Raw genomic sequence first — 72,089 nt, 5'->3', positions numbered from 1 at the left:
AAATGGTATCTTGATATGCCCTGTATCTAGGGAATACAGGAGGAACGATTCAAGGATAACCTTAGAGGTTTTACAAGGAGAAAGGTAATATTCAAAATTCTCAAGAATAGAAATGTTGATAAAGGAAATGTGACGTAATTATAATGATGCCAAGTGGGGCACGTGTTACACCACGAGAAAGTATGGATCGAACCAGTAATGGTCGAAATTGTTCAGGGCAATTAGGACTTAAGATAAAAGATGTTCTAAGTATGATTGAGAGTCAGTCGTGACAGTGATTAACCTCTAAAGACTGAGGCAATAACTTATGGAAAAATGGTGATATTTTTTTTTCTCATCTGATTTTAAGGACAACATCTTCACATAAGCAGTGATTGAAATAAGGTAGAAAATTTATTTGGAGGTGGTTAAAATAACATTGACTGTAAGAAAATTTTACTATCAGGAAAAGCCAAAGAGGTGGTCGATACTTTAAAGGTAAGAGGATAATTATAGGCTCTTGTGCCAAAGGAATACAGTGATGATGGTTAAAGCTGTGATGGTTGTATTATGGTTTGAAAGATTGACATTCCTTCTGATGACTGTGCAATACCAACCGTAATAGTAGTTGGTAAAGGTTTAATTCGTGTAATCGCCATGAGCGGGCTATCTATCTTAGAAGGTCCTATCTTGAGAATAATCCAGGACCATATTTCAAAAAGGACTAAACGAACCTTGAGTTAAGTCTTCTATTTAAGGAATATGATTAAGAATGGTATTCACCTGCTATCGTTGCTTTGACTGAAACTCTTCTGCAATTTTATCTGCTTCATGTCATGTATGTATGTCAGGATCAGGAGTGTTCTTCATGAATCATGAATGGTGATTATGTTAACTCCTTAGAAGAATTTGATACGACGGGTATGGACTCCGTATAGTTAGATATTAAGATTTCATGGAAAGTGAATGATGACAGTAGGTCAGTGGTGGACCATAGTAAGGCAGCAATGATTCTGCGAGTAACGAGCTGATTACAACCGTGAGAGTTGTATTGGAATGGATGTTGAGATTGAGTACCACTAATCGGGTCGTGGTAGTGTATAAGTTATCATTGTTAGACTAATTAAGTAAAGTATCTACCTATTGAATATTAATCGAATAAGGTTTATTCGATAACTTTATTTTATTATTGAATATTATTTCGAATATTCATCCGAGGACTTATGACTCCTTTATTTTATTATTGAATATTATTTCGAATATTCATCCGAGGACTTATGACTCCTTTATTTTATTATTGAATATTATTTCGAATATTCATCCGAGGACTTATGACTCCTTTTATTTTATTAATTGAATATTATTTGAATATTCATTTGAGGATGTATGACTCCTTTATTTTATTTAATGAATATTATTTATAATATTCATTCGAGGTATTATGACTCCGCTTATTACTGAAATATATTCTTTATTTTATTAAAGAATAAGGTGTCAAGAATCAAACTTATTTTCGATTATTCAAATAAAGATAGTACTTTCATATAAGTATATCTTTGGTTATTTAATATCCATTTCAAGTATAAGTTTTAAAACTTCTACTTCGATTATTTTTATAAGGATTATCTTTCTGAGAATATTATTTAAATAATAATATTCAGATATTTTCTAATATATTGGGACTGATTTATTTTAATAAATCAGCAGTACTCCAAACATTCTTAAAAATGTTTTCGAGTCTTCAAAATGATTTTTAAAGTTAGAGCGGATCCCAAAACTCATTTTTATATTTAAGATCTTCCTTTTAAAAAGGGGATTTAAATACTCGCTCAAAACCTGGGGGATCCAGCTCTGTGGTGCATTTTACATTCGCAACGTGGTTGCTGTTTTGAGAAAACAAATGAATTGATTACTTACCCAACGTTCGGGAAGTAAGCCCATCTAATTGAGTCGGCATAAGCGACAGGCCGGGGTACGGTCTATCAAAGTGTAAGTGGCTGGGTGGCAGTCCATCAACGCGTAAGAGGCCGGGTGGCGGTCCAGCACAAGGTCCTTATGTGGCCAGGGTGATGACCGGTGGGGGATTCATCCATCTACTAGTAGAAAACGTTACTTATTGGTATCTTTGCCTGATCAGCAAGATATCAGGTTTATGCCAAAATTCTTTCCTTTCCAAATTTTTTGGATATTCATCTCTGAGACTATAACTTGTGGTGTGTGTGTTTATTGTGGGGTCACAGTACAGAGTAGTTGATTGTGTATTAAGATTGGGTGTTGTTAAGGGAAATGGAACTCGTGACAACCCGGATCCCCGACCCCGGATTTGGGGGTGTTACAACAATTGATTGTCATACCAGTTCAAAATAATTGTCTTGCTGAACTAAAACTGATTTTAATTCAATTATAATTCTGAAAATTCTTAATATTAATTCAGAATTAATTAATCAATTAATTCAATTAATCAATAAATTAATCTTTGCAGATTTAATTTATTTTCTTAATTAAATTATATGACTTATTTAATTAATAGAGAATTAATACTACTCTTCAACAGCAACCATTCTTCTGATAAACACTGTCAATTATTAATCAATTCCACCACTTCAATGTTGACACTCGATGTACTGTCTGGTTCATGAGTGACTAACTTTTGTGACGTTTCTTCATGTCTTGACTTTGATAGCTTGATTTTCTTCAGATTAAATCCCTGTAATTCTCTGATACCCTGACGAGATCTCTGTCACTTGATTAAATCCACAACCTTGATTTATATCACTGAGGCTTGATCAATTTCTTGAACTTCTTCTAGTGAAGTAATTCCTCAAATCTGTAGATGAACCTTGTTTCTGAATCCTTTGACAGATGTTACTTTGAGAGATCTCTTTGACGGTAGATCCACTATTTACTTGTTACATTCTTATTTGAGTTGAGTTAAATCCTCGAATAAACAAATAGGCTATGACATATGCCTTTCAATCTCCCCCTATTTGTTTGTTAGACAATAACAACAAATACCTAGAGGATAACTAAACTAACAAATAAGAAAAAGATATGAACAGAAATGCAAATTAAATAGCATAAAAGTTCTGGATAATATTTAACATTTTCCAAATTCTAAATAGATGTTCCTCTAGACTGAACATATCTTCAAGTAGTTGCATCTTCTTTTGTACAACCACATTTCCTGTTGAAAAGCGCATATCTCTCTTGTTTCTCCCCCTATGAGAATCAACTGCTTAAAGAAGATCACCTTCGTTTACCACATCTCCCGTACAATAGGATCCGCAGATAAAAACCAATGGTACTCCCCTTTTGGAAAACAGCTTCTTCCCTTACTTGGAAATCACCTTGTGTTTACCACCTCTCTCGTACAATAGGATCCGTAGTTACAAATAACAATGGTGTGGTGTAGTGTACATATGTAGGATCTTTTTCTTCCTCCCTGCTATTTCTCCCCCTTAGTTGAGGAATCCTCCAAACTATTACTTAAGCTTTTATCTCCCCCTTAGAGAAGGAATGTATGTCGTTGTCTGAAGGAATTCTCATATTTCACTTGGTTGGAAAAGAAATAACAAGTAGTTTCTCTTTCTTCCTCACTGTGAGTGTGTGATTCTGTTTAGTGTACCTCACATGTGTTTCACTCTTCTCTCCACTCGTGTTTACACTCATTCTCACAAGTGTATCACTCCTCTCATAGCTCCAACATTCAGCTATACCTGCAAGGAAAATCACCTTAGCCATCCTTAAGGAGGTCACAGGTGGTGCAATGGGAGTTCGCAAATCCCCATCCTTGTTAAACTCGTTAGATGAATCTGAGTCATAATCTACAAGTTGCTAGTTTCCCTTTTAGGGTTCCAGATTTGAATTATGGGAAGGTAAACAATGATCCAACGAATTTAGCATAAAGATCAAAGTTCCCTTCTAATGTTTGTGAAGATATTTCCTTGTGACTCATCAGGTAATATCTGAATCATTGTCAACAAGTTGCCGATCTGCGCCTATGTCAGATCCACTATCCGTAGATGCATCCAGGGGATTTAAGCCTGGGGAGGTAGACACTGACCACTGACATATGGCTATTGAATCAGTATCATCTCCTAACACCTGTAAAGGCAATTGGTCCATTAAAGAACCTTGAACAATCGAATCTGACCTTAAAATGGTCGAAACTCTTGTTTCCGTCAACTCATCCTTTGTGTGTGTAACCTTTCCTTGTGCATCAAGAATTGTTTTATGTTTGAGGTGGTGACACTACAACGGATACCCTTGCAGACAGGCAAATTTCAATAGACGCACCTTGTTGAGAGAATGAATCTAGTAACTATTTTTGTGCATTTTCAGCCATTACATCTTTTTGAGAAGATGTATGGGGGCTAGCAGTTGTCTCAGTTTAAATACTACTCATCTATGTAGGAGATGGAGCTGCTGGGTTGACTACAGAACCTTCCTTATGTGGTGCACTAAGGCACTATCTCCCTCACGCTCACTCATACTTCATTTTAGTGGTAAGAGAGTGTTGGTTAGTTCTGTTTTTGTGTTTGTCTCTACAGTCTGGGATAGATGTTGTGAGTTTTCAACCTTATGAGTGTCAATGAAAGAAAGCCATTGGAGGCTGAACCTGTATCACAGAACATATGGCAATATAGAGATAAAATGTACTTAAGATCTTTAAGGAATGAAAATTACACATTTAATCTTTTGAGAGAAATGATGTACACTAGTGATTTTAAAAGATTTTAATGAAAATAAGAAATCACTAATGTAGAAAGAAGTTTGATTTACTCCTAAAACTCACTGCACGTATAAAATAATATGCTTGTGCCTAGTAAAAAGAGAGTTATTAATATGACGACTCTACTAGTTCATATTAAACTGTAACTTCAGTTAGAGTGTCATACCATGTTCTTGACGATTGCTTTAGTAGTACACTAGTTTATACCAACCTGAAGTGAGATTGTGAAGAAGTGATTGCATAGTCCAATAGATCTGCAACTGCAAAGTCCATGAACTGTGGTGCATTGACTTCCTCTTTTGACTCACCAACCAGGAGTACAGTTGTACACATCTTACTAGAGTCCAATTCCAAGTGTAATGTACATCAGGTGCCTGATATGTCATAATATCCTCAAGACTCGTCACCGGTGCTATATGATAGATACTGATTCCTGATAATAACCTAGCACAATATATACATTTACAATGATAACATTTCCAGCTTGCAAATAGCCATATCCCTTAGTTAAACCTTTGCTGTTATCTCCAAAGGTAACCAGTGGGCCAGCTTTCTCAACCATATTTGATAGCAGGGCTCTATCTCCGGTCATATGTCTTGACGATCCACTGTCAAGAATCCACACTACCGGTTCCACCTGTTTACTTCCCTGCACTATAAATGGATTAAACCTTCTTCAGAACCCAAACTTGGTTGGGTCCGGCATACTTGTAGAATTGGCCTTTATCAGGCAAAACAACATTCTTAATTTTCATGTTCTCAACTTTCTCAATGACTGAACATTTGACCTTGTAAACAACCTTAACAAATTTCTGTTTAGGCTTAGGCACAAATGTCTCCTTTCTAGCCTTAGAAGGACTAGCAGTCTTAGACCTATCATGCTTCATATTATTCATATGCTGACGAGGAGTAGTCTTATCACTAGAAACATGCTTACCATTAAAATAAGCATACATCAAATTAAAAGCACAAGACATACAATTAGCAACACCACATACTTTATGAGAGGGATTAATAGCAGGCAATTTATGCATGGTAGACATGGCATTTTTGTTATCCAACTCATGTGTGTCTGAGTTAGTCTCAATTGCTTTCACAACTTTGACTGGAACTTTCGACACACTTGACTTGAAAACAACCTTCTCATTAGCATGATCTTCAGCACGTATTTCTTCTTGAATAATAGAGGAGGTCGCATCAAATAGTTCAGCAATTGATGCTTTATAGAGGGGTTTATCAACACCCTTAAGCACATGTGGTACTTCCCTACCTTTAGCACAGACATGAGGAGGGGAGTTTATGCCTAATTCTCCAATAGCAGCATTGTAATCATAACCTATTCCAGATGTTTGATTAACAGCTTGCTTACTGTAGAACTCTTTAGCCTTCGAACAAGAATTGAAGTAGGCTTTAACCTTAGTCTCAAGACCGGTGATCTTGTCTTTAAGAATAGTTTTGAGTTATCTATAACAGTTAACTCTATTCTCTAGAAAAGATACTTGTTCTTTTAAATTGTCTTGATTAATGTGCACAAGTCTTAATTCATTGACCTCTTTCTCAAGGTCTTTTATCTGTTGACTTAACAGTTCATTATCACGACGAGCACAATCTAAGGAACCTCCTAGATGATAAACTAATTCAGCATCAGTAAATATTAGCTCTTTTCTTAACGATGAAGCTTTTCCATCAATAGCCATAAGAGAAAGATTCTCATCTTCTTCATCTTCACTATAAGTATCATCCCAGCTTCTTCCCTTTGCCAGATAAGTCCTTTCAGAGTTACTCTTCTGATTTGAATCATAAGAGTTCTTCCTTACTTTCTTTGGCTTCCTGCATTCTGTGGCAAAGCATCCCAACTCATTGCAGTTATAGCATCTAATGGTGCTCCGATCAACCATCCTTGTTTTGTATCCACCACTACTGGTGTTAGAGGATGAAGATCCACCTGTCTGGAATCTGTTGTAGTTGGACTTGTACTTGAACTTGGGATTTCTCTTGAATCTGACATTGGAGAATCTCTTGACAATTTGGACCATTGACTCATCTTCCAATTGCTCCAGCTCTTCCAAGGAGTAAAAATCATCACTGGATTGATTTGTAGTAGGAGGATCATATTCTGCTACTAATATATTTTCCTCAGCCTTGGAATATTGTACCATTCTCTCTGACTGTTGAGATTGTTATTGTTGTTGTTGACCTTCAGCTACTAGAGCAGTAGATGTGCTGACCACTCTATCTTTCCCGTAGACTTCCTTCTGCTGAATCTGCTCCAACTCATAGATTTTTAACACACCATAGAGTCTATCCAAAGAAATCTCACTCAGATCTCTAGCTTTTCTTATGGCAGTGATTCTATGTTCAAGATGAGTTGGCAGTGTTAAAAGGAACTTTTTGTTGACCTCCCTGATTGAATAATATTTTCCATTTATATTCAGGTTGTTGATCAATGCATTGTACCTCTCAAACACTTCAGTAATTCCTTCTCCTGGATTAGATTTAAAATGTTTATACTCAGAGGTTAGGATATCTAACTTGTTCTCCCTAACTTCCTCTGTGCCTTCATTGATCACCTCAATAGTTTCCCAGATGTGTTTGGAATTTTTACAGTTCATCACATGTCTGTTCATCAAGGGATCAAGGGAATCAACTAAAATTAATTGAAGGCTGGCATCCAAGAAGGCTTCTTCCTTTTCAGCAGGAGTAAAATCCTCAGGCTCTTTTGCATAGGTTCTAGCTTTGGTAATTACAACATCATCTTCTATCACCTCTGGTTCAATAACCATCGGAGTTTTTGGACCCTTCTTTAACAAGTTCAGATATTTGGGATTTGCAACTTGTAAAAACAAGAGCATCTTCTTCTTCCACATGATATAATTTTCTTTATCAAATAGTGGAATTTTAACGGTTCCAACTTTTTGTGAAGTCATTATGAATTTTTGAATGAATAAAAATTCAAGGATTTGAAAAATCACAAAAGTCTAGGATCTTGATTTGTTCGTTAATCAGAAGGCTCTGATACCAATTGTTAGGTCCCAATATGTTTGTAGAAGGGGGGTTGAATACAAACTATACCGAATAATCGAATTTAGTGCGAAATAAAAAATTGAAACAAAATTCAAGTTAAATAAAAATATTATTAAACTTGAAAGGTGTTACAACAACGGTATCGATTACAAGGGATTAATCTCAAATTAATTATCACAAATCTAAAATAAATTCGACATGAACTTTTTCTATTTTTGCAATAAAAAGAATCAAATGTTAAACGCAATTTGAGATTAAGTTCTAGGGATTATGATCCGCTAGATAGTTACACAAGAACAAGATAATGATTTCTAGTGGTTTGGATTTAATTTTACTAACTAGAAATTGTTGATCTTGAATTTGCAGTTGAAGGATGAAATGTTTTCTGCTCTGCTTTTCTTTTGTTCTTGGTTGGTTGAAGTCTGTTCTGTGTATTGATGATTGTCTGCTGCTTCTGTCTTTAAGTTTTAATCAACAGAACTGAAATGAACTGGCATGGAAATCGGCATGACAATCACTTGAACTAGGAAGACAATCGGTATGACTATATGTTGTACTAGCATGACAATCTGATTGAACTAGCAAGACAATCCTCCTTCTAGTAGAACTTTCAGTATGACAATCGAATGAACTAGTATGACTTTCGGCAAGACTATTGAATGAACTGGTACGACTTTCGGTATGACAATTGATTGTCATACCAGTTCAAAATAATTATCTTGCTGAATTAAAACTGATTTTAATTCAATTATAATTCTGAAAATTCTTAATATTAATTCAGAATTAATTAATCAATTAATTCAATTAATCAATAAATTAATCTTTGCAGATTTAATTTATTTTCTTAATTAAATTATATGAATTAATTAATTAATAGAGAATTAATACTACTCTTCAACAGCAACTATTCTTCTGATAATCACTGTCAATTATGAATCAATTCCACCACTTCAATGTTGACACTCGATGTACTGTCTGGTTCATGAGTGACTAACTTTCGTGACGTTTCTTCATGTCTTGACTTTGATAACTTGATTTTCTTCAGATTAAATCCCTGTAATTCTCTGATACCCTGACGAGATCTTTGTCACTTGATTAAATCCACAACCTTGATTTATATCACTGAGGCTTGATCAATTTCTTGAACTTCTTCCAGTGAATTAATTCCTCAAGTCTGTAGATGAACCTTGTTTCTGAATCCTTTGACAGATGTTACTTTGAGAGATCTCTTTGACGGTAGATCCAATATTTACTTGTTACATTCTTATTTGAGTTGAGTTAAATCCTCGAATAAACAAATAGGCTATGACATATGCCTTTCAGTCACTTGCAGTCATAGGGAGAATCCCTGGCAGCTTTGTCTCAGGTGGGCCAGAGTATCAGATAGGTATAAGATATGAGTCGTAATTATTATAACTTCATGTAGAGGTTATGAATAATTGTTTGAGATACTGTAAAGTACATTTGAGATTTAATAATAGATGATACTTGTTGTACGACATTTCTAAGGCTATAACTTGTGAGTGTGTGAGATTGGGGGTCTTTGCTATGGAATTATTGGATTATTGAGTTAATGCAGGTTACACATGATTGAAGGATTGCGTGACGACCCAGATTCCTGACCCCGGATTTGGGGGCGTTACACTACAGTTTACATATTCGGGACTTTTTGCAGAAACTTAATGTCGTGTTTTGTTCGTTTTAGCGAGATTACGATCCGATTTTCGTTTACGCCTTAAATCTCTATACTACCACCAACAATCATCAAATCATCATCACCACACTAACTCCTCTCAAGAACATCATGTTCTTGAGGCAACAATCATCAACCTTAGATCAAATTAACTAAACATCAAGATTACAACAAATCAACCACCAAAACTAAGTTTACATCTATGTTCCAAAAGATTCTTGAACTTAAACCTTAAATAAATATAGGTCAAAGATTTATACCTTTCTTGAAAGCTTGAGATGTGTTCTTGATGATGGTGAAGTCTTGGGAGTGCTTGGTAGGGTTTTTGGAACCTAGATCAACCATTAAAATCAAGAAACCAAAGAAAAGTTACTATTCAAACTATTCATTATCATCTTTTTTGAATTATTTTCACCCATCAAACCTTGATAAAATGAGCTTAAAAATTTTTCTTACCTTAGTTTAGGATGTATGAAGCTTGTGAATTAATGGGGGATTTTTGCCATGACTAGAAGAGAGGTTTTTGAATTTGATTTCCTTCCCTTTTTGAAGAAAGCCGAATAAAGAAGAAGGTGATGGAGAGAGAGAGAGAGAGTTTTGTGTTGTGTTTCTTGAATGCTTCTTGTATAAGATTATATTTTGATTTGTAGATCTTCTATTATATATCCTAGGACTAGAGAATGTTGGCATATCTTTGGACAAATCTTGCTAGCTTTCTAGGTTAAAAGCTAATCTATTTAGTCTTAGGTTTTAGCTTCACTATTTCTAGCTTTAGGTCATCATTCCTACATAGCTAGGTTACTATTTAATGATTTAACCATGGTTAGTTTCTTACCATGGTTAATTAGTTTAGTTAGTTTGGTTCGATATGTTTATTTATTCGTTCCCGCGTTTGCTCGGTCGCTTAATCATTTTCATAATGATTTCTCATAAATGGTTAGCAGTGTAAATCATTTCATATATATTCTTTATATTTTGAAGTATCGTTCTTGGATATAAATCCGTAGGGTTTTAAATTCGTAATTATATTGTGATTCTCGTAATTCTTGATGGTTCGTAAATACGGTCATTTTGATAATTCGTTTTCTTTGAAAACTAATAGCGTTTACATACACTCATTTGGTACGCATTATCATGTTATCAACTCCGAAACTCAATTTCTCATGCACAACATAGTATGGGTTACTATTCATTAAGCGTTTTTACAAAGTCTCAAAAATTCGAGTTATCGCAGATATTTTTTGGAATGCCAGAAAGGAAGAACCAACTGGAACCGGCTATGTGACTTGCCAAATGATGCATGTAAAATTTCGAAGGCTGTAACGAATATTTTCTACCTTGGTGTTGAGCTTGACAGTCCTGATTGGACATCGAACTATGTTAAAGTTCATGTTTTGAATGTTGAGGTTATTCAAATATTGAAGGCCTACAAGTACAGAGTGTGGAGACAAGGTATCCCTGAAATGGATAAGGATTCTCTAAAGAGATAAGAGCTGTGCGAGAACATTAGTTTTGACAGGGCTATTACTTACAGTGGTGCCATTCGAACTACAAATTCAAACTATGAAATAGGTAAGGTGCAAGAGTGGTTACGGCTGTATGTTACTCCATTGTCACTTGGTATAGGGAGACGAGTGGTGCTTGTCTTCCTTCCGATAAATACAACCTTTCTGGCCCAAAAGAAGCAAGTTCTCTTAAAATATTCAGTTGATCAACTCGATGTCAAGGTGTCTGTTTCTAATTGTGAAATAACAAGAACAGAACGTCACAATTTGCTATGCTTGTTTGAGCTCTATGAAAGTTCATTTATTGCTAAGAGAATAGCTCCTTCATGGCATTGGTGTGTCACAATACTAGTTGATAGCCTATATTAGTACAAGCCCAATAACAGAAGCCCAGGGCCCAATAAAGAAAGCCCAGGAAGCACTCAGTTTTAACCCTGGAGAGCCCAAAATGCACGGAAACATCACCACCGTCCAGGTACCCCGGATCCAGAACATTCCTACGGTCTGGATTCCATAGTACACCGGTTCATCCTGAGCGTCCACACGTCCTACAGTCCAAAAGACACACCTACGGTCCAGATCAAAAGGTACAAACCCCTAAACCCTAGTGGGAGGCATATGAAAGGCAGGACAAAAGGAAGGTTACAGGTTACACTCTATCTCCCATATACACACATATACACACACCACAATAAACTCGTATAATTCCCGTTTTGCCCCTTTCTCCTCCAAAACCTTTTCTCATCCTCATGCTGGAGGTTCCGCGGGGACACCACCTCCCTCCGGTTCTGTTTTGTAGGTTCCCTCCCTACAGCTACACAGCTCGCCGCCGTCATCCCTGTCCGAACGGTGGGTGAATCCGTGCCCAGCAAGGAGAAGACCCCGGGGTAAATTGGGATTATCATTGGCGCTAGAAGGAGGGGAGAACCTCCTGCTAATGGCGTTCATCCCCGCGATATTCCTTCCCAGCAACTCAGAATACCACTCCTTAGTAAGAACTTCGCTCCCAATCTCCCAGATCTACTTTTACACTGATCTCGTTCCCTTTTGAGTACTGTTAATAGATCTTGTTTAGCCCTGTTGTTTATAACATTATAATACAGCATATCTTGAATCTAATATATCCGTCTTAATACTTGAAATTGCGAGTTATATTACTATAAATTTGGGGTATTGCTAAACAACCATGACGTCAAGAAAGAGCAAGGCAGCTGTTTCCGTTTCTCTCCTTCCGCCTCCGCCCCAACCCAGGGACGGAGAAATGGAAGATGTGGATGAAGGGCTCCCCATAACCCAAACTCCTTCTCAAAATCTTCAACCAGGAGACCAAAGACTTGTCATCGAGAAAGCTGCCCATAAGCATGCTGGAACTTCAGCCAACCCCTGGATGGACATGACCCCGGATCAGATACAAGCTGCAATGGACCTGTAGAAGGAAAAGCATAATGCCGAACCTAAGACCCGCTCAGGGGATTAGGAAGAGCGGTCTGGAGAATCCCGGGGTTCTGTCTTTGATCATCTTTGATCTGATTGCAAATAACTTGAAGAATCCCTCAGAGGATGCCCGGGATGAAATTAAAAGGGCTACCCTTCGAGAGAAAATTCAAAAAGAAGAAGAAGCCAAAGCCAAAGAAATAATCAAAAAGCGAATCCAGGAAGAAGAAGCGAAGTTGAAAAGGAAGTCGCACCGAATTCATGTTTTTTCGGATTCAAAGCCCGAAAAGGAGTTCAAACAAGAACAAATGGCCCGGGCTCTCCGTGATCTTAATAGAAAGGTGGAAGGCGATATGGAAGTGGGTGCAGCGGCCACCCCGTTCACTAAAAAATTGGAATCCGCCCCCAGATAGTCAGGGCTCAAGCACTTCAATTTCGACTCATTTGATGGATTAGCGGACCCCGAAGAGCATTTGAATTACTTCGAACAAATCTCCAATATTTATGATTACAACGACCTCACCAGATGCCGCTTTTTCGCATCAACACTCAAAGAGGGAGCGCAGAAATGGTTCAGCCGAATTCCATCCCGGAGTGTTGATTCCTGGAGAGACTTCCGTGAGATATTCTTAAAAAGTTCAGGGCTAACCGGATGAACGAACTATAAATGTGCCATTTAGAGACAATCTAGCAGATGAGTAAGGAGTCCCTTCCCGAATACATTAAAAAATTCCAGGAAGCTGTCAACCAACTCTCCAACTTAGAAGAAAAGGAAGCAGTAAACATCTTTTAGAGAAACTTGCATCCAATATCCTGCGAAGGATATGTCAAAGATTTGATTCACAGAGAACCCCAGAGCCTGGCAAATGCCTATGCCTTGGCATCAAGGTTCATAAAGGAGAATGATTTTCTCAAGTCGATGAAAATGAACCGGAGAATACATGATGATGATGAGTCCCCGGAGTGTCGCTCGTCGTCCCGGAAAGACAAAAGATACAAGCTGGATAGACAGGCCAATTACATTCAACAATCTCGTGGAACCCCAGCCCGGGAGGGTTACGCGGGACCAAGGAAGAATGATAGAAAGCCCAGGTCCAAAAGAGAACCCAAGCCGGAGCTAGAGTGGACACCCCTCAATCGACCCCGGGCTGACATTTTGTGCGAAGTTAAAGGTAAGCCATTTTATTATCCTCCGAAACCTTTACATGCGCCTCCTGAGAACAGGGCCCGTGACAAGCATTGTGGCTATCACGAAGATCATGGTCATGCCACATAAAACTGTTTCTCTCTCAAAATGTTCATAGAAGATCAGATCAAGAAGGGAAACATGAGCCAGTATCTTTAAAGGAGTTTAAACGACAAAGACAGGGTCCGGGCAAGCGGCAAAAATATGGTAAATGTTGTCTTTGGAGGCACGGCTTCTCCGCCCCGGAACCCGGAATTAGATAATGATGTGATGATGATCCAGCCTTTGGAGGATGAACCAAACTACTTCTCTTACTCTGATTATGAGGGACTCGATCCGGATCACAACTTAGCCCTGGTGGTGACCCTGGATATCGCAAGTAACGAGGTAAAAAGAATTTTAGTTGACAATGGTTCCTCTGCTAATATTGTATTCGAGCACACACTGAATAAGATGGAGCTCGGACACCTCTGAATGGACCCCTGCCTTGAAGATCCCTTGTATGGATTTGGAAACACAATGATTCCAATCTGAGGTGTCATTTATTTGCCGATTACCTTTGGGACTGCACCCTAGCAGTTCTCTCACGTAATGAAGTTCTATGTGATAAACACAACCTCATCGTACAACATAATCCTTGGAAGGCCTACAATCACCAAACTCGGAGCAATCCCCTCAACTATTCACTTAAAACTCAAATTCTCGACCCCGGGAGGCACTGGAGAGCTAAGAGGAGATAGAGAAATGGTAGGGAAGTGTTATGGCCAAGCTTTGGTCATGACGAAAATAGAACCTGGGAACAAAAAAAGGTTGATGACCCTACCCAAGGGGCAAAGCAAAAATAAGCATCGTGAACACCACAGTAAAAGGGCAAGACTAGATGTCAATATGATTGAGGACTCCGGGTACAGCATAACCAACGCAGATGCCCGGATACAAAAAGTTGTGGAAACAAAGGAGAAGACAAAAGTCAAACCTGGCCAGCAGACAATTGAAGTAGAGCTGGAATCCGGGAACCCCGCCCGGAAGATCAAAGTCGGCAAGGGCCTGGAAATCGCATTCTAGAAAGAGCTCATTGACCTATTGAAAGAATATGCTGATATGTTCGCCTGGACCCCGAAAGACATGTCGGGGATTGATGAATCTGTGGCGATGCACAGTCTGGACGTAGATCTGAAGCAAAGACCAATCAAACAAAAACGAAGAAACTTTGCCCCGGAAAGACAGCAGGCAATCGATCAAGAAGTCGAAAAGTTGTTGAAGGCGGATATCATCTGTGAAATGAAATATCTGGATTGGCTAGCGAATGTTGTGTTAGTCAAGAAACCCAATAGAAAGTGGCGAATGTTTGTTGATTACACAAGTCTCAATTCGGCATGCCCTAAAGACTCCTACCCCCTACCCAACATTGACCAGTTGATAGACGCATCCTCGGGTCATATTATGCTAAGCTTCATGGATGCTTTTTCTGGATATAACCAAGTCAAAATGAATCCGGCAGATATCGCAAAGACTGCATTCATTACACACCGGGCCGTCTACGCTTTTATCATGATGTCGTTCAGATTAATCAATGTCGGGGCGACATATCAGAAGATGGTGAACACTATCTTCAGAAGTCAACTAGGAAGGAATATGGAGTTGTATGTCGATGATATGATTTCTAAGTCAGTTACGATCCCGGACCATATCATAGATCTCAGAGAATGTTTCAACAATCTGAGGAAGTATAACATGAAACTAAACCCAGAAAAGTGTGCTTTCAGGGTCCCCTCCGGGAAATTTCTTGGTTTTCTGGTCAGCGAACGTGGAATAGAAGCCAACCCGGAGAAAATCAAAGCTATAATAGAAATGACAGTTCCCCAGACTCAAAAGGATATCCAGAAGCTCGCAGGATGCTTGACAGCCCTTCGCAAATGTATCCCAAAACTGGCAGAAAAGTGCTTGCCTTTCTTTGAGCTGTTAAAAGGAGCCCGGAATAAAAAGCTAGTCGATTGGACTTTGGAATGCCAAACATCATTTGAAGAAGTCAAGCAACACCTGATGAACTCGCATATTCTTTCAAAAGCCAAACCCGGGGAGCCCCTTTATCTCTATATTGCAGCCAGGGAAAGAGCGGTATCCTCTGCACTCATCCGAGAAGAAAATAGTTCACATAGCCCGGTATACTATGTGAGTCAAGTCCTCAAGGACGCTGAAACCCGGTACCCAAACTTGGAGAAATTCGCCTTAGCTCTTGTACACTCGAGCAGGAAACTAAGGCAATATTTCCAAGGTCGGGAAATCAAGGTGATTACTAATCAACCACTTCGGAAAATCATTCACAAGCCAGATGCCTCCAGGAGATTGGTCAATTGGGCAATTGAATTGAGCCAATTCAACATCAAATTTGTTCCAAAGACGACCATAAAAGCCCAGGCGTTGGCCGAATTTGTCATGGAATGCACCTTCCCCGGAGTCCCGGAGACACCAACAATTCAATTTGGAGAAGAAAAGGAGATTAGCGGCGGTAGTTCATGGACATTATATGTTGATGGCTTGACGACAACCAAGAGGTCTGGGGCTGGCTTGATCCTTTCCAACCCAGATGGATTCACAATTCAGCAAGCATAACATTCACTTTCAAAGCGACCAACAACCAAGCTGAGTATGAAGCTCTCCTCTCCCGACTCAGGTTAGCCAAATCCCTTGGGGTAAAATGTTTAATCATTTATAGTGATTTCCAAATTGTGGTAAGACAGACCAATGGTGAATATATTGCGAAGGATCCCAAGCTGGCTCAGTATCAGGCAATGGTGAGGGTTATCCTGGAAACCATTCCAGACTCAACCATCTTGCAAATAAATAGAGAAGAAAACTCCAAGGCAGATGAACTATCTAAGCTCGTCCAGAATACTTCAGACTTAAGCAGTTCAGTCTACTTCGAAGAGCTCGGTGCTGGCACCGAATGGCCCGAAGTCTTATGCATCAGTAGCCCGGATAACTGGATGACTCCCTACATAGCTTATCTAAAGATGGAACCCTACTAAAGGATCAGAATAAGGCACGCTACCTCAAGTACAAGGCTGCCCGATTCTTTCTGGAAGATAATCATCTATACAGGCGAACCTTCTATGCGCCCACTCTCAAATGTGTTGACCCGGATGAGGCAGATTATTGTCTCCGGGAGGTACACGAAGGAATCTGCGGAGATCACCTAGGTGTCAAGGCACTAGCCTACAAAGTCATCAGACAAGGCTACTATTGGCCCACTATCCACGCAGATTCAGTTGCCTATGTGAAGAAATATAGCAAGTGCCAAAAGTTCAGCAATGTGCCGAAGCAAAGTCCGAGCCTCCCGGGGTCAGTTCTATCCCTTGTCCCATTTGATGTTTGGGGAATCGATATCATGGGTCCTTTCCCTCGGGCGAAAGGAGATTTGCGTTACATGTTGGTGGTCATTGATTATATGACTAAATGGGCAGAGGCCAAAGCCATGAGAACCATCAACCAGTAAGACTGCATCAAATTTATGGATTCAATTATAATGAGATTCGGGATTCCAATGGTCCTGATCTCGGATAACGGGCCGCAGTTCGTGGGTTCGGATTTCGAAGCTTATCTAAAAGAGCTCGGGATAAAACATAAGAAAGCATCTGTAGCTCATCCACAGGGAAACGGACAAGTAGAGGTCACCAACAGGACCATACTCCGAGGTTTGGAAAAGAGGGTGGAAGAGTCTAAGAAGAACTGGCCAGACGAGCTCCCTCTGTTGCATGTCTTCAGCCCGGGGTTCGTTGATAACAATGGTGGACCTCCCCTGCCGAGTCGGCACAGCCTTCTGGGTCGCATCTTCTCCCTCACTAACCTTCTTCTTCCCGACATCCATACTTGTCAGGCCTCCAATCTTTCGGCACTTGGCAGCCAAATCTTTGAGTTGTGCAGACATGTTCGAAGGGTAGGGGATGAGCTTCAGAATACCTGAGATTGAAACAACAGAATGTCAGCCCCGGATACAAACAAATAATAAAAATTTAAAGCATGAAATTAAATTTAAGGCCAGATACTTACAGCCGGCAGCATGCATATTTTCATTGTTATTAAATGTATCCCGGGTCCACTGCGTCCGAAGTGCCTCACAGAAGGCATAAATCATCGCGAGAGCTGCTTGCCCGAGCCGCTGGACCGGAAATTTATCTGTTTTAATTTCAAGCTTATGGAGCGGCATGAACTCCAGATCCCCGCCCCGAACGAAAATAAACTCCCAGTGCCACCCCTTAAGTGATGTCAGCATGCTAACCGGGAGTACCATCTTGTCAGACGGATATTCACAATCCTCAATCCGAAATAAAAACTCATATATTGGTCGGGCTGTTGACCTCTTGATTTTAAAGATGTGGTGGAAAAGTTTGAAAGTGGGAAGGTAGCTTTTGGCATGGCAACAGGCCAAGAACCAACTTATCCACTTCACCGAATTCGGGGCTAGTTGGGTAAAGGGAATCCCGTACACGTCCCTGCATAGAGACTTGGTAAACAGGTGAAGTCTGAGGCGCATGCCCCGGAGATGTTCTAAGGGAATCCCTACATAACCTCCCTCTGGTCTATGGTACACCCTCTCGTGCTCCTCGGGCCATCTCTACTCGTATTTGTCCTCAAGATTAAAGGAAAACCTAAGGGCGTCATCCACCTCGGCGTCTGTATACCTATCTTGAATTTCCTTGTGAACCGCCCCACACTCATGCCGGGTCCCCGGGGCGGTAAAAAACTTTCTATCCATATCAGCCTCATTAGATGGCTCCCTACCGTCTAGCCCTTCCGGGCCCCCATACGCCTCGGATAAATCTCTATAATAAAAGCCCAAGGGCTTAGGATTTACTCGGCACTGCATAAAATATTGGTATACATCTTCCCAATACCCATCCGGATTAGACAAGGTACCCCCGGGGCCTAGGACTAAAGTCTGGGTAAGAACTTGCTGAGGTTGTTCAACTCGGGGAGGCATTTCTACAGATCTACTACTGGAAGAGAAAGGTGAAGGGTAGGCTGACAACAGTTCACCTAAGCCACTGGGTCGCTCAGGATACCGGGTTCTGAGGGTAGCAATATGCTTAAAGTGGCTACCTGGCATATACTATATATATTCACATATAAACGCACCCCGGAGTCAATGCCAAACCCGAACCCAACAACAAAAATAAAACAAAAATAGCAGAGTTTTAGAAACAGTTCGTCTACAAATCTAAACCCAAAAAACAAGATCTGCGACACATACATACACATACAGTCAAAAACATATATCAAGAACACACCCCGGGCTCAACAACTTTTTACACTACCAAAAACCCATATTTTCACAAATTAAACTAGCAAAATCTATGTTGCTTACACAAATCAAACGCAAAACCACCGTGAAAACCATACAAAACCCATAAAACTACGCAGATCCGGGTTCAAAGCAACAACACATTCACAAAACTCGACAAAAAACTACACAGTGACGGGGTAAAACTCGAGCAAAAGCAGTGGCATGCATGGCATAAAAATGAAAGGATCAAAGAAGGAGGAACTTACAAGTGAGCAGGAGAAAATGGGGGCTTCAAACTTGATGAAATGATCCTTTGAAAGCTTCGATTTCTCAGTTTTTCTCTCAAGACCTTTGTCGCGTAAAAGAAAAATGAAAGAGCAAAAGCTAGTATTTATAGAGGGAAAGAGAAGAGATGAAGGGTTTTGTGATTAAGGGAACCGTCGGGACCACGTGGCACCCCCTGATTGGTATCGATTTAATAACCGTAGCAGTAATTACCACTACTGCAATCATGTCACGGCACGACTTTTCAGGAGAAAAAGGGGGGAAATTAAAAATTTGTACACTCAAAAGATGCATACATAAACACACGTATCTTTGACCCCGGCTGGAATCCCGACAGTCTTCTGACACTCCGGATTTTCGGCATCAGCTTTTCAGAGTCCGACCAAATCAAATGTCAGGGTGCCCTTATCCACCAAATCTTATCCAAAATTCGAATTGCAAATCAAATGAACAACCAAGTCAACCCCGGAGTCTTATTCCTATTAGACCCCGGGGTTAGGGGCAACAAATCAAATAGAACCCCCAAAAAATTCACTAAGTATTTCAAGGATTCCCACCTTAGAGTCAAATCAAATGACTAACCAAGTCAACCCCGGAGTCTTATTCCTATTAGACCCCAGGGTTAGGGGACAACAAATCAAATAGAACCCCCAAATTTTTTCCTAAGGTGTCGCGGCACGACAATAACTAATCTACTCCGCCATTTGGGTAAACCCGCATAAGGGAGTGGGGGGGAATGATAGCCTATATTAGTACAGGCCCAATAACAGAAGCCTAGGGCCCAATAAGAAAAGCCCAGGAAGCACTCAATTTTAACCCTGGAGAGCCCAAGACGCGTGGCAACATCACCACCGTCCAGGTACCCCGGATCCAGAACATTCTTACGGTCCGGATTCCATAGTACACCGGTTCATCCTGAGCGTCCACTCGTCCTACAGTCCAAAAGACACACCTACGGTCCCGATCAAAAGGTACAAACCCCTGAACCCTAGTGGGAGGCCTATAAAAGGCAGGACAAAAGGAAGGTTACAGGTTACACTCTATCTCCCATATACACACATATACACACACCACAATAAACTCGTATAATTCTCGTTTTGCCCCTTTCTCCTCCAAAACCTTTTCTCATCCTCACGCCGGAGGTGCCGCGGGGACACCACCCCCCTCCGGTTCTGTTTTGTAGGTTCCCTCCCTACAGCTATACCGCTCGCCGCCATCGTCCCTGTCCGAACGGTGGGTGAATCCGGGCCAGTAAGGGGAAGACCCCGGGGTGAATTGGGATTATCACTAATTTTTTGATCCCGGAATTTTGATTGACAAAAATTGTTTACAGATTGAATTCATCCTTGGACAAGGATAATTTTAAGAGGGGGTATGTGTCACACTCCAATAATGTAATGGTACTATCAATGTTGGGCCTGTATGATCATGACCCAGAAACAAAGCCTAACTAATTACAGCAACAGCTAGAGCCCAAATGCCCAGCGCGAGTCATAGTGTATATAACTGATGTATATTTCTTCGATATGAATGAAAATAAATGTTTAAACTTATCTTTCATTTTCCAGCATTTACTTCCTGCACTTCTTTTTGTGTTAGTAGGTTAATTTTAGAATTTAGTTGTTAAGATCATCACAATGTCTCAATTAAAAAAGTGATACATTGACCATCTTCATCTCTGAAATTTTGTGAGTTTTACTAGAATTTTTAAGCTTTCAATTAGGCTCCTTTTTTGTCTTTAATTTACATTTCTTAATTTATTTTCCTACTTTACTTTCTTCACATGTGCGCTTTTTAATCATATTGTAATATTGCTTAAATTAAATTTTGCAGGTTATTACAGCTCATTTGTTATTCAGTTGCCTTCAATGTCTTGTACTAAATACGTGCATAGTGGTTTGAAGGATAAAGGTAAAGGTTATAATATTGTTCGTATCCATTTATCGGAATGCACCTTATTCTCTGAGAATAATGAGAATTCTTTTATCGAGTTTAAAGATAAATCAAGTTATGTGATGTTGGTCAAGAAGTTGAAGTTAGATAAGGCATCCAAAGATCAAGTGATGAACAACAAAGACTGCAACAGTATGGTGAAATGGAATCCGGCAGGAAGTTTCAGCATTCCAATATAGCAGTCTGTGGGGTTCATTGAGGAACTGATCGTGGTGTCCGTATGATAACTAAAGAGAATGGTGTGGGCATATTCCTGGTGGGTTGCATAGAAACATACCTATGCCAAGACCAGGACTTGAAGGTATTGGCACGTCATTGGCAGCATGCTTTCCTCCGGTATAATGGCAATGCAAAACCTTGTTAAGGAAACTCTATGATGAGATATCTGGTATTTTCTTTGTTTAAATTGTTATACATAATTTTATTTATTAAGTGCTTTACATTTCCACAAGGATGTTGGAATAATTTTAAATTTAGTTATTAATTATTTCTTTATTTAATTATTAGATATTTTAGATATTTAGCAATAGATTAATTATTAGAGAAAAATATTATTTTAGAATTGTTTAGTAGTGGGGTAGTGGAGTAAATTATGGACATGTAATTTACCCATTAGTGGTTAGTTTTAGTAGTAGTTAGTTTTAATATGTTTGTAAAGCCTATATAATGGCTAGTTTACCTTGAGTTTTAGAAGAAGAAAAGAAATAACAAGAAATATAGCAGTACAAGTTCTCTGCAAAAATGTAGGTGTTTTTTTTCTCTAAATTTTTACAAAGGATGTCGTTAATCTGAATTATGAAACTGGAGAGTGATGATTAAGTTAGTTCAAGTTTGTAATCTCTCACATAAAAGATACTATTTTCCACAAGAGTAAGAGTAAGAGTAAGAAAAAAATCAAAAGAAAAACCTCCAGAATCCTCTGAAAATAACATGCCAAATAATAATTGCATTCACAGGGTCAGGTTAACGTATGGTTACCGAAACAAATCGTGTAGATGTCTGAGAAATGGAAACTAATGGTCTAAATAAAATTGTCAAGGTCTGATTAGGACAAATGTAATTCTTAAGCCTTACTCCATATCTCATTAGTTTTATTATTCGATCAGTTGCTGATTTGTTTAAGTTCAGTACAGCTCAGTTGGGGTAATTGTTGTGGTAGGTTTGTTTTGTAAAAAGCTGATGACTCCTCCTCTATGTACTTGATATTATCTAATATTAATATGCTTATTTAAAAAAAAGAAAATTTTAATAATATAATTACTTGGTTAGCACAAGCCTTACTATTTACTAGCACTGATCTACCAAGAGCATTATTAGAAGTGGGTAAAAGTTATTAAACCAGACTCTAATTTTGTCACTACAGAGCACTCTACAAAAAACATTATTTGGTTAGTACAAGCCTTGCTATTTAATACCACCGGGTGCTTCATTTATCCAAATATCTAAAATTTGTTGTACATTCTCTTTATTTTTATCCAAAAATTATTTTCTTATTTATAAATTGAGCACAACTTTTTTGAATTTTAGTTTCTGATCCATCAATTTTTTATAACTAATTTTATTGTTTGTTAACAAAGTTCTTTGTGTCGTGAAAACAAAATTTTAGTTCTTGTGAGTTGTGAGATAATTTAGTGAACTACTTAATATTTTTTAAATATAAAACATAGAGAATCGATATATCCCACTTAAGTTTCCTGTATCTCATATTCTTTTCTCAAAATTAATTTCAAATATTACTAATAAAAAAAATTGTAAATACAAGCAAAAAAAGTAAAAATTTACTAATCAAATTATTACCCGATCTTGAAGACAGTGCCGATGAGCTATCATAACTAAAATTTACTAATCAAATTATAACCCCAGTGGTATTTGATTATTTTACATTATTATTATAACCAGCTGAAACACATTTTTGTAATATTAAAAAAAGAATTTTTTAAAAAAAAAACAAAAAAAATTGACACCTTGCGAAACCGCAAAAAAACCTAGTTTCTCATAACAGTTGGGGCTTGAAGGTGTCTCTCAAACACATCATTTAAATACCAGTACTATCTAGTTCTCTGTGCATCAATAACTTCTGTTTTGGGTATCTAATCAAAGGGATATACGCTATATTAGCCGTGTCTTAAAATGAATTATCTGAAATGATCTCTTTATACAACTACAGTGTAAAAGAAAACAAAAATGCATACATATAGTGCTGATTCAGAGACATTTTAACGAAGCTTTATCAATGGCCGAGTTTAGGATAGACAAGCAATGTAACTTTTAACTCTACTAAGCACGGGCCAAAATTAAAAATAATATTATTATAATATTATTTGCATAAAATTGAAATTCATAATTCGTACAATAGATCTAAATATAATATATAAAATGCGGTTAAAATATGTAGTTAAAAAAAATCAAAATTAAGTGTAACTCTAAAATCTACTTGTATAAATCTGACATGTTAACATACTAATACGATTATTTTAAAGTAAACTGACGCGATGTTCAGCAATAAATAAAAATTGAAGGAAAATAAAATTTACAAAAAGTAGAAGTTAATTTTTGTCTGTTGAGATTTTATTACATAAAATTTTAAATATAGTTGTATAATTTTCTAGAGAGTACCAAGATTTAGGACCTAAACATGGTTTCCTTATTTTAGTATAGATAGTTCATAACTCGTACTAAACACGGACCCGAGATTAAAAATATTGAATTAATATTTGTAGAGAATTATTCATAATCTGTGCGAAACACGAATTAAAATTAATATATTAATATCAATATTAAACTGGTACTTGCAAAAAATAGTTATGTGGTTAAAAAAAATCGAATCAGTTATAAAATTTTCCCCTATAATTCTAATTTTGCATTGTTTTACTTGATATAGAAATCTAACATATTAGTTTTATTCTTGTAAAACGAATTGTATCTCTATTTTATGAACCAAATATATGTTCTTTAGATAATTTAGTAGTAAATAATATAATTTGATAATTATCTTATAATTAGCCTTCTCAATATAGTTTATTTAATATTACTTAATTATCGATAAAAATTAATTTACAAATTAAAAGTAAATAGATGTTATTAAACATAATTTAATATTACTTAATATAATTTAAATACAGCCCATAAATTTGTTAATGTTAAAATATATTTTTTAATTTAAAGTAAATAAACGTTGTGATGGACAGTAACAAATACAATCGTTAAATCAATAATTTTCAGTTTAAAAGTTAATAAATGTTACTAAAGTCATTTTCTATTACTTAATTATTTTTAAAATAATACTATAGAAAATAAAATTTACTGAGAAGAGAAGTCAATTCGTGTTAATAGTTTAGTTTGCGGTTAGTAGTTTTTCAAAATAAAAGTAAATATATGTTATTTTACTTAGTTTAACGTAACTTAATAAATTTTTAATATAATTTATATATAAGTAAAGTTTACAAAGAATATAAGTCAATTCGTGTTAGTAGTTTACTTAGTAGTTTGTAGTTTTTCTAAAATTAAAAATAACTTATTTTACTTAATTTAACGTAGCTTAATAAATTTTTAATATACTTTACAAATCGTTTAAAAAAAAATTATTTTATAAAGTAAATAGACAATTGAATGAATACTAACTAAAAAAAATTACAAAGAATATAAGTCGAATTTGTGTTACAAACAAAGTTTATTGAGAATAGAAGTCAACTTACATAAATATCAAAATTTGGTAATTTGGTATTTTGGTACTTTTACCCCCAAATTATACATGGTTTCGCTTATTAATAAAGAGTATAGATAAGATCGAGTCTACAACTCGCCAATAAGACTGAAACAGAAAAGTCCTTAACTGCATCACAACATCTAATATATGTTCATTTTTTTGGTAAACTGATGTGCAGGGCACACCAACCAGATATTCTAAACAAACAAATTCAAGATTGTTAAAGCATCAACGGCCAAAGAAACAAACAGCAATCAGCATAGTACAAAATAAGTTGATTGCACAGGCAATCTAATAATGATAAATATAGACTTAAACTGACAGCTGAAGCATTTAATCATTTGAAAAAATTTGCTACTTGCTGGATAAACTGTAAACACCTAATACCTGATTTTCCAAATCAATTTAGAATGCGAATCATCAACTGCGTACTTCATTGCAGACGATACATTATCTGGCCAATCAGATATTTGCAATTGATTCTTCAACAAAGATAACAACTCTTTATGGCGCAGTTCCTTCCGCTTAAGAACTTTGACAAATGCAGTCAATCCAAGCCACTTAACCTCACCGTTCTTTAGTTTTAGAACTGGATGCAAGTTGCAATCAAGATGCACAGATTTCATTCTTTTTCGAATGAGAATGTTCATATACCTATCAATTAATAAATAATAGGCATCAGATGAGCAATCTAAATAGAAATAGGATAAAATAGAATAACCAAAAGTTAACAGGTAATGAATATGCAATTGCCGAAAAATAGGATATGGCACTTATGTTCTGTATTTCAGAGAAAGGAAGACAAGTAAATTTCTATTATATGTTGACTGCTCTATGAAACATAAACAGTGGACTTAAATAGTTAATACATGAAAGTTAACAAATAGTTAATTAAGTTAACAAGTAGACAAACAACCTATTCCATACCTTAAAGCACTGCAAATGGTCTTTAAGCATGATCTTGGTTCCAAATTACAGATGCCAGATATATCGGCCATATAGCAGTGGAACTTCATCGCACAGATCACAAAAGCTTGATATATGTTTAATCTGATTATTTCTGCTGAATTGATATTGGAGTCATAAAATATAGGATGACATTTTGGTCGCAGATAATCAAACAACTTTGCTTTCAAATTATGACCTGGCTTGCCCTCCCGACGCACAGTAAGAGTTGAACTCAAATGGGAACTCAAATACCTAATTACTGATAGCATTAGTAATGTGTAGGGAGATTTAACAATTAGGAACAGTTTATACAATTTCTAGCAGTAGAAAAATGTTGATATTTCATAAAAAAAATACTTTGTCCACCCAACTACATATTGCTTAACCTAGAATTTAGTAGAGAAAATTATGCTCTGGGCAACAATATTACCATTTTCTTTGTGTGTAAAAGGTACAATTTTTGTTGTTTGTCGGCCCAAAGACCAATTAATGTTGAACATAATGAGTCTGATTATATCTCTAAATTACTAGTGGCCAATGAGAAAGAATGAACAAGAAAGATTATAACTATGCAAAGTGCCTGACTTGTAAGTTACCAAAACAATGCAGGAGCGGCATAAGAAGAAATTTGTGATATGCAGTTCATATATCACATTGCCTTTCCCTGAGCATTATGAATAAATATCCAAGTTCACTTTCTGGATATAAGAATGGTTTTCTATTGGAGATCACTGGAACTTATATAGGGACCAAGAAAACTTGGATCATAAGTTGTTCACTATCAAAATCTATAGTCCCTCCTTTAGTTGGGAAAATTATAGATCCAACCATATTACTATTTATAAATTACCAACAGTTAACTTGTCATACTCGCATAAATGCTAAATATTGTAATAGTTCACCAAGAAAGCAACAGCATGGCAAACAGAAAGACACAGCATCCCTCTAATCTCGATTTGCATCAGCCAGTGAAAACCCTTACTTTTTCAAGCCTTTAATCATTTTCCCTGTTGGTAACAAGGTCAAACTAATTTCATGTGATGTTATGTGCTCACGTTGTTAACATAACGAATCTAGAATGATACTGGGAACCAGAAGAAGTATTATGGAATAAGCATGCCCATTGTATACAAACATCCATGCCAAAAAAAGAAAGAAAAGAGAAAAACATATAATCCATAAATATCATTATAAAAATAATTGCAAACTTACCTTGTATAGTCTGCTTGAACTTCTAAAGTGCAGCAATTGATCAGCAAACCACTCCAACAAACATATGAAGCACCATCTTCATGTACATAAAATCTTTGAGTTTTTAACATATGTCCAACATCAAAGTTCAATCCAAATTTTTCCTCATTCATAGTACAATTATATTCAAAAAATCCTCTGTTCAACCTCGAAAAAAATTCTGAAGCTAGCTTTTTTGAAGTTGATACAAAGAAAAAGTCATCAATATATCTAAGTATCATATATCTAGGGTATCCTGATGAGGCATCCTCCCCACTGACAGCACTAGAAGCATCAGACTCCGCTGACAAAAATTCTTTTTCAGATTCAAAAATCTTCCTAATATATGGATCGAGTATATTGTTTTCCATGTGTCCATAATATAATGAGCAGAGCAGAGGGGACAACATACTTCCTTGAGGAATGCCAACACGTTGCAAATAGAACCTACTGTCTATTTGCAATACATTCTGCTCTACATGCTCGTATAGAGTTGAAAGAAGCTCCTCCTTTTTAGCATATTTTCTCCACTCCTGAAATATAAAAATGAAATGATTATAAACATACAGAATTTCTACTCTGTGCTAGATTTATTTCCTACAGATATTAATTTTCCCGCTTGAGAAAATATTATAGTGTTTCATAGCATGTTGTATCAAGGATTAAATGTGATAGAAAAAGACAGAAAAAATTAGTGGCGCAGCTTACGAAAACAATATAGTATTTTACAGCATGTTGAATTCATCAAGGATCAAATGTGATATGGACAGATAAAATTAACGGCGCAGGAGGGTAACTATTAATTAGAAATGTGAAAAATATAAGGAATAAGACTGTATTTTCAATTGCGTCTACTTTATTTAGGTGCTAATACTACGAAAATATTTAATAGTGATAACTTATTGGCATCTGGTTTAATAATAATTGCCAGAACATACAGTGATGACATTTATACTAATGAGATGCAAAGCATTGTTCACAATATTTAAAAATAATAACTTTTAATATTTCCTTTTCAGATTTTCCACCCCAGCTGTGAAATACTTGCTTCTGAAAAGATAATATACTGACAACTACAGAAGGAACCGTAAAAAGAACAGATTGTATGTTATAATCACCAAGAAAGCTTATGTTTATCATCCTACCTAACATCAGTTACGCTTTATAATAGTGTGATAATATGTTACTATACTTATTAAACACGCTACAGTTTGGTAGACAAGTTATTATCTGTAGAAGCGTATTTATGTGATGGTCAACAATATCATAAAGATTTTAAAGTCAAGCATGTACTTCCCATTTTTTTTTTCACTGGAGCATATACAGATATTCTAATATTTATCAGCTGATCGGTGACTGGAAACTAACCAGAAAAATTAGAAGCATACTCTTTAATGCTGCATTCATGCTTGACTAACAAAAAAAATAATTAATCGAGATGAAACAAAACATCAATGCTTTTACTTGAATGCAAAACATTGTGTGAACAACCATCGTGTATTTCATATATGCATAACAAAATAAGCAACTGGAATAACTGCACAAGATATTGCAAGTGAGATTGAGTGCCAAATCTAACAAATTGGTTTCACCCTAATTCCGATCCTCTACAACTACATAAATTTAATATAACTCAAATGATATTTATATATTAATAGTTCATCGTTAGTAATTAGAATATTTTGATCAACTTATTTATCTTTTAGTTTATTATTGTTGATTAAATTCTTATTTATTCACAAATTCTACTACAAGATATACAACCCTAATTAATGAAAATTTAAAACTTTTATCAACTGATATCCCCATTGTAGTTTTAATATTGTTCCACCCTTAATTTGTCTTTTGGTTTTAATATCTTTAAGTCATTAAACTCTGCAAACTTATATTTATACTTTCAAGTATAATCAAATTAATTAAAGAATGTTAATGGGTGAATGCCCAGATAAACACTATTGAACACTATTGAACGCTGATCATACATATTTATAGCATATATATATAGTATTTACTATGCTATAGATCTGAAACGTGGGAGAGAGATGAGAAAGAGAGGTGACAAGGAGAGGATGGTTAGCTTGGCATATTAAAGATACTCCTCCATGATATATGTGGTGGACAAAAAGCACCAAAAATTTAATTTTGGGCAAACTAGCATCTTAGAATAGAAAAACAGGTAATTAGAGCAATATTTCAATGTTAACATTGAAGTATATTTATATCAAGTATCTATCTTCTTATCTTAGAATTTGCAATTGCAAGTATGCAGTTGTATCAACATGATAAATGATCACATTCAACTACAATATCAAAAATACCCATTTATCACAACACCCACTTTTGTGGTTGATCACAGGAGTACGTCTATAATCCAGATGTTAATGAGATACTAACTTAAAACCCGTGCATCCGTGCGATGCACGGGTTCCGTTATTATTTAAATAAATTTTAAATTTTATTTATTCAGTTATATACTAATTTCAATATATTTATATAAATATATAATAATTATAGATTTTACAATAAAAATAAAAAAATAATTAGGAAGGAGCTGTGATCGTAGTTTGGTAGGATATGTTTTGGTCGTAGTTTAGCGGAATAAGGAGATTATATCTAGTAATTTAGTTATTTAGTAGTTTAGCATGTGTATAACACTATTTATTTTTATTTTTAATAATCAAATTAAGGGGATAACCGTTGAACCAAAATATACCCCATTCCGGGTTTTTTAAATTATAGTATAAATTAATCATTGTGTAATTCCAAAAAGGACTTCTTATAAAGAAGAGAGTATATTGTTATGTTTAATATTAAGATCGATTATATTACTGATAATTTGATAGTATTGTATCGTAATCTCGTTGCAAGGCCTACATGCCAGTGATTCTATCAATGGAAGAAAGAAATGGCGAGAACATTATTTTAAATGAACTCAAACAAAGAAAAGTTCAAGGATTTCAAAATATATTAACTTCGAAAGGTAACTCCAAAAATTTCAACATGTGTACCTTATCAACAATGACACAGTTTGAAGGACCAGCAACATCAGACATGCATGTCGTAATTCTAGCGCTCATATCTTGATGTCCTGAAATAGTGTGCTCACTGACCTTCAAAGATTTTTTTGTACACACTACTCGATGAATTTTTTCCAGAAGATATTTATCACTTGAGAATATTTCTTCCATCACACTATGTAACTTATCTTGATTTACAGATTCATACGCTTTAGATACATCAGCAACAACAACAAATAACTGAGGTATGATGCCCAAGCCACGCTTCAGAACTGACAAGAAAGAGCATAGTTTTCTGTATACATCATTATAATCAAATACCGAGTATCCCAATATTTTTGGCCTCTTCAGATGTATAGCTTTCAAGACGGCATGCAAATCATGAAGAACACCATTTACAGAAGTAAAATTCTTAAACACTGGTTTCTTCGGAGGTAAAGATATACAGATTCTCGATGACGCTTTTAGATTTGCCAATGGCCTTACACCAGTAGATTTCGGCAGAAATCTGACTTTTGAAAAGCCAAATGATCTATTCCAAATAATTTTGAGAACTTCTGCATTATTTAATAGCGTATATCTCTGATCTTCCAGACGGACCAGACATGCTATGTTCCTGTTCACTATCTTTTTCCAGACTGAATGTGAATAGTAAAATATATCTTGTTTCCCATGCTGGCTTTCAGTTACATAGAAGTTGGAACGCACTAATGGTAATACAAAACTAGAAAAGAACCAGAAGACCCAGCTCTGTAAAATTTTCTGCTGTAAAATGAAAGTACCATCATCAGGGGTATTGCATCCCTTGGTATTTATCTTCTGCCCTTGTATGTCTCTACTGAAGTAGCATAAAGCATGTGGATTTGACAGGATTGGAAAATTTGATGCTTTTAACTTCTGCATACCTTGTTTATGAGAAAAGTTCTCGAATCTTCGTAGGTTGATAAGATTGTAAATGTTCCTTCGTAAAGTTCTCTGAGCCTTGGGAGTTCCAAGCAAATTTACAGGAACAATACTTCGGCAAACAGCCCATATAAATGATGTCACTTGCTCTTTCGTGCAATATGACTTGCTTGGAACAAAATGAACAGAAGTCCCTCCAGAATCTTTCTTGGCTGAATTAGCATCAACACAAATAGATTTTTCAGGTAAACAACCCTCTACCAAATTCACACCAGCTTCTACTTCAGCAAGTTCATTTATCATAGATGGATGACCCTGATAGCCATAGGTGGCTTACATTAGACCTTCAACCTTATGGCGAATAAGAGATGACTAAAGAACAACAAAGCACTGGCGGTTCTTTACAGAAGTTTTCTTGGTTCGTAAACATTCAAAGAAAAAGTGAAACTAATACAATATTAAAGAGAAAACGATACTGATCTGATCAAGCTGTTTTTTAGATATAAAGAACTATAGCACTACATTGAATGAATTTAAAGAGTCGAACACTAAGTTAATGGTAAATATTTAGGATTTAATCATAAAGAAAAACAACTTAAAGATGCCCGAAAAAATTATGCTTTCTGAATGTATCAGGCACTCTTTAGGGAAAGTGAAAATGTACAGTTTAAATGAATCGTCTTCAGAAATGCAAATTAACATTTGGGAAACTCTCAGTGGTACCATCCTGTAATTGACTTTTCTCGGTGGTAATCAAAATATTTTTGGGTTCCAAGTGGTACCTTAAATCGGCTAACTGCATCCAAGTGGAACTTTTAAACATCAAAAAAAAATATTAGCTGCTAGCTGAGGATGTAAGGGTAGTGTCTCAGACTTGACCTAGTTTTTTGTATTTTTTTAAAAATCTTAATCACACTTCTTATGTTGTTTCAGGTATCTTGCAGATTATGTGCTGCTTTGTGAATAAGAACTGATGATACGCCTTTTTAGAAATATAGGTTATCTATATGATGTGAATTTTTGAAGTAACTTAAGGAGAAGTAACTTAGGGAAATGTATAAGTTGCACACTCATGTAGTAGTACAAAGTAAAGACACAGAAATCGGGACACATCATCTCCATGGCATTCGGGCGATTACCGACAATTTTAGAATACTGGGAACTGTAACATCTATGACAGGATACAGTTTAATAGTTAAACAGCTACACACAATAATAATAATGTACACTGGTAATTTAAATTTCATTTGATCACAAATAACAAAGGTTGCAGTTGTACAATGGTGTTTGACATATGCGCATTGCAGAAGAAATCAAGGAAAAGCATTAAGACTTAATGAGACACTAATCTACTAGTGTGCGGAGAACCTAAAACAGTGACATGAGTCATGACTGTAACATATTACAAGTCTATAGATCTGTTATGCCTAAAAAATATTATGTTAAAGTAAAATTTTAAAAAATACTAACCACAACTTTGGAACAGTTGTCTTCGCAAGAATATTGATCAAAAGATGGTACAGCACAATGCTTTTCCATTAACCTTCCATGTTGGCACAAGTGTGCCTTGCGTATAAGACCTTTTAGATCCTTAAGAAGTGAGTGATACCTGGTGGCCAAATAATCGATTAGATAAAGTATAAAGAATAGAGAGGTAGATAAATAGATAGATACAATGCATTCTGCTTCATACAACTCATTCCTTCTTAAAGCATCACAAAAGATGAGTAAAATTGACCTTTTAAATGGTAGTAAGGTGCTATCAATAATACAGCAATTTTGAAATTGTTCTAGCATTTTCCCGACAATTACACAAATTTATGGAACTCAAATGTCAATATAGTTGGTTAGTGCATATTAACATAGAAAATACGTGTGTGCACAAACACACTTAAATGTTATCATAGAATATTCTTTTAGTCTTTTTTTTTTTTCACATGAAACACTTACAAAATCAAAGAGAATATATGAATGTTTTTGCAAATCATTTCAATAAGGTGAATAATTTATACAGACGAGAAGAATAGTTAAACCCCTTTATCATAGTTTTATTTTAGTAAGTAAATTAAATTCTTTCCTCCAGGACCTCTTAAAGGAAGATACACATCAGTATTCAGGGAACCAAAATGTACAAAAATAATCGGTAAAGAGTCACCAAAGGGATGTATACACTAATTTAATGATATAATCTAAAGCCCCTGACTGGAAGTAGTCTGCATATAGAAGAAAAAATTCAGGTTACATCATCATTGCGAAAGCCTTGCAATAGCTAACATAATGAAAATTATTGTAACTTACGCCTCAAACAGATTTTAGAGGAACTACATCATTTGAAAGAATCATTTCTAAATGTAATATCTCTACATATTTTAGTATTTAAGACTAGAATGCTCTTATAGCTCATAGCAGTATATTCATTTATCATATAGTTTTTTCTTTTTTAAAAAGTTACAGGAAATATAGTTTTTGACTTAAACAAATACAGGGATTGATAGTGAAGTGTTTACTACAGTGCTGATGAGTTGCTGTACTTACAAACATTTAGATCCAGTGATACAACTACGGTTGCTGTGCAAGCATCGCATTGACTGAGAAATGATATTCGCATCAGAGACTCCAAAAATATCCTTAAATAGAATATTTGCATCAGATATATTGGGTTTCAGAGAATTCAATATATCTACAGATAGTCAAGGGAAGATATAATTATCCCTCAAGAAGAAAGAAGCCAGTACAAGATGGATAATTCCATTTTAAGTTGGCACCTTTTGGTGGGGAAACAACTGTCATGAAGGTCCACTAATCACTATAGTGTACATGCAGATCTGCAAGGTGGTGGACACATTTTGCATCGTACTTGATTGATGTCACATCAGATTTTGTACTAATTTGCATAACTATTATCATAAAGTAATACTGCGTGATAAAGCCAAGAAAATTTTAAGTTTACCATACAACAATTGAAAGCTACATCTGATATGAAGAAACGAAAGAAAAAGGTCAATAAAGGAGGATACACTTTCTTGGAAAACCTGATGCACTTCCCAACTTATAGAATATTGACTGCCTGTTAATCTGAGTTCTACTGACTTTTTGCATGCTCTGGAAGACTGAACAACAAGAGCACAGAACCTGCATGTGGTAATATAAGCGATGTGAACATATGCAACTATGTTCTCTCTCTATATATATACACACACACACATATATACATGGGAACTTGGCATATGAAGTATCCATAACCGACTCTAACAATAGATCACTCTAATATGTGGCTTTTCTATATCCTAAACTTTTAACCTAATCTTAGAGGTGAGTTCACTCATTTTGCAGTTATGAATACTGTAAACTCTAAATTTAATATACTCATTTCATTTCAACTTCCATCCTGTTATATGCTTCGATTTCCAAAAGATCGCTCAAAATTAACAACATTAGCTCAATCTATACCCAAGGCAATGGGATGCCTCGTATTGTCTTCTACACACACAGAAAGTAAAACTCTCTATTTAATCAAGAAATACAAGTATCCTATGACGTTGAAGCCATAAGCACATCTGAAAACTACACAAGAGACATATCCAAGACAATAACAACTCAATACACCACAAGTTAACAAATCATTAAATTCATCATACTGTTTATTTTCTGCATATAAAAACCAAAAGTAATAATAGAGCTAAAGGTTAATCAATAAAATTTATAGTGAATATTAGGAAATTGTGGGTATAGGATTGTACAATAACTAGAAACACACACAACATCAGTCCATTCAAACTTGACTGGAACAAAACCGGACATTGATTTACAGTTTCCATAATTTCTTTGTTACTTCTCCTATAGTAGCAGTGGTAAGTGATTACACATTTTTATTGTATAATATTAGTGTAATATATTAATTAGTTAGCACATTATTTTCCCTTTTTACGCTTGGTTTTGTGGTGTTTCTGATTGTGTAGGCTATTAAGAAAATATTTCGAGATTTGCCGTTAAATGGAAATAATTGGAGCACAAGTCAGAATATTGTGATATGTCATCACGAGTCAGCAGGATCATGGTGAATCGAGCGAATATCTTTTAAAGAGGGAAATCTGAGCAAGCACGTGATCACGAAGATCGTTGTAAATCAATTAGAAGATCTTTGTAATTAATGCTAATGTGTAGGGTTTTAGTATAAATAGACCCCCTAGCCTCATTATATAGAACACACAACATCTCATCTCACACATCTTTTACCTCTCTCTTGTATTTCTCTTCAACTTTCTCCCTTGTAAATATTAGTTTATTATGCAATAAAAGCTTAAAGTTCGTCTCGATGCTTGGTATGAGTTCTTTATTTTCTTACATCATGATGGTCTCGATGATGTGCAACTAAGGCCTATCTAAGGGGCGGATGTAGTTGGCTAAAGAGACCCGATATCATTGTATATGCGCTTTAATTGTTACATGTCTGTTTTATTGATCATCTCCAATATCATGCATATGTGGGTATTTTCATATGTTCCACACAAGTAAAGTTGGGAGTTTGTATAGTTAGGATCCATATGATTTTGAGAGTTGATTTAATTGGTAAAGTGAATGGGAAATATTTTTATGGTTTTGAACGAAACTTGATTTGGAGTCATTGGTTGTCTTTACTCTGAATACTTGTGAGTTTATTTACTATTAAACATGATGTTCGTGTTGAGCCAATAAATCTGTTCCTTAGATTTATTAAAAGTGGTATCTTAAAGTGCTAGTATACTTGTTTTGTTAGTTTATTAAATTGAAGACTTGATACGCGTTCTCTGTGGTTCGACCCGTACTTACCCTTCGTACTTACGTACGCCCGTGCACTTGTGGTTTTGTTAGTTTCGAATTTTTTCCCAACAGTAAGTGCCTTAGAGAACAAATGTTCAAGGAGTCCTAAAGTATCTAATAACTGAGACAACAGTATACGTGAAAATTCTGTGTATCTTGCATCTATAATAACCTTACTACATGCACAAAATAGGCGATGCCAAGTGAAGTAACTGTGTGTGAGAGAGAGGGGGAGGAGGGAGGGATGGGGGAGAGGGAGAGGGAGAGGAAGATGGGTTGGAAGATGTTGACAAAAATGGTAGGGATCGCTCCATTTACCTTGACTGAAATATCAAATCTTTTAACTTTGTTTCTTATAATCACTTTGTCATTATGTCTCTCTTTTTCTCTCCCATCACCTATTGTCTCACTCCTATGTGTTATATTATCACACACAAAAAATGGGGGAAAGCATGGTGGACAACACAGTGACGTGTATTCATAAATGGGTTCTGGTTCATTTTCCGTATGGAAAAGGCCAGACTAGTCACGAAGGCTACACTTGCCCTCACAAAATTCATATATTGGCTCACTGGCAGATTTTGAACCCGCATAGGGTACAATGCACTCTAGGCTTCCCATGTTATTAGCATTGGACTTTAAGAAACTTAAAGTGCCTATCTTTAGTGTTCTATAGCCCTCGTCAGGCTCAACTCAGTAGGGTGTGAACTTACCACTGCATGTTGAAAACATATAAAAGGTTTATTTGTGTATTTGCAGCAGGGGAGAATGACAGAGTGCAGAGAGCAAGGAATTCAAAAGTAAATCTCGGGTATCACAAAGAAAGGGGAAGAAGTCAGGGTAGAGTGAAACTAACTTCTTAACACGCTTCACAGGATGGATAAGTTTCCAGATCTGATTATGGAGCAGTGTGTAGTTTTCTAGTGTGCTTCAGTTTTTAAAGTAACCCGGACCTAGACCAATGAAGAAGACCTAATAAACTGGCATGATGTTTCAAAAAGACAAGAAAAGATTTTGAAGTTTATTGCACATGTAAGAGTATGAAGTGGACATTTACCTTTGCCTACTTTATTGAGCCTGGTAGTGTTTCAGGTAGAAAAAAGTAGAAATGTAATAATTCCAGTTTTCCAGGTTTCGAGATTCTTTATAAGATTTTAGGTAATCACAACAACTTACATTCCCAGAAGATACGGAGAGGAGGATCATCACTTTGCAGGGATGCTTAAGAAAACTTACAGTAAAGTTACTTAAAAAACAAACAAATCAGAGTAAAGCATTACAAAAACGAGCCTAAACAGTACTACGTCAACTACTATCCTCCACTATACCCACACCAGGGATATCCCTACATGGCGGGGCCATCAAGTTTGCTATATTATCTCTAGCGCAGGTGCCAATACTAGGTTCAGTGATGATAGACATCAGTAATTAATTTTCTATAACTTTATTATGTCTCTATCTACACTTAAGGTTCTTCTTTTCAGTAAATAAGAGATAAGAGATCCCAACTACTCTTGTGTTGACATATGCTCTGACAACACTGTTTCCAAATATCCCGGGACTCAATGTTTCAGAAAAGAAAACGTACGTTCGAACCAACAGACATAGCTCGGGTAAAGACCTTAAGTACTATAATTTGGAAAAGTTTTGCCTAAAATACCACATAAATTGCGCACGTGGTACTTGAGCAATATCAGCATGGTCCAATGCACATCAAAGACATGCACTTTAAAATTTTTGTTGGACCCCTAATGTGTGAGGTCTGTCATGCATTGCCAAAATACATATAAGTTTATCCCAAGCTATGCATCATGGGCAAGCGTGACATTGTTCATTTGTGCAAATAACACAGAAAATTTTGTCCGCACTTCAACATATTGTGCTATTTTGCACATTTTTTTCTCTATTATCTGTGTACTACAATTTATGGTTCAGAGCTTCAGATAAGCCGTAAATTTATGTGAAATTATTCCGTTTGAATGGTAAGATACTTGTAATTAGCCTGACACCCAACATGAAGATGAAATAAAAGCATTAAATCCTTGTAGATTCTTAAATAGAAATACCTTACTATGATCTGTGAGCAAATTATCGTTCGTATTCAGTTTGGTACAGTGAGACAGTTTACATGCTTCTTGAGAGGACACTTTACAGCGCTGCCACCTGTATTGCCTTGAACGCTTCCCACGATTATCTTTGTTGCTTAAAGAGTTGACTTCTGGGCATGCACTATAGGCCTCTTCCGAAGACAAGAGCCTGCGTTTTTTTTTGCGCTGCCACCTAGATGCCTTTGAATGCTTCCTCTTACTTGGGATACTGAAGGATGCTCTTGGTGGACATTCACCATTGGACAACCCTCCATTATTTGTGTAATTCACAGTGTCTTCAGTTTCACCTCCATGTAAACTTGTCCTCATGCGATATTCAGTGTGAGGCCAGCAGGTTGGAGTAAAAAATTTTTGACGAGAACATCCAAAACACATAAAAGAGCTTGAGAAAGCATCAGCATCCAAAGAATCAATATTGGGTGTCATCAATGTTTGATCAATATCAATCCTCTTCCTTTTTTTCGAGAAACCTGAGGAAAAGCTCATAGTCAATTGTTATTTCACTAAATTCTTATCAATTGAAGGATTACATGCATGTATAAAATAAAGAAAATCTTAGTGATGTTCTGGATTAGATAATAGAAATAAGATTAATATAAACCGCATAGGGTTGTAAATGCGTAGATTTTAGTAGTAGTAATAGAATGAAAAAGTACAAGCATGTATGGTTTTTAGATACACCAGCAAAAGTGGAACATGATAAAATTCTTAAGGTTGGTGTTTAAAGTTCAACTTGTTCATTCTATTTATGTAGATTTGGAAATTTATTGATTTCATGGATAGGTCCTATGTTTCTTATATACATATACGCCACTAAAGGGGTTAAAATTGACATGAGCAAGAGAAAGATACGAGGTACATTTACGTAACATAGAATTGGGGGGGGGGGGAGTAAAGGCATATATACAAGCTAGGAAAGCAAAGTTAATTATAGGAAGAGGGAAGATACCTTGGGGGTGTAGCTTAATCATAGGGAACTTAAAGACTAATTGAGTGATAGGAAAACCAGAAACTTGATGGTATCTGTTACGAGGAAGAGGCAAGAAGATAGAAGTCCAGGTGAGCAAATATGACATGAGAGAATCACCAAGCTGCGAAAGAAGAAAAGAGAAGACAAATAATAAATTAACAAAATATAAAGGGGGGGGGCAAAGGGGCAAAAGAAGAAAGAGGAAAGCACGAACTCGATGAGAGAGAAGAGTCCATGAGGGAGATGTTAATAAGGAAATGGTTGGACTTGAATGGTTAAGCTGCAGGGGAGATTAGTGATGTTAATAAGGTAAGAAATGTGATGGTGTGTGATATGTAATGTGAATAAGGGGGGAGGGAGTTGCCTTGTCATAGGAATAGCATAAAACATTAGGAAGAGAAGATGTGGTGCGTAAAATGATTTCGATAGTCCTCCAAACAATCTGAAACCCAACTTGTAGTGGTGAGTTGTTAAGATAATAATAATAATAATAATAATAATAATAATAATAACAGTAAAGTTGTAATTGTAAGAAATAGGAATGATGCTTGCCTGAGATTGAGGCCAGCGAGAATGGTGGGGCGGAGAAGGAGGAGAGGGGGCATTGTCGGAAACGACGACGTAGCAGTGGTTGAGAAGGTAGCGATAGTCATGGGGAGCAGCAGCAGCCTGGGGATTAATATTAAAGAGAGTGGAGATGGTATGAGAAAGAGGAGAAGCTTTGTTGCCGTATCTCCTCCATAGAACAGGAGGTACCCTCCTCTTTTTCCGACTCATCCCCCTTCACTTCACTTCACCCCCTCCAACTCAATTTATGTTACCTTCCAATTTTATTATGGTTGGGGTCACAGTCACACAGCCGCCCAACTCCCCAACCCCCTCCAACCCGAGAAATTGATCAAAATATCATTTTTGAGCGTTAAATGGTCTAAAATGTCATTTTTGAAAATAATGGCCCAAAATATTCCTTCATAACGGTACTTCATCTTACGTTTTGTATTTTTAATGCAAAACGGTACATAGTGTGTCGTTTTGGTACTTTAATATTTTTTAAATTTTTTTAAAATATACAAAACGGTGGTTGAAATAGCGTTTTGGCTCAAAACGGTACATCATATACCGTTTTGTACCAAAACGTTACTTTATCTACCGTTTTACGCATAAAAAAATTCAAAATGTCAAAACGTTACACGAAATTCCGTTTTAGGTGTTTTGCATAAACGGTATACGATGTACCGTTTTGAAGTGACATTTAGGGTCATTTTTAACCCCAAGTGACATTTAGGGCACCCCTCCAACTCCAAATTTCAAATTATTCATTTCATTTCCGATAAATATATTCAATATATTTGCGAGTAAATATTTGAATGTGACTCGTTTTTAAATAATTTGATCAGTCTTAACTCGTAAAAATGGTATTTGAATTTTCTAGCCGTTGTCTTTGTTTATTTGATATAAACAACCTAGTATAAAATATATTATTAGGTTGATATTTCTATGTTAATCATGTCTAACAAAATGTGTCCGAAAAATATTTTTGGGCGCCATGTAAATTGTAACATCCCGATTTTTCAGATATTAAATCTAAACAATAACTAACAAGCGAAACACGTTAATTCAATTTCTAAACGAAAATGATCAAGTTTCTCAAACCCGAAATATCAAAAGTCTACACATAATTAAAAGTACTAAGATTGAGTCGCAGCTCGAATAATAATTCAATAATAAAGTTCAATATGAAACAAATAAAAATCCAAACAGCATGTTTAAGTCATCCTTATTCTTTTTGAAAATCCAAACCTGAAATATATACACAAAAATGAGCTACGAAACCCAGCAAGTAACTATCGTTCAACGACTCAAAAATTAAAATAAGATTAATTAAGAAAATTAAGAACCATATCTGTGGGAAAGGTTTAAGAAAACTTCAGAGGACAAGTATTTTCCTCTGTTAGCTCATTTTAATTTGTGAGTCGTTGAACGATAGTTACTTGCTGGGCTTCGTAGCTCATTTTTGTGTATACATTTCACGTTTGGATTTTCGAAAATAATAAGGATGACTTGGACATGTTGTTTGGATTTTAATTTGTTTTATATTGAACTTTATTATTGAATTACTGTTCGAGTTGCGCCTCAATCTTAGTACTTTTAATTATGTGTAGACTTTTGATATTTCGGGTACGAGAAACTTGATCATTTTGGTTTAGAAATTGAATTAACGTGTTTCGCTTATTAGTTTTTGTTTAGATTTAATATCCTGAAAAGTCGGGATGTTACAATTTGGATGCGCCAAAAAAAAAATTTTGACACGTTTTGCTAAACAGGACTTAGCATAGAAATATCAACCTAATGATATATTCTATACTAGGCTGTTTATATCAAATAAACAAAGGCAACAGCTAAAGGCACATTTTTTGAGAAAATTCAAATACCACTTTTACGAGTCAAGACTGATCAAATTATTTAAAAGCGAGTCACATTCAAATATTTTACTCGCAAATATATTGAATATATTTTTTGTATATTTATGTTCAATTTATAGTGTCAAAAATCATGCTGTTAGACAAAAATAGATTTTATTCCGAAATAACCGTTAATCCGTATTTATCCGGATAAAATTATTTTTAATCCAAACTTAATTACTTCCCAGACCTTATAGTCTCAATTTCATAAGAAATATTATGTTTGAATATTTTACTAGACAAAACTTTTATCTAATTCTTCAATAAAAAATATTGTTTTAACATTTGAAAAATTCTAAAATATTCTCCGGATATCTTTTAGACTTGAAACTTGGGATTTGTCACATGTATCTTGTCTTCTACCATGTTAATTAATTTCATTAATTTTGAATGACTTTTTTTGGGACCCCTAAATCGGTACATTATTGATTTATCGGTCGCTTAGAAGTCATAAAAGAGGAATGAATATTAAGGTAAAAAATTTCCTTGTTCCTCTGGAACCATTTCTAAAGGATCCTCAAAATTTCATATGTTTTCAATGATTTTTCAATTTTCGTTGAAAAACACATTTTCGGTCAGCAGTAAGCAAACTGTTCGGTTTTTATTCATTTTAAAAATGATAAAAACGTTCAAGCCACTTTCTGTCTTCAAATTTAATATCTAACAATTGTGTAAATGAGTTGTAGAGACCAATTTGCACTTGTCATTGATCCTAGGTACCCATTAGCTTACTTTTTAAGCTAAAAATGCTTTATTTTTTGCTATAAAAATAAGCCTAAACCTCTCATTTTCATAAGGCATTAGTGAGCCATTCTTCGTTTTGAGTTAGCCGGGACATATCTAGAGAAAGTTGGGAAAAGGACCATCAAAGGGCTCCGGCTCTCCCTTCCCCTCTTCAATAGCAGTATTGGCAACAAGGAATTATTGAATGAAGCTCCGCCAGGTTGTACCGGTTCTATCTTGACATGCCTTTCGGCAACAATCCAGGCTCTTTGCACACTAGGCCCCCCTGCCTGAGCAACAGACATGTCATATTCTTCACTGGCCTTGAACTCGGCAATGATAGTGTAATAACTCGAATTTTTGAGACCTTGTAAAACATTTAATGAATAGTAACCCTGACAGACGGGAAAACTTTTGAGCCCACACTATATAGTGCATAAGAAAATGAGTTTCGGAATAGATATTACGACTATACGTACCAAATGAGTGTATGTAAACGCTATTAGTTTTCGAAGAAAACGAACTTTGAAAAACAACTGTAATTACGACTTATCAAGGACTACGGGAATCATAATATAATTACGAGATTAAAATCCTACGGATTTATATTCAATTAGGATAAATAAAAATATAAGGAATAAACACGAAAAGAATTACATTGCGAACCATTTACGAATAAGTATTGCGGAGAACGTTTAAGTAACCGAGCGAACGCGTAAACGATTAATTAAACGTAACGCACTAACTAAACCATGGTAAGGAAGTAACCATGGTTACTTCATCAAATAGTAAGTTAACCCTAGGATGACCAAGCTAGCTAGCAAATAGTGTGCTAAGGAGCTAACCTTGTAGTTTAGCTTGTAAGCTAGCAAGCTACAAAGATTTGTCCATGGATTTGGAGACAAGGAATAAACCTAAGCTATCATAGGAAGAATAAAGATCAACTTGCAAAGATATTAAGTCACCTTCCAAGAAGCAACCTAGAATTCATCCAAGAGAAGCAACCAAGGGCTATAAATACCCCCCCCCCCCACCCCCAAAAGCTCCAATTCAGCTATTTTGAAGAAAAGAAGGAAATTGCAATTCAAAACTCCAAGCTCTAGTTCTTGTAAAATCCCACAATTATTTCCCAAGCCTCCTAGCAACTAAACTAAGGTAAGAAAAATTTTTCATCTCTTTTTATCAAGGTTTGATGGGTGGAATAAATTCAAGAAACTCACTAGTGAATAGTGTGAATAGTAACCTCTCTTTGGTTTCTTGATTTTAATGGTGGTTTTAGGTTCCAAAAATCATACCAAGCACTTCCAAGCCTCCACCATCCTCAAGAACACATCTCAAGCTTTCAAGAAAGGTAAAAATTTTTGGCCTAACTTTATTTAAGGTTCATGTTAAGATCCATTTAGTGGGTGTTAGTGAACCTAACTTACTAAGTGTTGTTTATGAAATCTTGATGATTAAGTTAAGTAGATTTAAGGTTGGTTGTTGTTGCCTCAAGAACATGATGTTATTGAGAGGAGTTTGTGTGTTGATGATGATATGATGATTGTTGGTGGTTGTGTTGATAGTTAAGGCATAAACGAAACCCCGATCGTAAACGTAACTTCATTAAAAACAACAAACCGTAACTTTAAGTTTCTGCAGAAAGTCTCGAAGTTGTAAACTGTAGATTCTTGAGAAATAACCTTTTTTTAAGATAGACAATGTTATAAGGATCGTTTAGGCGCTTGAATCGCTTAATTCCGATTTACGGATCAAAAGTTATGATCGTTTTAGTAAAAGTGTTTTACGCGACAAAAACTGCTACAAATCACGAATTTTGAAAATATAAAGGATAGACTTAAAAGTATTTATAAATCATGAAATTTTTACAGAGAGTAACATGTGGAGTTTCCTAACTGTCATAAAAATTTCAAGTGAAAATAATGATTTCTCAATTTTATAAAAATGTCGGAGCCGAGACCGCGCGAGTAGAAACCGTAGAATCCTTAAGCGGATCCGACAACGATAATGAGAATGAACTCAAGATACTTAGGAAAATGAAGTGACCATAAAGTGTTTATGACTTAAAAGAAATGTTAAAGGTAGTATGAGTTGAGAGGGTGTATAATGAGTAGCGCATGAGTGCGAGTTACCGTGAATTAGGACGGAACCTAACGAAATGAAATGTGTTTATGGTTATAGATTTCCGAGCGGAACCTAGAGCATCCTCCACCTCGAGATACCCAGGCAAGTTTACAAACCCAACTCCATTTTTTTGTTGTGTTGTGAAAATATTGTTTTACTATCATCGCATAAATACTATGTTTGCCATGATACGTAGTTTTGAATTTTCGCATAATATAGCGATGTTGTACGATAAGTATATATCGTGAAATGTTATTTCGCTTTAAGCGTAATGTATGATAGAAGACCGAGGGTCGGTCGGGATTTAAGATAAAATGCGGGAATCGTTCCGGAGATATTATAGGATGGATATAAGTCCATAATAGTACGTTTTAAAGGGACTCATCGTCCACTTACGAAACATTAAAACACCTCGAACTTTTAAAACGATTTCCCAATGAGCATATTCCCTCAACTATATTTTATTGATTTGGATATTAAATATTATATACGTATTCCTTTATTATAGGAGTAGTATACTTCAACGTTTATTTACTCAAACCCGATTAATCATTATAGATTATTAATTATGTAAACACAAACTAGTTGAGGAATATTATTTAAATAAATCTTTTAAAAGAATAACTCATTCGAGGTATGATGAATATCAATTATCATTTAATTATTTATAGACTATTATTTAATTATTGATTATTTATTTGAGGATTGTTATTGATTTAAAGATCATAGATCCTGATATACCTTCTGATTTAGAAGTATCATTCGAATAATGTCAGATCGTCGGTGAATATTATCCCGACTTATTATTATATTGAATATAGTTTCAAGAAGAAACTTTCCCCTTATTAATTATCTGTTGACAACGGTCAACTCACATCCCTAGTACTTCCTCCGAAATTCTCAGAAGTACGTATATACATATATATACACTTATATTCTAAAAAGATAAATTATCTCTATCAACAAGCAAAATGCTTGGGGAACTTCGATGTGGTTCAAGTTCCCGGGATGGATAGAATTCTGTTGAAGGACAATGGAGGGGTAGACTCTGGTACTACGTGTGCTGGATGGGCTACCAAAGGTACCGCATGCGAAGGTACTTTGTGTACTCAGGAACTTGTGAAGTATGTGTATACCCGAAAATGGGACACGTAGCCCGAATGCGGCCAGGGTGATACCCGAGAGATGACGGTATTAGTCCTTTTACTAGTAAAGAAGGTTACTTTCCGTAGGACGACTGATCATCGTATGCGGTGGCTCTTGTGAGATGTCCAAAATCTTCCAATTGGAATTGATATGCAATACCGTAACCCAAGCCTAGGTGCTGGGATTACTATTAAGATATTCGCAGGTTATAAAAACCCCTTAAAAGAATTATTCTCATAAGAAGGTGTGGGACACCGAGAAATCTACTTTTAAATAAAACATATATATATAATATATGATGTTATTATACAGTCATTTTCATACTGTACATTATTATGCTGAGCATCTTAGCTCACACTTGTTTTCTTAAATTGACACAACACAACAGTGAATCAAGATGCCTGCCATGAGAACCACAGCCAGGAAACGGGTAGGAAATGGCCAGCTGTTCCGTAGATTGTTTGGTGCAGTACCTCAGGTAGTCGGAATAAGCTGGATTAGTTTTCAGTTGTTTATAGTTCGGCTTATTTATAAGTATGGTTTATGTAAAGTAAGAAATAAGAAGCGTATATTCGGCCGGCGGATTAACCTTACTTAAAGGTCACCCCCGGTAAGACTAATTACATTTGGGTTGTAATAAAATTCTCTAGTAATGATGGTTCGTTTCCAAGACAATAACCTGTAGTGTGTGTGTGTTAAGTGTGGGGTCGTGAAGCGTGGGTATTTACATATTGTAGTGTGAGTTGTGTGAGTTTAGATAGCGTGGCTTCCGAGACTCCTGACCCCGGGTTTTGGGGCGCCACAGATAGCATCCTTATCGAGATTTTCCTTAGCCGCCAATTCAACTTTCACTCTCTCAAGCTCCTTCCCGGCCCATCTGCTCAGGCCTTCTCATCCTTGATATGACGCTTCAACCTGTCTTCAACAGTTTTAAAACCCTCCCGGTCCTCATCAAGTTCATCTTTCAAGTTATCCGCCCGGTCTTTCTCAGCATCAGTCTTTTTATTGGCCTCCAGGACCTCATTGAAGGCTATATCAGAGCAAACGGCAATAAAACTTCCCACCTATTAAAAGGAAAGAAAGAATAACCAAGTAAAAAAAAAGAATAGTACCCAAGTATAATAAAATCAATAAAGGATCAACATACTTGTCCCCAATACCGGTATCCTTCTTAAAGGCTGCAGCCAACCCGAATCCCTCTATCTCATCCCAAATAATCATCAGCCGAGATGTCAAACATGAAGTTAGCAAGGTCGACTAGGGTTTTGGTTCCCAGTTTCACATGTTCTTCATCTGAACCCTTCCCCTCAGAATCACAAATGACCCTGTCAGCAACAATTGTCTTACCCCGGGGAGGCTTGGAACCCATGCTCTTCTTCTTTTTCTTACGAGGGGGCTCGTCATCATCAGGAATATCCTGAACAAGAGGATCAACATTTATTGGTTCGGCACCCAGATTCACCTCGTTCAGGGGAGCAGAGGACCCAGCGCCCCCTTCAACTTCAGCCGACCCGAATCCAGCACATGCAATACTCTTTGTTTAGAAAGCAAGTCCAAGACTATTGAAAGCAACAACATAAGCATAAGAAGACATGATAGCAGCGTAATCCGGATTGTAGTGAGGCAAACCTGAAAGAAAATAAAGAAAACCAAGTCAGAGTAGAAAAGCTGAGCCGGGCATAACAATATAAAAGGACCCGTATATGAGCTGTTCAAAAGACCCAGGCATAAAACCACAACAAGAACCGAGTATACAACAAACAAAAATAAACAAAGGAAAGGAAAAAAAATACTTACACCCAAAACTGAAAAGTATCTTGTGATTCAAAAATATACCAAACCAAACCACAGAGCAGTTGATAGACCCTACCCGGGTAGGACCCCCTGTACTTGGTTTTAACCAAAAAGCCCTAACCAAAAACAGTTTCTTTCAAGAATCAAAAACCAAAATACATCTATTTTACATATACATACAATAATCAACAAGAACACCAAGAACATGCATAAAAAACCCAAAAAAAATTCAAACCAAAATCAAGACAAAGGCAACCAATTCCTTACAGATCTAAACAAAAAAACTGAAACAAAACACAAAGCAAAAAATATCTAGCCAAAAACAACACATAAAACCCGTATTTTACATCAAATTTGATGAAAAAGAAAGAAAATCATGCAAAACTCGAAAGTACAATACAGAAAAAAGAAGGAGAGTGAACTCAAAAGTCGGAAGGAGAAGTAGAACAAGGGAATAGTGATGGTGAACGATGAAGCAACAACAAGGAATCAAGAACAAGCATTCGACACTTCAGAAATTTGGAGGAGAGAAACTAAAATGGTGACTATTGGTTTTTGTTGAGGAATAAAAAAGTAAAAGGAACGGGACACATCTTTTTAAAGGGGTTAAGAGGTTGAACCGTCCCTGCCACGTGGCAGGAAATGATTGAATGCCCCTTCAGTTACATATATACATAAAAATATATGTATATAAACCTACAATCAAAGCTCATAATCATTATGGGGCGTATTTCAAGGAGCAATAACTCCCACAATTCAAATTGAGGGGGGGGATAATTGAAAAAATGCTACAACTTCCCCGATTATTTGGAATTCAAAGCCTCCTACCTGGGTCCCTTATCTTCTACCTGGATCCGGATTGGGGGGCAAGAAAGTAGCAAAAAATTTTAAGGTAACCAATTCACTTTAACTTGAATCCGGATTGGTATCTACAACACCATACCCGGATTGGGGGGCAAGAAAGTAACATAATTTTTCTAAGGCAACAAATTTCTTCAACTTGAATCCGGATTGGTCTCAACAATACTATATCCGGATTGGGGGCAAGAAAACAGCAAAATTTTTCTAAGGCAACAAATTTCTTTTACTTGAATCCGGATTGATCTCCACAACACCATACCCGGATTGGGAGGCAAGAAAACATCACAAATTTTCTAAAGGCAACAAATTCACTGGACTTGAATCCAAATTGGTCTCTACAACACATACCCGAATTGGGAGGCAAGAAAGTGGTAATTTTTTTTAGGCAACCAATTAACTGACACGCGTCAGCACACCTTTGGTGCATCTTAAAGGTGGTCCTTACCTGAACACGTGTACAAAGTCCATCCGAGCTAGGCGTCCTTCGCCACCAACAACGAACGACCCTGATCTAAAGGCACCAATCCCTAAATCCTACCTTTGGGCTATATATATCTCAAGGGGAAGAGACTTAGGGGTTACGCTTTCTTACACACGAGTATACACACACAACCACCTTACTTTCCTACCTATCTTCATCTTTCCCAAAACGAGTTCTTACTCTCACATCGGAGGCGTCGCGGGGCTCAAACCCCTCTCCGGTGTTATTTTGCAGATATCCCACAACCGCTACACCACAACCATGAGAATGGTCCAGACGCGGCGTCGGAAGGAGCAGCCCCGTACACCTGCGCTATCACCTACCATTCCATAGGTTGTTAACATCGTTTAGGGGATTTGTTTTGCAAATTAATTCATATGACAATTATACCCCTACATTAATATCTATATAATATTTAATTCACCTCGTTATTCATTTATTAAAGTTTATCAATTATTGTATAATTAATATATGTATACATACATACATACAATATATATACACTTAAATTGATACAGGGACATACACTTATACATACACATACATACATAGTCGTATATTCTTATTTGTCATCAATCTAACCTTTTCATGAAATGGCGAAATATTATATTAAATTTAATGAAAATAAAAAATAGAATAAACTATTTATACAGATATGTACAATTTATATTTCACTACATATATCATATACTCCCACCGTCCCATAGGTTCTTAACATCGTTGTTAGACGCAGAGATTAAAAAAATAAATTATGTTGAAAAAAAATTAAGAAAGCGGGGGTAAATTTTGGAGCCATTATAAAAATAATATGTTATTTTAGGAAATGTTAACAATCTGTTGAAATATTCAAAAATAGAAATTTATTAAAATCATATATTATTCAGTAAGTAAACTTACAACACTGACGTCAATTGCCTGTATAGTATGACTCATCGATTACATTTGTAACACATAAATAAATTAAACAATTAAAAAACAAATTAATTTTTTTTTATATTTGGAGTGATTGTTATACGTCTGGCACACATAATCACTTGTATTTATTTTAATTTCTAAGTATTAATATATTACAAATATCATTTAATTTTGAAATGACAAAAAATATATACTAACGTGATTTATTACTTACTTCGAATCTTGGTCACTCACGTTCATGCTTCATATGCATGAATAAATAAATTATTAATTCATTAGTTAATAACATAAATATATAATGAACATTTTGATGAAAAAAGTTTGAATTTGGACGATATAGAGTATGCGAGCGAGTTTCGGTGACCAAAATAAGGAGAGGGGAATAAAAAAGCAAGAAACAGGTTGGTTGGATGCAAAGGAGGGAGGGAGGGTTCCAGTTATGAAATCAAAGAAACCAATTTTTAGTAGTATAATTTTTGCTGCAAAAAATTCATACAAACCATCAAAACCCAATTCATCACTCAAATCTTCAAACCTAATCAATCATTTTAGATCACAACCCATTTCTTTCCTTGACAAGTTGTGGTATTCATCTTCATCTAGCAGCACCCCATCAGACCCTGATTCTGTAAGTGTTAAATCAAATCCTGAATGTGATGAGCCCATTGATGCGGGTTCGTCCATTCGAAAGCCCATTAGTTTATGGCCTGGAATGTACCATTCTCCCGTTACTAATGCTCTGTGGGAAGCTAGATCAAATCTTTATGAACCAGTAATCCCCAATTCCCCAACTAATATTAATAGTAATAATATCAAACAAATCATTCCCAAACCCCCCTCCAAGAGCAGGACTAGTGTTGTTTATAAATTCTCCACAGATTATGTTCTTCGAGAACAATATCGGAATCCTTGGAATAGGATGAGGATGGGCAAGTTGGTTGAAGACCTCGATGCCCTTGCTGGAACTATTTCTTTCAAGGTACTTTTATGCCTTCCCTATTTTCTTCCATTTTCCGCAAATTCTACATTTTGTAATCGTTAATGTTGTTAACTTATCACCATCCCTATTATTTGCTCTATTAAAGTCACGTGTTAGCTTCAAAGTAGTCAGTATCTGATGCTACACAGTTTCAAACCTTTATACACAAATTGGTGCTCCTGGTACCACCAATGTACTTGTCAAACCATACATTTATTATTTTTTAAGGATGAAATAAATCGCAACACAAGGTGTACGTCGAGTTTTTAGGTGCTAGACAAATTAATCTCAGCTAATAGTGTGTTGTAGGATGAGATACACCTCTTGTTAGATTCTAACTTAGTATCTTTGGAATGCAACTGGTTGCTTAAAACAAAACCTCTTACTAAACAATCCACTTCCATGTATAGTTCAAGTACTACTTTGAAATATTATGTACAGATATCCATCGAGAAAATATTCTCTGGAGACATGATAATTTGAGCCTTTGCAAAAAACACGGTCAAATAAAATCATAAATTTCTATTTTATTAATATAAAAAATAATCATCCTCATGTGATATCATTTTATTATATGAAATTATATCAATTTTTGATTTTTAATTTCATAAACTTAAATAAATAATCATTGGTATGTAATAATATTTTTTTGTATTTAAAAAAAAATTGATTTCGTGTGAACGGATTAATCTTAAAGATATATAATATGATATTGATTGCTTTTGTTTATTAGGTTTAACAGATAAAATAACATTTGAGAATGCCATGTAGACAGCATGATACACATGATCCATATAAGTGACCCGACTTTTTAGCCGTGTTTTCCATTTTCCCTAGAAAAACCTATGTGAAGTTTATAGTTTTCTAGACTTTTCTAAATCTTAGTTGTAATTTGAAAAAGTATAAAAACAAGGTTTTCCATTTTTTAAGTTCTCTATTTAGAAAATGATGAATATGAACAGTTTTTTAGTTTTTCTAATTTTTAAAGAATTTTTTTCTGTAAAAGTAGGCAATTAAACAGTCCCTAACCATTTTATACATCAAATCTCATTCCATTCCCTCTCATGCCAACCAAACACAACATTGTTTTCCTAAAGCTTCATTGTAAATTAATTATGCTGCCAGATTATTAATTACTTGGACTGCTTGGTATTCAAGTTTCTTCCATTCATTCTAAAAAAACAATTGCTTATATGTGTTTTTGAATCTTATTATGAACCAGCACTGTTCCAGTGATGAGACCTTAACAAGTCCCCTAATATTAGTCACGGCATCTGTGGACAAGATTGTTCTCAAGGAACCAATTCTGGTTGAAAGAGATGTGACAATAGTGGGTTCTGTCACTTGGGTTGGACGATCATCTATGGAGATTCAGTTAGTAGTTACTCAGGTCACAAAAGGTACTACTAGTATATCATGTCATGCTTTCTTTATTTTCGACATATAAATCTGCATCAATTGTTATCACTCCCTAGATTTTCACTCTATCTATTTATCACTTCCTGCTTAGCAATTCTCAAGTTTGATTCTCAATATGCATCATGAATGTACCAGATTACAATTAATATTTGGTTGTCGAATATAACTAAGTTAAAATCACCCATGTGTCTCTGATCTTATAGTCTGTTTTCTTAATGAACAAATTCTGGAGTAATTTTATGAACAGCACCAAACATCGAATCATACTCCTTTACCATCGAACTTCTTTTGTGGCACCTCAGACTAGTTCTCGTAACATGCACAAGAGAGTTGTCCAGAATATCAATTCACGAGCCAACACTTATTTAAATTCACATGTGACATTTATATTTTGTAGGTCAGACTATCATCAACTTCTTAATTATTCAAACCCAACGGAAACCATGATATGGATTTTCGACCCCTTTCTCTACACACATTTCTTAATATTCCTAAAATACAAATCCACCAAAAGTCGTAGGGAAGTCATTGTAGATTAATTTTTTGCTAGTCTATATTAGTACTGATTGCACTATAGGCTATAGGTAGTTTACCTCCTTTAATCCAACAAGTTTGGCGGCATCTACAACTTCATCTCCTACTACTTTTACGATCGGTACTCTGAGTTTATTTTGCCACTCCAGATGCCTTAAGAATTCATGATCATGTTAGTTTCATAGCCGACTCTGTAAAACAATGGCTTGCCCTCATTCATCGTCTCCCTTGTCAATGAATCAATAAATCCTCCTTCCACGAAATCTCTGCCAACATTATTTTGAGCAATTACACCTCTCTTTCTCTGCTCTCCTAACACCATTATCTAGCCAAAAAAATTCACTTTTATTAAATTCTGAACATTTTTTCCGGTCAGTCATTTCCGTCAAACATTCATCCTACCTTGCTGTTACTTGAATAAAAATTGTCACTCTGAGCTCGAAATTGTACCTATAATTGAGGTTAACAAGTTGTTGTTTTGACAATTGCCGATATTGTGCCACTTGTCCGTGGAATGTCGTACATTCATATATATATATATATATATACATATATATATATAGAGAGAGAGAGGGAGGGAGAGGGAGAAGGGGGTTTAGGGGGAGCCCTGCCCCCCTCCAGATTTCTCAATTTTTATGTTGTAGTATATTTCTTAGTTAATTGTCTCTACAGCTTAGCTGGTTGGATGTCGCGTTTTTTAACTTGTTCACCTGGGTTCAACTCCTCATACATGTCTTGCCTTTCATTTTTGAGCTTTTAATCCTTATTTTTGTAATTTTTTTTGTTTTCAACTTTTATGGTTATTAAATGTATTTAAAAATTATAAACACTTCTAATCATTATTCTAGTGAATTAAATTTTTGATAACAATGTGACATGATTTAAATTTTGAATTTTATTTTTATATTAAAAATTTTAAATTATTTGTATATATATAAATTTTGTGATAAAAAACCGGACCCCCCTAAATTATCGCTCTGCGTCCACTATATATTATATATATATATATATATATATATATATATGCACCTTTCATGTTGCTTTAGGTTGGAATTTAAAGAGAATGAAGAGTGGTGGCTTGAGATATAGTAGCTGTTGGCATCAAGATATGCATAGAGATTTGGGCTTTTAAACCCGGTTGCACTTATGCCTCCTGTTTGGATAATTAATATGAAAGTGCTTATTGCTTACAGAACGTGAAAAGGCTGAATGTTGGAACATCCTAACATTCTCGTCAACTTATTATTTATCTCACATTTGATAATGTCATACACTATGTAGTTTACTTTCTCTTAATGCATCATACAGTGCAGATTCCATAAATTTTCATTTTCAAAATATTCAAGTTTCGTCTAAAATTAAGTGAACATAAGGTTTATATATTTTCTTACATTTTAATAATTTATATTTATATTTACATATTTAATATATAATGAGATAGTTCCGCATATTACGTAAATATTGTAATTTTTCCTTACATTTTTACTTTTAATAATTTATATTTCAATATATCTCTTTATAAGTATCATTGTTATAATTTTATATTCATGTATTAAAACTATTCTTAATTAAAATTTGAATTTTTTCACTTATAATTTATGATTTACCACACATATCACCAACTTATACGTCAACTGATAGTAAAATTATGTAAATACCTATATAACTTATAAACAATAATTTACTTATCACTGTACTTATCCACTTCAAGATGTAAGTTAATTTGTTTAGAATATCCCAAACAGGCCCCCATACTTATAAGGAGAGTGAGGATCTGATGAGGGTAGCCATGATATTGGAAAACTTTTGACATGCATTAATTTAACATTTCAAAGTCTTAAATTCAGGTTTGTTTGAAATAACTTGGAACTGGACCGAATCCAGTTCCAAGTTTTTAGCATTCTCAAACTTGCTATTTGAGTCAATTCCAGCATTTCAAACGAATGGCTAGAAATCCTAACAGGCCATCGGGTATTTCTTTTCTTTTAAATCTCGTTATTTTGCAGAGAGATCAGATGACTCGGACTCAGTAGTTCTTACGGCAAATTTTACTTTCGTTGCTCGTGATTCCGTTACTGGAAAGTCAGCCCAAATTAATCAGGTAAAGCCCGAAACCGAAGATGAAAAATTGCTTTGGGAAGAAGCAGAAGAAAGGAACAAGAGGAGGAAGGAGAAGAAAAGAGAACAGGGGAAGATAGATGCTGGAGAGGTAGACAGACTCAATATTTTGTTGTCTGAAGGGCGAATATTCAGTGACATGCCAGCTTTGGCAGATAGAAACAGCATTCTCATTTCGGATACATGTCATCTTAATTCTTTAATTTGCCAACCACAGCAAAGGAACATCCATGGTCGAATTTTTGGAGGGTTTTTGATGCGAAGGGCTTTTGAGTTGGGTTTTGCAACTGCTTATTCATTTGCGGGTAGTGCACCATGCTTTGTGGAAGTTGACCATGTTGATTTCCTGAAACCTGTGAGTAGCCGCAGTGGTATCATCTTTTAATATGCTTTACTCTATGCTACTAGTGTTTTCATGTTAAAATTATCTCAATCAAAATTTGAGTAATAATAGAGTTAAATTACAGTACATCCTATATTTCTGCGTTCACATTGGTGTCTAGCAGAACTCCAAGCTGTTAATGGTAGTATTCTAAAAAATGCTTTCTTGTTCAATGTTGATATATTATCTATTACTGCAGGTGGATGTTGGAAATTTTCTTCGATTCAAATCATGTGTTCTGTACACGGAACTTGAAAACCCTGATAAACCTCTAATCAACGTCGAAGTTGTGGCCCATGTAACACGGCCTGAAAAGAGGGTCAGCGAGGCTAGCATTCTTAATTCCCTATTAAGCATGTCTCTTGAATATTGCAGAAATCATTTGCTTCTAGATTTCAATGGGACCATCTACCAGCCGGTTGCACTCATAAATTGCAGCAAACTTACTTCTAGTCCTAGATGTAATCATATTAAACTTTGTTTTGTCACCACTAATTTGTGGTTAGCACAACTAAATTGTGCAATTGATCTATAGGAATTGAGAATAGAACAGAATATCTTAGCCTCCCATTTCTATAATTTTATACTTGCCAAAGGCATGAAATTGCAGAAGGTAATTGCCATTTGGTTTCCCTGCAGCAGCTGAGCCAGAAATGTTATAGTAGTAGGTCTAAATCACAGCTCAACCAAACACTTCTGCATAGAAGTGAATAACCAATTCTTGCAGTTTTTATTGGTTAAAACTTTACCATGATATAGGATGCAGACAATTTTTGTGATGAAAGTTTGAATTAGTTTGTGCTTTCTGCTTGAACAGGTATCCAACAAGTTTTACTTCACATTCACAGTAAATTCAGAGTCCCTTGGCCAGCAGATACGCAACGTGGTACCAGCTACTGAGGACGAGGCACGTAGAGTAATTGAGCGCATGGATGCTGAGACCGAAAGATAATTTGAGGAGTCTATCTTCCTTTTTCTTAGACAGGCAATATTTCAATTGTCCTTATTCACTTTCTTTAATATATATACTTGGTAAAGTGGGTCTGAGATTTAAAGAACCGAATTGAAATATATTAAATTGAGATTCAGTTTTATAGCTGAATTAAAGAAATCGACGGTGATCTGAAATGGCGAAAGTCGATCTGATCGGATCTAAAATTAGATTGAAAGTAAACCGAAATACCATATTCGATAATGACTTGAAGCTGATCAAAATTAAAAAGAAAATTATCAGAACCAAGTCTGACTTATTTTGGATTCCATTCTAAAGTAATCAATTCTTTAGAAAAATGGTGAATTAATTTACTTATTTAGTTATTAAGATTGAATGAGCCATGCTCATGAATCATGAGTCATACAAAAGTAATCAACTTTTTATTCATTAAAATTAAAATATTTATAAGAAAACTCATATTTTGAAAAATATGAGATGATTTTCGTTCACTTTAGACCCGGACAAACTAACAGTATAAAAGAAAATAATTACTACAACGACGAATTTTGAAAAAATGACGGTTTTATCTGTTTTTACCACTCTTATTACACGAATATCAACTTTTGAGGATGGTGGTCAATAATATCCTACTAAGAACATCTCAGTTATTCAATCAATTATCATATATATTATATATAAATTTGGACATTATAATCATCTAAAATTATTGGCTAAAATTATAGCGGACTTTCTCATCTTAATTAAATTTATCGAATGACTCTAAAGCCATAATAAAATTATAAATATATAAATTTAATATTATAATAAGTCTTGTTGGAGCATATTATCATACAAATTCAACAAATTTTATATAATTATTATTTATTTTATTTTAGACAACGATTTTAGCAAATCATGAGATGCTCTCACGACCATATCCCAAATGCGTAATAAAAAAAATCCATAACTTGCCTAAATTAACATCATACTGCACCCGCACACATTCTACGCGCATAGTACACACATTAGTTTCCCCAAAACACTTCAGGGCATGTTTTTAGACCGTAAATAACACTTTATATCATGTTTTTAATAATTAAATTTAATATAAAATACATTTTTAGTATCTTTCTGTTAATATTAAATATTTTGTATAATTTTTTTGGATTTTTTAATTAAGTAATATAGTAATTTTTTAAAATTCAAGAATAGACCATAATTTAACAATTTTAATATTTTAGGGTTCAAAAATTTCTCATTTGACTTTAAAAAATATTTAGGAATAAATAAATAAATAAAAATAACGATATAGAGTTTGTAAAGTGTAAATCCTGATTTAATCTAGATTTCTAGGAACCAAATTCTAATTTAACCTTGGAACCTAATTTAACCGTTTTTAATGTTTTAGAATTCGGCAATTCTCAATTTGAGTTTAAAAAAAAACATATTGAAAATTATTATTATTTTTTTAAAAAATAACAAATATACAGGAGCAAAAAATGTATTTGGAATAACTCAACTGCCAAATTCGTAACTAATTATTTTTCTATTTAAATTAAAATTAAATAATGGAGGTTAGCCATCGTTTCTCCATTCACCAAAGTCATATATGTTCTATATATAATATAGGAGAACAAGGGTGCAATTTCATGAGATTAAAAAGTCTCATTGAAAAGATTAAATTACCCTTATTTTCACCAAAGTCATATCTATTCTATATATAATAGTAATTTCATGACATTAAAAAGTCTGATTGAAAAAATTAAATTACTCATTTTGGTTTGTGGGAATCAAACTCAAGTTATTTCACTTAACTAAACAACCTCTTCCCACTACACCATATTGTCACATGCGTTTTTTATCATACACATAATATATAAGTGTGATAAATGAATATTTTATTTAACTTTAAATATACATACTTGAATTTCGCAAAAAAAAGGATAGTTAGTTGAATATTTGTACAGTTAATTTTAAAGAATTGAATTCCAAATATAAAATTAGGCATAGTACATAAATGAATCATTATCTTATTTATTAATCAACTTTTAGTTTGAAAATATATCTCATATATTTTTAACATATTTTTTATTATTAAAAGTAATTAAAATGTACATATATAACTTTTAAAAAATATTGAAAATAGAATCGCTTATATATAAATAATCTATATTGGTATTAAATATTTAAATAAGTTCGAATTATAATGAGTCAATGCATTTTAGAAATTAGCCCCTTGTTCAAAAAATATTCGAAATTTGACTACAAAACCCGACCAAAAAACATCGTCACATTCTACGTTTAGTAAATTTAAATTACAAGTTCGGTGAGAATATCTTACGAAATTTTTTAATATCTTATGTTAATATAAATTAATGTGTTTGAGATTTTTATAGGATCAAGTCAATCGATTATTTATATTAAAATTACTAATTTCAGGGGTAACTGTTAGTCCTTAACAATACAACAAGAATCACAGAAGGGGGGGTTGAATGTAATTCTGGCTACTTTTTCAGATTAAAGAAAAATGGTTCTAACTTAATAATATATAAGTGTTTGATTTGCAAAGTGCAGAATGAAGAGTTAGATAAATCAAGACACAAGTAATTAAAAATACAAGTCTTTAAAAACTTTTTGGTGGATTTGAATGTATCCACCAGATATCTATCTATCTATCTATATATATATATATATATATATATATATATATATATATATCAAGAGAACCCTGTGAAGCTTGAATAGCTCACAGCTGCTTACAAATATGAACAACTAAACTTACATAGAAATGCTACATGATTCAACTTACAATTGTTTCTCTGAGAATATGTATTTGCTTAGTCTTCTTATTGTTCAATTTGCTACTCTTGGTTTATATATTACCAAGATTATATAGTAATAAGACAAGATAATAAAACAAAACCTATCGAGTCCAATACCATGTTGCTTCACTACTCTATTCCAGCATTTTTGAATATCTTCATAATAGCATGGAAATGGTAATGCTTCTTTGTTCTAAAAAACCCAGTTGAATAGGCTGCCACATTCCTTTTGCAAACACTCGACGCATGTGACTGTGTTGTCACTGTCAGCAGATGTTTGAATTGATCATCCGTCGGGTACATGATTATCATCCGTCGGGTTGCCTTGTTGATCATTCATCGGGAGTTTCGTTGATCATCCGTCGGTAGCTTTGTTGATCATCCGTCGGGTAGCTATTTGACACTTGACTTCATTTCACTTATGCAGAATTACAAGACATCTTATATTTACAATTAATCAACCTATTCTGCATATCTAGTTAAAGTCAACATGACTTATATGCTACTACAGAATCTATACAAAGGTGTTTACAGAAATGTGCTACATGACTTACTGTTACATAAGCTACTCATTCGATGGATGTCAAATCATCATCCGTCGGGACTATATTGAGTCATCCGTCGGGACTATATCTGATCATCCGTCGAGTGCTACATTTTTCACTAAGTTGAATCTACTAAGGTGTTTTGTTAATGTAATCATCAAGTTTACAACATATTCCCAACAATCTCCCCCAAATTATGTCTACTAGAATTGTAGCCATAAATTAATAGAAACTTGATGATAACAAAACACTCTAAAAATACAGATTTAAAAAGTAGTAGATGAAACTGAAAAGTGCTGCATAATTTACTGAAAAATTTACAAGACAAAATGTACAAAGATTTGCTCACAATCATTTTCAAGGTGCTCCTCCAGTCTGAGCAGATTGATCTATTTCCTTGATTGTTTGGATTTCTTCCCAAGCTTCCTGTTGTTTTCTTCTATCTGATTTTGGAGCTGTATGTGGAATTCAAGTTCATCAGATTCTGAAAGATCTAGCATTCCTTGCATTTCCAGAAGAGTCTCATTGCTAGAGATGCTCAATTGGTCCTCTAATCTGAAGAATCTTCTAATTCCCTTATCATCCATGAATTCCATCAGCCAGCAAGGCCTTAGATGCGCTCTACTCCTTGTGTAAGGAATAGTTAAGCTATTTGGGAGTGCATCTTTGGCTCTAATACTCCTCAGTTCTTCAATCTTCTTTAGAACTAGTCTTCTAGCCGTCACATTGAATCCAAAATTCTTCTTGAAGGATGAATAAACTTTTATCAGTACAGATTGGCTCTCTTGAAGAATCCTGTGAAGTGGCCATGGTATCTCTTTTCCTCCCTTGTACTTGAATACTAACCTTTCAGGTAGATTCCTGTAAGCATCAATCCCCCTAACTTCTTCCAATTCATCTAGATAAAGGTTTAGTTCAGAGAATTCCTTGATGTCACAGATGTACATGATATCTCCCTTGTTGACCTTGGTTTGAGCTTTGGTTAGGGACTTGGATCTGAGAGTTGAGGGCTTCACTTTCTTGACTGCTCTGGTCTTTGTCTTCTTTGGCTTCATGAAATGATGTAGATTGAGTTCAGGAATTGGTAGACTATCCCAGTCTATTGGCTCATCCTTTGGAATGATAGGTTTACCATGGAAATTCTTGGATGGATCTATCTTGAATTCTTCATTTGCCACAGAGGGAATGAATGTTTGAGTTGTTGCAGAAGTAGACTTTTTGGGAAACTGATATTCCAATTCCTTTTCATCAAAGTTCACTTTTCTCTTTGCATGAAGTTTGTATCTAAACCTTTTTGTCTGCTGTGATTCTTCTTGCATTTTCAGATCCTTAGATCCCGTGGTTTCAGATGATTGTTCAGGAATTTGTTGTGTAGGTTTCACAACTTGCAGCTTGACCAAGATAGCAGCTTGCTCCTTCTTTTACTTGAGCTTTTTAGCATCTAGAGCAACTTGCTTCTTCTCTTGCTTCAATCGTGCCTTTTCTTCCCTTTTTGCTTCATCAAATTGAGGGTGTCCAGCCACCACACAGATTTCCTTACCATTTCTGAAAACTTTGGCAATTCTCCTTTTCAATGCTGAATCAGCTGGATCCTTGTAGAATGCAATAGATCTTGACAACAGTTTCTTCTCATCAGGCTTTGGTATCTCATACACTGTATCCAAAGGATTCTTTAGTGAAGATTTTGGGTAGTTCACCTTTGACTTCATGATTAGATCTGCCTTTGGAGACTTGATGCAGAATATCTGGCCTCTTTCCAGATAGTTTATACTCATTTCATTCACATAAATTTGCCTGACTTGAGAGTGATGAATGGATGATTTTTCTGGCTTCTTTGCTAGACCAAATTTCTTTTGAATATCCTCATAAATTTTCTCCCAGTTTATTGTACTAAACTGTTTCTTCTCAGCTGCTCTCAAAGTGGTTGCTGCTTCATTAATTAGATCAATGCTATCTTTAGTTGGTGGCTTTGTGAAAGCAATTGTTGGCACAATTGCTTTACTGACTTGAATGTTGAGCACCTTTTGCTCCCCCTCACTCCTAGAGCTCTCTTTCTCCCCCTTTTTGATATCATCAACTTGTATGGGAGGGAGTTGAGCAGCCACCAACTGTTGGAGTAGAGCAGTATGAGTTTCTTGATTTGTAAGTATCTTGGCCATTGACTTCTCTACAGCAGATAATCTTGAGTCCATGGCCTCAACTTTCCTATTGAGAGCAGCCTCCTTTCTTAGTTTTTGAACTATTTCAGTCATGGTGGTTGCAGGAAGTCTAGCATCCAACCTTGCTATGACATCTTGTTTTACTTCGGAAATTTCTTGCTTGATTTCATCCACACTCTGATTGTGTTGGAGAGCTTGAATTTTATGCAGCTGGAGTGCTTCAAGGTGTGCTGTAAGTAGCTTCTTTGTGCTGGCATTAGAAGATGCCTGAATGGCTGTTTGGGTGTCATGAATTAGCTTGAATAGTGTTGATTGAGATGTGAGTAGGAACATTCTTTTCTTAGCATCCATGAAGGGACATCTGCATCTCCCCCTATGCTCATGCTATCTTCCTCATCATCCCCACCAGCATCCCCAAAAGAATTTTCATCCAGTTCAAAATCGCTGCCAATGGTAGAAGGCATAACAGTGATTGCATCCTTTGCTCTCTGTAAAGATTGTGTAGTATGCACCAAGTTTAGTATTCTTTCATCCTCCTCATTAACCTGTACAGCTAGAGTTTGGTAAGCTGTAACAGGGTGAGTAAATGTCTCAGTATCTAGGGAAATAGAATCTATAACAACTTGATATTCTTGCTGAAATAGCCTTTTCCTTTCTGCATCATTGACATTCATTGACTCACTTGCAATGGTTTCCATCCTTATCACTCCTGTACCTGCATTTCTCTCATGATCTCTCTTTTCTTGCATCAAGGTCTCACTTTGGCTCCCCACCCTCATACCCTCACCTTCACCATCTAAGGTGGGACTCCTCACACTCACTTTGGCCAGTCCTGAAGAAATGGATTGCATTGGATCACTATTTTTCTCTCCTTTTTCCTGGGAGCAACCCAGACTCTCACTCAAGTCACTACCTTCCCTCAATCCTAATAGTGATTGTACAATTACTTAGTCATCTGCACTTGTGACTATAGTTGAACTTTGGAGTTGTGCAGAGACACCCGACGGATGAGAAATATCCATCGGGATAGTAATTTGACTATCCGATGGATGACTGCTGTTTGGCACATCCGTCAGGATACAATCACTACTCGACGGATGAACAATATCCATCGAGTGAGTAGAAATGAATGAGTTTGGAATGGAAACTATTATGGACTCTGTGCAGATTGATGAAAATTTTGGCACAGATGTCTCAACAGTCTCAGAAAGAAATGGCAAGTGAGCCAACAAATCATCTAGAAGATGATGCTCACTTGCATGGATTTTTGGCTTCTCCAACAGAGTTAAAGATGAAGACTATGGTTGTGATGTTTGAATCATGTCAACATCCAAAGTTTGTGTGGGAGAATTTGGTGTTTGAGGTGTTTTAATTTGTACAGATTTTGGCTGTGACTCCACATTTTTTGGAGCCACATCAATTTGACTTTGAGATGGTGCAGTGACTGGATCTTTAGCTTCAGTTTGTACTGTGTGTGTACCCTGTGCATCCCCAAGGGTTTTGGATTTCTTCTTTCTTGTGTAGGTTTGTGGTGAACTTGTGTCCCTACCCCTCTTGGTCTGTGCTCTTGGCTGAGAGCTTGTTTCAATGGTAACATCTTTTGGGAGGATGAAACCGGTTATGAGCTAATGTCCTTATTAAACACTGCAGTTTATTGAGAAACTGCAGTGTGACTAGGCCGGGAAACACTCACCTCTCCAACCTTATCCTTAGGGCTTCTTTGATTTTCACCCTGTCCCTCACCATTCTTTCCCACCTTCACACTCCCCTCTTTGTGTTTAGTGGATTTTACAACTGGCATCTTTTGAGAGACACCAGTGGGGGCTTTCTTTGTCTTTGGTTTTGAAACTTTGGATTTGGTAGCTTGGGTAGGCATCTGTCTGGTCATTGACACAGATGCCACTGCTACACTAGAAGGCAAAGAAATGGTTGAGGTTGGAAGAGTAGAGACAGTTGAGATTACCTCACTTACCTGAGGTGCCTCCATTACTGGAAAGTAGAAGAGCGACACCTCTTTGTGGTGGTTTGCTCTATTTAAATATGCAATAATTCTTCTTTCTTGAACCCAACAATCTAACTTGTTGGTTGGGTTCTCAAGCACAATGTCCTCAGAGAGGTGGTTAGCAATCATCATGAAAAATCTAGCATAGTAAACATTCTTACTCCTCTTATTAAGCTCCCCTAACTTAAACCCCAACTCAAATAAGACTAGATCACTAAAGTTGAAGAATTTATCAGTTACTAGCATGTAAAGCATGTTGAGCATGGAGATATTAACTGAATCAAAATTGCTAATTTTACCAGAAAATACTTTAGTAACTACATCACACAGATAACTCCATTCCTTCCTAAGACCCAAACTTCTAATTTCACTTAATTTAGAAGTAGAGAGTGCATAGCCCATGGAATTAAGCATATTAACAATGTCAGTGTCTGTGTGTGGAGAAGTTACAGTATTATCAGGAAACTTGAAGCATGCTTTAACAATATCACTATTGACACAGAATTCCTTACCTTTAATCGTGAAAGTGATGGTCTTGTCGGTTGAGTTGTATACTGCAGTTGTCCATATTTCTTCAACAACCTCACAGTAAATGGTGGGTGATTCCAACATGGCATAGTTGAGTTTGCAGTTCTTCACAAAATCCATCATTTTGTGGTAGTCGCCAGATTGTTGAATCCTCTTGTTCACTAGAGCCGTGAAATTGTTCTTCTCATAGATAAAACCAGTTTGAGACATGATTTTGACGAATGGTGCCATTGTTAGAGAGTAAGAACTTGCAGAGAGAGAGAGAGAGTAATTGCTTTTGAGAAAGAGAGAAGTTAGAGCAGATGAATTGAGAGTAATAAAAGAAAAGAAATGAAAATGAATTTTGCTTTTATACTCTCCCAAAAATAACTGTCAAAAATAATAAAGTAAAATAAAGTGACCAATAAAAATTGCCCAAAATAGCCGTTTAAAAATTAACTGTAAAAATTCCATCACTTATCCGTCGTGTTGTGCTTACAAACTGTAAGTATACTCGGTGGATAATGTTCAGAGAATCAACGGCTAAGAATGAGACAATTCGACGGATGAGGATAAATCAGTTATCCGTCGAGATATAAAATATTCCAGAAAAATAATTGATTTTGTTAACAAATTGTATATCGATGGATGATCGAACTCGATGGATAATGATCATCCGTCGGGATGTAAATTTTGACTTAGCCAAAATTTCATCCAAGACTGAAAAATCAATTAAATTTCTGGCTGCAATACAACTTGCAAAATATCTGAAAAGATTCAAGAGTAATTAAGCATACCTAACTCACTTACCAACCTTGAAAATGTGGATTCATCCAGTGGCTTGGTAAATATGTCTACAAGCTATTTTTTACTTGGAACAAAATGTAGTTCCATAGTACCATTCATCACATGTTCCCTTATAAAGTGGTACTTGATGTCTATGTGCTTTGTTCTTGAATGATGTACTGGATTTTCAGTGATGGAAATTGCACTTGTGTTATCACAGAAAATATGAATTCCTTCCACTTGCAGACCATAGTCTAGCAATTGTTTTTTCATCCACAAAATCTGTGCACAGCAACTGCCAGCAGCAATATATTCAGCTTCAACTGTAGAAGTAGAAACTGAATTTTGCTTTTTACTAAACTAGGACACAAGCTTGTTTCCTAGAAATTGACAGGTTCCTATTGTACTTTTTCTATCAATTCTGTAACCTGCATAATCTGCATCTGAATAACAAGTTAGGTCAAAACCAGGATCTCTAGGGTACCAAATGCCAAGTTTTGGTGTTCCCTTGAGATATCTGAAAATCCTCATTATAGCTACTAGGTGAGATTCTCTAGGATCAACCTGAAATCTAGCACAAAGACAGGTAGCAAACATTATATCTGGCCTACTAGCTGTTAAGTACAGAAGTGAGCCAACCATGCCCCTATAACTTGAAATATCCATAGACTTTTCAGTAGTGTTTAATTCAAGATTAGTTGCAGTGGACATGGGAGTTTTTGCAGATGTGCAATCCATTAGATCAAACTTCTTCAAAAGATCATGAATGTATTTAGTTTGACTAATGAATATTCCATCACTAACTTGCTTAACTTGTAAACCAAGAAAGTAAGTCAGTTCTCCCATCATGCTCATTTCATCCTTACTTTGCATCAATTTGGCAAACTTTTTGCAAAGTTTTTCATCTGTAGAGCCAAAAATAATGTCATCTACATAAATTTGAACAAGTATGCTAGAGCCATTAACATTTCTAAAGAATAAAGTTTTGTCTACAATACCTCTAGTGAAGTGATTCTCTAAAAGAAACTTTGACAAAGTGTCATACCAGGCTCTAGGTGCTTGCTTCAATCCATAGGGTGCTTTCAAAAGATAGTATACATGATCAGGTAGATTTGGATCTTCAAAACCAGGAGGCTGACGGACATATACTTTCTCCTACAAATCTCCATTTAGAAAGGCACTCTTGACATCCATTTGATAGACCTTGAAATTGGCATGGGCTGCACATGCTAAGAAGATTCTAATGGCTTCAAGTCTTGCAACAGGAGCAAGGGTTTCATCAAAATCTATTCCTTCTTGTTGACAATAGCCCTTAGCAACCAATCTAGCTTTGTTCCTGACTACTATGCCATTTTCATCCATTTTGTTTCTGAATACCCATTTGGTGTCTATAGGATTCTTCCCTTTAGGCTTGGGTACCAGCTTCCAAACATTGTTCCTTTCAAATTGGTTTAGCTCCTCCTGCATAGCTAAAATCCAATCAGGATCCAATAAAACTTCTTCTACCTTCTTTGGTTCTTCCTTAGAGAGGAAGCTGCTATATAGACATTCTTCTTGAGTTGCTCTCCTTGTTTGAACTCTAGAAGATACATCACCAATGATGAGCTCAAAGGGGTGATCCTTTGTCCATTTCCTTTGTTGAGGTAGATTAGCTCTTGATGAAGAGGCCTCATTGTTGCCTTGATGTGTGATTGAGTTTTGATTATTGGAAACTCCCCCTGAGTTTGTGAATCTATGATTTGAGAGAGGGGAACTTTCTATAAGTGATCTATTCTGAATTTCAGCTTCTTTTGATGACCCGACGGATGGTGTATTTTGAGTTCCGACGGATGAGGCTGATTGTCTCTCGATGGATGATGCAGATTGTCTGTCGATGGATGAAACATTTTGTATCTCGATGGATGTTGAGTTATTGGCTTCATTGGTTGTAGATTTTTCTGTACTATCCTTAGTTGAAGTTTCTTGATCACTTTCATCATCACTGTCATCACTAACCATCTCCACATTGTCAAATTTGAGGCTCTCATGATAATCTCCATCTTGCAGTCCTTCAATCTTTTTATCATCAAACATAACATGTATTGATTCCATAACAATGTTGGTTCTCAGATTGTAGACTCTATATGCTTTACCAACAGCATATCCAACAAAAATTCCTTCATCTGCTTTAGCATCAAACTTCCCATTTTGATCAGTTTGATTTCTTAAGATATAACATTTGCAGCCAGAGACATGAAGAAAATTTAGAGTTGGCTTCTTGTTCTTGAACAATTGGTAAGGAGTCATGCATTTTGCCTGATTAATCAAAGAAATATTCTGAGTGTAGCATGCAGTATTTACAGCTTCAGCTCAGAAATATGTTGGTAACTTTAATTCTTCAAGCATTGTCCTTACAGCTTCAATAAGTGATATGTTCTTTCTTTCTACTACTCCATTTTGTTGTGGAGTTCTTGCTGCTGAAAACTCATGCATAATCCCATTCTCTTCACAGAATACTCTCATAACAGAATTCTTGAACTCAGTTCCATTGTCACTCCTGATTCTTCTAACTTTGAAATCAGGATTATTGTTGACTTGTCTTATGTGATTGATGATGATTTCACTAGCCTCATCTTTAGACTTTAGGAAATATATCCAAGAGAACTTTGAGAAATCATCTACAATTACTAGGCAAAATCTTTTCCTTGAGATGGACAACACATTGACTGGTCCAAACAAATCCATATGTTGCAGTTGCAAAGGTTTTTCAATTGTTGAATCAAGCTTCTTTCTGAATGATGCTTTGATTTGTTTTCCCTTTTGGCAAGCATCACACAGTCCATACTTAGAAAACTCCACTTGAGGAATACCTCTAACCAATTCTTTCTTTACAAGCTCATTCATGGTCTTGAAGTTTAGATGGGATTGTGCCATAACCAACTTTCATCTTGACTTGCTTTGCTGAAAAGACAAGTAACAGATTTTGCATTTGATGAGTTAAAGTCAGCTAGGTACACATTTCCTTTTCTCACTCCAGTGAGAACCACTTTGTTGCTCCTCTTGTTTGTCACAACACAGGCTTCTTTAGTGAAGGTTACTGAATTTCCTTTATCACAAAGCTGGCTGATACTCAACAAATTGTGCTTGAGACCATCCACTAAGGCAACCTCCTCAATGATGACATTGTCTTTTGAAATCAAGCCATATCCCACAGTATAACCCTTGTTGTCATCTCCAAAAGTAATGCTTGGGCCAGCTCTTTCCTTGAACTCTGTGAGCAGGGTAGAATCTCCAGTCATGTGTCTTCAACAAACACTATCCAAGTACCACAGATTCTTTCTGTTTCCCTGCACACATTAAAATCAAATCAAGTTGATTTTGGTACCCAAGTTTCCTTGGGTCCTGCCTTGTTAGCTTTCTTCTTTTGTTTCTTAGATTTGATCTCATTTGACTTGGGGATATCAGATTCATTCTTAGTCATCCGAGTTGGACTTTTGAAACCATTCATTAAAACACAATTATCATGCACATTTTGATTAACAGGGAATGGCATGCTATTTGTAAACATGTTATTCCAGCAGGGCATGCTAAATGGCATTTGAGGCATATTAAATGCAGCATAATAAGGATTATGTGCAAATGGCATATTAGCAAATTGTGCATTCATATTCTGTATAGACATAGCATTCAAAGGCATAGAAGTCATAACACTCATGTTGGGAAAAGAAGGTGGTACAGTTATGGAAGTAGGCATGGAAAGTTTGCAATTAACAGACAGATGATTAACACTACCATACTTAACACAGATTTTTTTAGGAGCATACTTATCAGGTGTGTAGTTGTTATGTTTGTTAATTCCTACTTTCCTAATTCTATTGTTTTTCTTTTTAGCCTCTATTTTAACCTCAATCTTTTCTAGTCTGTCATTCAATTGCTTGATGGACAGATGACCAACATTCACTTTCTTCTCCTTCTTCACTTGACTAGATTCTCCTGAAATAAAGTTTTTGGAAACTGATCCATATTTCATTTAACTTGGCAAGTTTGGCTTTACTCACAGGTTTGCTCACAGTCGACAGATGAGGATTTATGTCACTCGACGGATAACCCTTTAGATTATCCGACGGATGACTCTCATCATCTGTCGAGTCCACATCTGTTAGCAATCCTTCAACCTAATTGGATTATAGCTTCTCTTTATTCTTTTTCCAGGCTGCATCACAGAAAGACTCAATACCTTGAACTTTGGTGATTTGAGCATGGACATCTCTAGATGATTTCCATGCCTTAATCACCTCCTGTTCACGATCAAGCTGCTTCTTCAAAATTTCTTCTTTCTTCAAGGGCTCAGTAAATTCCTCCTTAGCAATCTTACACTCTATTATCAATTTTTCAAATTCAATAAAATGAGACTCTAGCACATTATTCCTCTCACTTAAAAACAAATTGTTTTCTTTGATTTTAGCATTTTCCTTAGTGATGGACTTAAGTGTAACACGAAAATGATATAATTATGTAGACATGTCATTTATTGCATCATTACACTCAGTTTTAGATAAATGTGCAAGGTTAGTGGTGATTACCTGATTACTTGAAGAACTTGTCTCTGTTTCATCAGACTTGGTCATTAGGGCTAGATTGACATAGCTGACATCTTCATCCTCATCCAGATCATCTGCTTCCCAGTCACTTTCTTGTGTAATAAAAGCCCTTTCCTTTTGTTTGAGCAACTCAAAATACTTCTGTTTATAATCCATATGCTCAAACTTTTTCTTGCAGGAATCTGACTTTCTACACTCACTGGCAAAGTGCCCTGCCAAACCATATTTGAAACATTTGAATTTTGATTTATCCACCATGTTTCTATTTGGCTTAGCTGCTCCAAAGTTCTTCTTGAACTTGAGCTTGGAAAATCTTCTGGAAAGAAATGCAAGATATTCATCAATATCATCCATATCATCTTGGATCAAAGAATCTTCATTTTCTGCTACCAGCCCCTTGCCCTTGTTTTCACAGACCTTTGAAGTAGACTCAACAACTTCTATCTTCATCTCCTTCTCTTTAACTAACTCAACAACCAGTGCAATGGACCCACCTTTCTTTCTCCCGTTCTCCATTCTTTCATCTTGCTCTATTTTAAGCTCATAAGTCTTTAGAATGCCATATAGTCTCTCTAGTGAAAACTCCTTGTATTCTTGTGAATTTCTCAAGGAGACTGTCATTGGTTTCTATTCTTTTGGAAGGGAGCTCAGGAATTTGAGGTTAGAGTCTTTGATTTGATAGACTCTTCCATGCAGCTTTAGAGCATTTAGTAGCTTTTGAAATTTACTAAAGATATCAGTGAGAGTTTCACCTTCTTCACAGTGGAAATGCTCATATTGCTGAATTAGTAACTGCATCTTGTTTTCTCTAACTTGTTCAGTGCCATCACAAATTATTTGAATGGTGTCCCAAACATCTTTGGCTGTCTTGCAATTGATGATGTTGTCAAACATGTCACCATCAACTCCATTGAATAAGATATTCATGGCCTTCTTGTCTTTCCTGACTCGTTCAATATCAGCATCTGACCATTCATGCCTTGGCTTGGGAACATATGGCTCATTTTCAGTTGCAGCTCTCATTGGTACATGATGACCTCTCTCTATGCAATCCACATAGGCCTCATCTTGAGAAAGTAAGTGAAGATGCATCTTTACCTTCCAGTGATGGTAATTATCTTTGTCCAGAAAAGGAATCTTGACTCCAACATCCTTCTTGTTCATCTTGCTGTTTGTTGTGATCTTTAAACTCTTTGTGCTTCAAGTGCTTACTCTGATACCAATTGTTAGTCCTTAACAATACAATAAGAATTATAGAAGGGGGGGGGTTGAATGTAATTCTGGCTACTTTTTCAGATTAAAAAAAATGGTTCTAACTTAATAGTATATAAGTGTTTGATTTGTAAAGTGCGGAATGAAGAGTTAGATAAATCAAGACACGAGTAATTAAAAACACAAGTCTTTAAAAACTTTCTGGTGGATTTGAATGTATCCACCAGATATATATATATATATATATATATCAAGAGAACCCTGTGAAGCTTTAATAGCTCACAGCTCCTTACAAATATGAACAACTAAACTTACAGAGAAATGCTACATGATTCAACTTACAATTGTTTCTCTGAGAAAATGTATTTGCTTAGTCTTCTTGTTGTTCTATTTGCTACTCTTGGTTTATATATTACCAAGATTACATAGTAGTAAGACAAGATAATAAAATAAAACCTATCAAGTCTAATACCATGCTGCTTCACTACTCTATTCCAGCATCTTTGAATATCTTCATAATAGCATGGAAATGGTAATGCTTCTTTGTTCTCAAAAACCCAGTTGAATAGGTTGCTACATTCCTTTTGCAAATACTCGACGCATGTGACTGTGTTTTCACTGTCAACAGATGTTTGAATTGATCATCCGTCGGGTTGCCTTGTTGATCACTCGTCGGGAGCTTCGTTGATCATCCGTCAGTAGCTTTGTTGATCATCCGTCGGGTAGCTATTTGACACTTGACTTCATTTCACTTATGCAGAATTACAAGACATCTTATATTTACAATTAATCAACCTATTCTGCACATCTAGTTAAAGTCAACATGACTTATATGCTACTACAGAATCTATACAAAGGTGTTTACAGAAATGTGCTACATGACTTACTGTTACATAAGCTACTCACTCGATGTATGTCAAATCATCATCCGTCGGGACTATATTGAGTCATCCGTCGGGACTATATCTGATCATCCGTCGAGTGCTACATTTTTCACTAAGTTGAATGTACCAAGGTGTTTTGTTAATGTAATCATCAAGTTCATAACATATTCCCAACAGTAACGCATTATTATTTTTGGGATTTGTCCCAATTTTAAGCATATTTGAAATTTGAAATGGGATCTCACTAGATTTGTTAAAACTACGATGATATATTAAATCGATTTATTTTTTATTTTTCACTTAAAAAAACTAACTTTTTAAAAAGAATTCTTTGAGATCAGCAATATTCATTGATCAAGATAATATTGTACAAATATTTTAAATTATTTTAATATTTTAAATTATTCAAATAAAAGTTATATCTATACTATATTGCAATATTTGATTCAATGCATTTTATATTTTATAAGGAAAAACATATATTGTTCAATAATTTAAAGAAATTAACCAGTTCAACTGATATTTATAGAACTTTATCGAACTTAAATTTTTTAATTTTAGAAGAATAGTATAAAATGTTATCAAATTATTATATGAAGAAATATTAGAGTCGTAATGAAAGAAATTTAAAAACGGTTTAAATAAAAATATAAATACATTTTTTCTTTTAAATTCTTGAAAAAAATCATGAATATCAATAATAAGTCTTAAATAAATATATAATTCATTTTTATGTTACAACCATGATTGATACCTGGTTGCGTAAAAAATAGATATGGATTGTTTGTCAGTGATAATGTGAATACCATATATAAATTATAGCAATTTATTTATTAATTAATCTTAATTTTTGAATAATTATAAATGAATGTTATTTAAGTAATCAATTATCTCACTAGATGTTAATAATGATTATACATGTACATAAATCAGATATTTAACATATAAATAATTGAAGCCATC

General features: G+C 35.5%; 2 protein-coding genes across 7 annotated transcripts; one reads left to right on the top strand and one right to left on the bottom strand.

The window, feature by feature from the left end:
• Positions 1-24,898: 24,898 nt before the first annotated feature.
• Positions 24,899-39,612, bottom strand: LOC141697276 (telomerase reverse transcriptase). Of its 6 annotated transcripts, XM_074501566.1 has the most exons (13): positions 39,310-39,612; positions 39,122-39,199; positions 38,972-39,037; positions 38,737-38,878; positions 37,746-38,257; positions 33,897-34,011; positions 33,415-33,559; positions 32,350-32,488; positions 29,968-31,194; positions 26,942-27,492; positions 25,926-25,981; positions 25,709-25,841; positions 24,899-25,435 (listed from the first exon to the last, which is right to left on the bottom strand). In XM_074501566.1, exons 1-13 carry the CDS (start codon positions 39,532-39,534, stop codon positions 25,162-25,164), a joined length of 3,663 nt encoding a protein of 1,220 aa, XP_074357667.1. In that variant the 5' UTR covers positions 39,535-39,612; the 3' UTR covers positions 24,899-25,161. The 6 variants fall into 6 exon arrangements, with proteins under 6 accessions (XP_074357667.1, XP_074357665.1, XP_074357668.1 ...); XM_074501564.1 differs by having other exon boundaries at positions 25,709-25,981; XM_074501568.1 differs by lacking the exon at positions 25,926-25,981 and having other exon boundaries at positions 25,296-25,435.
• Positions 39,613-49,612: 10,000 nt separating this feature from the next.
• LOC141698096 (acyl-coenzyme A thioesterase 2, chloroplastic-like) lies at positions 49,613-55,806 on the top strand. Its single transcript, XM_074502708.1, has 5 exons — positions 49,613-50,242; positions 51,465-51,642; positions 54,202-54,668; positions 54,895-55,023; positions 55,513-55,806. Exons 1-5 carry the CDS (start codon positions 49,703-49,705, stop codon positions 55,645-55,647), a joined length of 1,449 nt encoding a protein of 482 aa, XP_074358809.1. The 5' UTR covers positions 49,613-49,702; the 3' UTR covers positions 55,648-55,806.
• Positions 55,807-72,089: the final 16,283 nt, after the last annotated feature.

The sequence above is a fragment of the Apium graveolens genome, chromosome 11 (genome assembly GCF_009905375.1).
Source record: "Apium graveolens cultivar Ventura chromosome 11, ASM990537v1, whole genome shotgun sequence".
NCBI classification, from domain to species: Eukaryota; Viridiplantae; Streptophyta; class Magnoliopsida; order Apiales; family Apiaceae; genus Apium; species Apium graveolens.
The sequence above is the reverse complement of the archived record's forward strand: the minus strand, read 5'-3'. Positions and strand labels throughout refer to the sequence as shown.

What these genes read in the sequence shown, in the direction of transcription:
- LOC141697276 (XM_074501564.1), bottom strand. Translation starts at nt 39,534, where the DNA reads ATGAGTCGGAAAAAGAGGAGGGTACCTCCTGTTCTATGGAGGAGATAC. An exon ending in GATTAAGCTACACCCCCAAG is followed by an intron (nt 38,258 to 38,736) that starts GTATCTTCCCTC and finishes GCTTTTCCTCAG; the next exon opens with GTTTCTCGAAAAAAAGGAAG. An exon ending in TGCTCACAGATCATAGTAAG is followed by an intron (nt 34,012 to 37,745) that starts GTATTTCTATTT and finishes TACCACATGCAG; the next exon opens with GTTCTGTGCTCTTGTTGTTC.
- LOC141698096 (XM_074502708.1), top strand. Translation starts at nt 49,703, where the DNA reads ATGAAATCAAAGAAACCAATTTTTAGTAGTATAATTTTTGCTGCAAAA. An exon ending in CTGGAACTATTTCTTTCAAG is followed by an intron (nt 50,243 to 51,464) that starts GTACTTTTATGC and finishes ATTATGAACCAG; the next exon opens with CACTGTTCCAGTGATGAGAC. An exon ending in ATGTTGATTTCCTGAAACCT is followed by an intron (nt 54,669 to 54,894) that starts GTGAGTAGCCGC and finishes CTATTACTGCAG; the next exon opens with GTGGATGTTGGAAATTTTCT.